General features: G+C 46.8%; 1 protein-coding gene, 1 long non-coding RNA gene and 4 pseudogenes across 12 annotated transcripts; 1 reads left to right on the plus strand and 5 right to left on the minus strand.

Moving 5' to 3' along the window:
• Nucleotides 1-7,065: 7,065 nt before the first annotated feature.
• Nucleotides 7,066-8,634, minus strand: LOC136482148 (uncharacterized). Its single transcript, XR_010764985.1, has 4 exons — nt 8,551-8,634; nt 7,630-7,675; nt 7,521-7,554; nt 7,066-7,289 (listed from the first exon to the last, which is right to left on the minus strand). It is a non-coding gene; the product is annotated as an uncharacterized lncRNA (long non-coding RNA).
• Nucleotides 8,635-16,892: 8,258 nt separating this feature from the next.
• Nucleotides 16,893-25,243, minus strand: LOC136480084 (carotenoid cleavage dioxygenase 8 homolog A, chloroplastic-like; annotated as a pseudogene).
• A 4,759-nt stretch (nt 25,244-30,002) lies between these two features.
• Nucleotides 30,003-33,974, plus strand: LOC136482149 (uncharacterized). Of its 11 annotated transcripts, none has more exons than XR_010764991.1 (5): nt 30,003-30,430; nt 31,147-31,209; nt 31,422-31,520; nt 32,588-32,644; nt 33,807-33,974. XR_010764991.1 is itself a non-coding variant. In XM_066479387.1 (5 exons), the coding sequence occupies exons 1-5, from the start codon at nt 30,285-30,287 to the stop codon at nt 33,940-33,942; spliced, it is 453 nt and encodes a 150-aa protein (XP_066335484.1). In that variant the 5' UTR covers nt 30,003-30,284; the 3' UTR covers nt 33,943-33,974. The 11 variants fall into 11 exon arrangements, 4 of the variants coding, with proteins under 4 accessions (XP_066335484.1, XP_066335482.1, XP_066335483.1 ...); XR_010764986.1 differs by having other exon boundaries at nt 31,154-31,209; nt 31,399-31,520; XR_010764987.1 differs by having other exon boundaries at nt 31,154-31,209; nt 31,399-31,520; nt 32,592-32,644.
• Nucleotides 33,975-35,302: 1,328 nt separating this feature from the next.
• On the minus strand, nt 35,303-46,346 carry LOC136480085 (carotenoid cleavage dioxygenase 8 homolog A, chloroplastic-like; annotated as a pseudogene).
• Nucleotides 46,347-47,614: 1,268 nt separating this feature from the next.
• Nucleotides 47,615-51,641, minus strand: LOC136482150 (uncharacterized; annotated as a pseudogene).
• Nucleotides 51,642-57,632: 5,991 nt separating this feature from the next.
• Nucleotides 57,633-58,512, minus strand: LOC136482151 (carotenoid cleavage dioxygenase 8 homolog A, chloroplastic-like; annotated as a pseudogene).
• Nucleotides 58,513-71,861: the final 13,349 nt, after the last annotated feature.

The raw sequence follows: 71,861 nt of genomic DNA on the forward strand, positions 1-71,861 counted from the left end.
GGGAGCCATAACGCACCCTGTGCTCGGGGCTGCCGAGCCCACGCAGGGCACCACCTTAGTGTGCACTACTGTGCACCGAGCCCACACGGGCACCTCCTAGCCGAGATATTGAGGGAGAATAGAAACATGCGATAGATGGATGGGCTTATCGACCAGTGTTCTCCCATTCATGTGTCGACACACATGGCTGCATAAACCTAGCCATCAGCCACCCGAGACAGCACAAGTGGTGGGAACAAACACGTGGGGCAACATGTGGAGGGTCACGTGACCACATGCGCGGAGGCTAGGTTCATTCGATTTTCATTGTCGTCTCCTCTCTCGAACGGATGGTGAAAATCATTTGTACTGCCGGTATGGAACAATAATTATCGGTGAAAATCAGGATTGTTTTTGCTGTCGTAGTGTATTTTGAATCCAGAACGGTGCTAAATACCTACTCTATTTTCAAAGCTTCTTAAAGTGGTCAGTGTCCTATTGATTCAAGCTGCAAACCAGTAGCTTCCACAGCACAAAATGGCAACTCGGCAAGCAGCATCAGCGGGGCCGAAGCTGACGGTTAATTGATGGGGCCGCAGAAGGCACCATCAAAATAGCGACCATGGTGTAACTGAGAGACTAGGACGTGCTGGACAGGGACATTGTTGAGTACTTGGGCCACACATTCGGTATCTCACACAAACCTCGCTGCCATATCCGTAGGTACCACGTGAAAATAGTTAAATAGTGACAGACGTTATTAGAAAGTAAAAATCACAGGCGTTTGTTGATCATACTAGAACAAATCAAGCCTTCCCTGATGTATTTCTTATGAAAATAGAGCCTTACCTGATGTTGTCAATTTGGCACCAATAACTGAGAATTTTGCACTTCAAAAAAGCCAGAATTTTAATGCCAGCTATGTATGAGCTAGTTTTCCTTTGATATCCACATGAGTGTCGCACGTGCATGTCCACTAGTCATACTCCATCAAATCAAGCCTTCCCTGATGCATTTCTTATGAAAATAGAGAAATATGTCATAGATTAATGATGTTTTCTTTTGATAGTGTCATAAGATTACCCAGCGGTTCTAATAGTGACAAATAAAAAAAGAAACATCACCAAGAGACCATCACTAACACGAGATATGTGAACAAGTAACACAAAGAGACTATTTTTTTTTTACATTCTTCTAGATTTCACTCCATGTTTTTTATGCATTCATGATTCATTCACGTGTCGCAACCCAAAAATCTAATTTTAATTTATATAAATAATACTAGTAGAATAATGGTTTTAATTTCACATTTTTCAAAAAAGTTATCTAGCATCTAGTTGAACAACAAAAAATAATATAGTTACAACAAAATAATATTTCTAAAGTAAAACTAATATTGACATAAGCGTTAAAAAAGGTGTTGTGTACGGCTTTAAGATTTTGTTTTTGTGCAAAAAACATGTTTCAAAACGTTTTTGTGCTCTGCTTCCTCCGCCGCTAGCAGGTGGGATCGCCTAGACTCGTGGCTTGTTGATTTTTTTTTGCGAATAAAAGGACGTCATTAGTTGCGTGTATACAGTGCGTCCATGCGAACCTCATGCAATTGTTAGGTTTCCTCGTTTTACAGGGCGAACCGATCACAGCGTCAACCAATTACATTAATTTATGTTTGTTTAATATTCAACGTATTCTGCTGCCAAAATCCGTTCCCTCTCGATTTGTGTGGTAAAGGATTGCAGTAATCATTTGATTGACTGCCTGCTCAGCCAAATAAAACAAGCAAGCAACTGGTCCATTTCCATTATCGTCGTTTATGCATCAATCCCTTTAATTTGCGTTGCCGTCGCTGTATGTGAACCAAATGGGCACCCTATATATTGGTTGCCTGGACAAGTATTTGAACCTAGTCTCCGCGATGCAAAAAGCGTCCACCAAGATTTCTCTGTAGATATTGAATCAATGTTCATTTCTAATGGGCCTGGCTGGCTTCGTGCACGGCAACGCAGGCAGCGCTTGTCACTGCTAAAAAAACGATTTTCAGCCACGACAATATTTTTGACAGAGGCGGCTCAATCAGGGGGCGCCTCTATAGTGCTCTGTGAACCAAGCCACCTTTGAAGATGTATCTTCAGAGACGGCTCCAAAGCCAACCGCCTCTAGAATTGGTTCTTTTAGAGGTGGCTAACTTTACCGACCGTCTATGAAAATGATTGTATTTTCAAAGTTTCGAAGGCTACTTCTTTGCTCTATTAACTTCAATATAGACCCTGGCAAATCCGAGAGGGGATTTGGTATAAGTCTGCTTCACCATGTAAAGTGGTTTAGTACTAGCAATCCTTCCTATAATATTGGATGACCAGAGGTGAAACCCGAGCTGAAGGAACCGTACCCTCATAGGGACGCTCTACAAGACGGTTGGTAAAGCCGCCTCTAAAGAACCATTTGGAGCCACCTCTAGTAGAAATAAATGTATACTCTGCCCCTTGCTCACTCTCTCCTCTCCCAAACCGCATCGCCTCCTCCTCTCCCAAACACAATCGCCTCTCCTCTCCCAAACCCTATCGCCTCTGAACTTGGCAGCGTGCACATGTGGCAATGTCGGGTGGCAGGTGCATGTGGCTTCAACGCCAAGACCCAACCATGCAATGAGGAAGGCCAGTTTGCCCCTCGGGCGGCAGAGGGGGTTGGATCCCAGTGCATGGCGATGTCCTTTACTTGTTTGACTCCGATGAAGATGTGAGCCCTCCGCCATGTGCCTCGCATTGCAGAGTAGCGGAACCACCACGGGGCGGGCAAAGGTGAGGGGCATGGACCGACGTGGGATGTGGCAAAGGTGAGGCGACATCGACTGCCGCTGGTCTAGGGGAAAGGCGACAACATGAAGGATCCAGTGCCGACCGCCAACAAGAAGGGTCCTTTGACCGCCGTGAAGAAAGTCAAAGGGCATGCGGCGTATACACCTACAATGAAAGGCGGTCAACGGTGCATTGCGATTGCGTGCTCAAGCAAGAAGAAGGTTAGCCTATTTCTCGGCCTCCACGCGCAAGGTGCATTGCCATCTATAGGTCCTGGTGATGAGGACATCCCTTCCATTGATACAACCACACATGCTGCACAACAAAGTCCAATGACAAGAGCTCGAGCACAGCAACTTAATTATCAGGTAAAGTCGTTCCTCGCTGTTCATACAAACTCGTCTCAGAATTGGATGCTACTAAATCAAGGTGATGATTGTCTTATTCTTAAGAATGTTGGTCAAGACCCCATTGCCTCATGTCTAGACCCCATGATGAGGATGGAGCAGCCGAACAAGTGGGAATCATCATTAATGGGGCGCTCAACTCATCTCGAGACAGCAGGAAACACTCTATCAAAAATACCATAACTCCTTGATACGAGATCCAATGAAGCTGGTTTTGACTTGTTGGAAAGAGCTCGTCGTCCTCTTTCAGATGGGTCCAACCCCACAACAAGCAAAAGGATGCACAGACCTACAGCTTGGGCCTGGGCCTTGTACTGACTAGAGCCCATTTAGGGACGCCCAGATTAGGGTTTCCCACTCCCCCTTGTGCTCTCCTCCTTATAAATAGAACCAGCAGCCATCAAAATGAGGGTGGGTTTTGTTTAGATGCAAGATAGCTGCTGCTGCTTCCTTGTAAACGCGTGTGTCGGCTAGACCACCCGATTTGCTTGTTTCAAGACCCCAACTTGTGATTCAGATTCAGCCTTTGGCTTAAATCCGTGAGTTATTTGCTTGTTCATCTTGTTCTTGCTTGTTCTCGGTTGCTTGCAGGTTCATGGTGCTCTTGGCATGGTAAGAACATCACAATCGGAACCGGTGTACCTGTTGCTAAGGCGCAGCAACCTTGTGGTCGTTGTAGTCGGACAGCCAACGTCGAATCCACCCCAAATCGAGTTTATCCACACTCACCAAAAGATCAGGAACAACCCCTTGTCCCATCATGTGGTAATCAGAGCAAGGTTCTTTGGTGAGTGATTTACCGTTCATTACTTTACCTATAGTCCAGAAATATAAAAATAGGATAGAACTGAAATTCTAAACACAAGTTTGAGCCTTGCTGATCTGCTTAGTTCTTTGCTTGTTGAGTTTGTGGTTTACATCGTGGTGTCAAGTGCTGGTTCTTAGGTTCTAATCCTTTAGAGTTTTGAGTTCTTGTCACGTTTCAGTCACCACACAATCCGCTGTTGCCTTCCCCCCCCCCCCCCCCACTTAAGCCGCTGCAATCTCCACCTATACCACCACCACCACCACCAAAAGCACCGCTGTTCTCTCCACCTTTTCGCTGAAACCCTCACCACCATCACCTTCAGCTGCGCCTACACAAACACTACCTTATGCATCTGTCCTTTTGGTGCAAATATGAGTACACTTAGTTTTGAAAACAAGAGAGTTCAAATTACATATTTGTACTACTTGTTGCCATCCTTATCCCTAGTAAAAGAAAGTATATGCTACTTGCTGCATTCTTGTTATAATCATATTGCAAAAGTTCAGTTTGTGCTACTTGTCGAAAAGAAAAGAAAAGAAAAGAAAAGAAAAAGAAAACACAATAGAAAATAGAAAAGAAAAAGAAAGGAAAAGGAGGAAAGAAAGAAACAAAAAAAAAGAAGGGTTAAGTTGATGCTATTTACTCTCATCATTTCCATTGTTTGCTACTGTCCAGTGACAACATTTGTGTCTAGGCTCGCGTCTCTAGCACGGGTTAGCCTAGGACCAGCACGGTACTATCTTTGAACACTTATTCAACTTGCATTGACTAATGTCGTTCCAGCTGTACCTTGATTTTTTTAAAGCCACCTATAGCTCCACATATTATCTACAACGTCCCAGGGTTCTACTTGCTACTACTTGTGGCTGTTGCAGCGGACACTGAGCTTGATGAGGAGGTGAATGGTCATCGACGCATCGAACAACATCGCCGCCGCCATGAGACAGGTCCTCGCCCACCACAGCAAGAGGTACGTGCCGATGACTCATTTGGCAAGATTAAATTCACCATACCTGCTTTTGATGGTAGGTATAATCCTGATATGTACCTTAGTTGGGAATTAGCTGTTGATCAGAAATTTACTTGCCATGATTTCCCTGAGGACAAATGTGTTAGGGCTGCCACTAGTGAGTTTACTGACTTTGCCTCTATTTGGTGGTCTGAATACCATCGTAAGAACCCAAATAACACACCAACTTAGGATGCTTTGAAACGGGTCATGCGGGCCAGATTTGTTCCTTCTTATTATGCCCGTGATCTTTTACATAAGTTGCAACAATTGAGGCAAGGATCCAAATCTGTAGAAGAGTATTATCAAGAGCTACAAATGGGTATGCTTCGTTGTGGGCTAGAGGAAAGTGAGGATGGTGCCATAGCTAGATTTATGGGTGGGCTGAACCGAGAGATTCAGGACATTCTAGCTTACAAGGATTATAATTCTGTCAATCGTTTATTTCACCTTGCTTGTAAAGCTGAACGAGAAGTGCAGCCTTTGGCTTAAATCCATGAGTTATTTGCTTGTTCATCTTGTTCTTGCTTGTTCTCGGTTGCTTGCAGGTTCATGGTGTTCTTGGCATGGCAAGAACATCACAATCGGAGCCGGTGTACCTATTGCCAAGGCGCAGCAACCTTGTGGTCGTTGTAGTCGGACAACCAACGTCGAATCCACCCCAAATCGAGTTTATCCACACTCACCAAAAGATCAGGAACAACCCCTTGTCCCATCACCTGTGGTTCCCGGAGCTTGAAGTCCACCCGAATGTGTTCTGAAACACCCCCGATGAAGAGGTCGTCCTTCTGGACCGGCAGAAGATTCGGCGTGTGGGACACCAGCATGTTGAAGCGATCCTGGTACTCTTGGATCATGGTGTGGAAGGGCAGCCATGCCAGTTTGGCGAGGCGATTGCTGCGGATGGCCAGGCCGAACCACAAATGGCAAAGGTCTTTATATCGCTCCAATGATGGCATGCCGTCATCTTGCTCTAGGGCATAGTACCATGTCCGGGACACACCCACGAGGTGGTACGATGCGAGCGAGACGCGATCCGAGGCAAGCATACGCAACCCATGAAAGAACTGCTCGCAATTGTTGAGCCAATTCAGGGGCCCTTCTTGCCGTCGTAGGTGGAGAAGTTGAGCTTGCTGAAGCGGGGACGCCCAAACTAGCGGGCTCGCCGGTAGCACCGACAATGGAGGGTATCGACGCAGATGAGAAGGGTGGCCACTGTGGAAACGTTGGTAGTGGGGATGGCAAGGAGGGAAAGTTGATCTAGTGGATGGGAAGGGGGGCCGATGGGGCAGCTGTGGCTGTTGCGGTTAGCAGGAGGGTGGTGGGCGGTGTGGTGGGTTGGGTGGTGGTAGGCGGCACAGCGGTGGTGGTGGAGAAGGCTAGGAACACCATTGTCCCATACCCTGGCAGCCCGTAGGGTAAACCCTAGGGCATGGCGCCCGCACAAGAGGCCGCCTGCTGGTTCTCCAAGGACAACATGCGGGTGGAGAGATTGGCTAGCTGCTTGGCGATGTCTGCTAGGGCTTTCGTGGTGGCGTCGGTGGCCGGCGGTGGAACCGGTGGCTGCACATCTTTGTCATCTGCACTCGACATCTCTGATACTAGATTGATAGGATGGGTGATCCTACCGCGGCTACGTAGGTTGTTGGGGTATGTGATCGGTGGTTGGGCCTAAACCCCCGGCGGCGTGTGGTGCCATGGAGGACAAGCAAGAAGCGCATGAGAGAGAGGGGGTAGGCGTGGAAGATGGCCCTTGAGGCCAGGCAAGTTAATTGCCTCGCTTAATTAACTCAATCACAGTTTAGAGGTATATATCCTCTCCTAACAAATCAATCTAGCTCTTGCTTTTATGGAAATAAGGGGAAACAAATAAATGAGATAAAATCCTAGGCATTGCGCCCCCTACTGCCGTCGTGGCCCCGGTGCTAGTAAGTCACGCCGGTCATAACAGTTTGTTTAGATAATGAAAAGATTTTGGCTTCGAACATCTTCAAGAAACAGGCATTATTTCATACTAGTATAGTGCCCGTGCTAACGCCACAGCGTCATTTCAGGGATGCACATTAAAACCTAGATTGTAAATATACACATTAATCAAAAAGTCAGGCTTGGCACTATTGATGAAACTTGAAATTTATATATACATTAATCAGCAGCAGAACAGCCTCCACTTTCAGTAAAAGTACAAAACAATGCGTCTGTGGTGCTGACCATAGCGAGCATTCCTATATTTGGCAAACGCTACGGCAAACCATGTTGACATCTTAAAAGAATGCAGCATGCCATAGTTCCTAAAATATTTCCAAAAACAGCGCACAAATTTCAATAGTGATACGATTAAGATCCAATGCACCAGGTATTTGTCCACATAATGGATGAGTAATCTGCCACTTTCCATATCTTCAATTCTATAGTGTATACGTGTCAGCTCTTATATAGTATATGGAAAGTGAAAAAGTAGTTTCTAGCTGTTCTAGAATTGCTGAACCACACACAGAGAAAAAATTTGTTTGCCTCATTACCAGGCGTGTTGCTCCTGATCCATGTCCTCAACAGCTGAAAATAGTGAGCCGCCATTAAAAAAAAGACGGCGACGACGACAACCAAGCATGTTGCTGCAAGCTATACAACCTCGAATGTGATCCTCTCAGTGCTGCCTCCACCGATTCATATGTCCCTGAAAACGTGTGGATTTTTAACCTTCGGCATGATTGTCCCACCCACTTGGCATCACCTATAGGTGTGACAAAATTGGAATCTCTAGTAACATCCCACAATTGAGGCATGGACTATCTAGCACACATGAGAATCCCAAACCACCGCTTCTCCACTACCAGGAAGGAGCTAATGAAACAAAGTGACTACCAGAACTGCGTGCGCTCTCATATTGTTGATTGTAGAAATTTATTATTTAATTCTAGTATATTGCCCATGCTAAGGCTACAGCGATATCTATTTTGCTGTTGCCCTCAGGTTTAGACCAGGCTTCAACAATCTCAAACATCAGCACACAATTCCTCATTTTTTTTCATGGTCCAACAGATATAAAATGCCCCAAACCGAACTAACCAGAAATTGTGAAAATTCTTAACATATTTGGATAGGAGATACCATGAACAACAAAATATAAAAGACAGTTCTCAAATTCAACTTAGTAATTTGTTATCCAATATATGTCCCAAAAGAGCTCAAGGATATTTGCATTTCTATGCAGAAAAAAGAGTTCTCAAATTAAATTTAGCAATTTGATACAGAACATCCTAGTTTTCAATGCCACCACTAATCACAAACCATATGCATATCTCAAATTAATGTATAGAATACAAACACCATTCAAACAATTCCTCCCAAATATAATTGTTGTTCCCACAAGGGCACAAGGTATTTGAAGAATATTTGCATTTCTGTTCATATAAAAAACTTTTCTAATTTGGTTTAGCAACTGCTTATCCATAAGATATCCTAGACTCGTACGGAAACAATTATTTGTAAGTAAATAATAGACAATATAAAGGAGACAATAATACAACTTCAATGGAACTTCTTAGCTACCTTTGCTTCACTGATTGCAGCCTCTGATGTTCTGTACCTGGTGGCAGAAGACAACATATGTGGAAGTCAATGCAGATACTGCCAGTATCCATTGCCTCTTCTCTGCCCTTTTCAGTTTTGACCAGGAAAAAGTTCTTCAGATGGAAGAATATCACCTCAATATCACCAGCTATCCCAATCCAACCATCAACCATTACATATGTTACGAAAAAATTTTCCTTCATCGGGATGGAGTCACCAATGATCCTTGGTATGCTGCAGAAATAAGCAATTTAGACACTCCGGAAATCATGACTGCCATTCATAATTTCATTAAGAGAATGCAAGGAATAGATTATCAGAAACATATAATGTCGTGCTATGATATCTTTCCGAATTTTCTCGATCTCTGATTTGCAATAGTCAATAGCATCCACCTTGGAACCAAAACATCGAAGAAAGACAGCCTGCAACAAAGCTCAGTTAAAGCACAAGGAATTAATACTAAATATACTAATACAGTATTCCAGTTTACAGATGCGCAAACCAAAAACTACATCAAAGAACAGCATAGCTTAGCTATATAATTATTGTTGCCTATTCTTGCCTCTCTGATGGATTCGCTCATATTTTATCGGTAATAATCAATCGAGTTTTGCATCTTCTTCTTCTTTTCAACCAGATCAGCGAGTTTATTTGCATTGTAAACCACCTAAATAGCAACAAGGAAGATTTATTTTCCTTCCCTATTGTAGAACAATGTTAAATCCGAGAAGAGTCTACTACTACTCTGGGATGAAAAGAAGATGCGTGAATCAAAACCGATGTGTCAGATTGGTGCTATGCAAGAGTAGCGAACAAATCCAGTTGGTACTATCCGGATGGATTGGAAACTGTAGGCTTGGATTTGGTCTCGAGCGATCGATGGGAGATGGGGATAGCTTACCGGTGAGTTGGGATGGATCTCCGCTCGGCGTCAAGGGGTGCCCGGATCTGAGCGCTCAGCGAGGTTCCAGGGGCTGCGACGAGGCCGGCGGCCTGGCGGCAATGGTCTCCCCCACGCAAATCAGAACAGACGGCGAGCGTCACGAGCCGAGGGGATGGAGCACCGGGGTCGCCACCCAGCCTGATATCTGCAACCTTCTCGCTCACCCCTCCACCGTGATGCCTGGGGACGGAGCACCGGGGTCGCCGCTTGGCGGCGATACGCGCGGGAGCGGGGCAACAAGACCGCTCCCAGTGGCGAGTGCAACCGCGTGCTCGAGCAGAGGTGAGGCGGCCAGGCAAGGCGGCGGGGCACCGAGTCTGCTCCCGACGTCCAGCGCGAGTGGGGCGAGGACCTGGATCGAGCAGCCGCCGTCAGCCCACCTCCGCGTGCGCGCCTAGGGAGGCGCGCCCCCAGCCAGGCCAACAGCAGCCACGGCGAGCATGACTCCGGGCAGCCTGGCGAGGGCCGCCGCGCGGCCTAGAGAAGGGCGGCGAGCAGCACCGGCGGGTGGCGGGGAGCCCTAGCCGCGGCACACGAAGAGTCACGAATAGCCGGACTAACAGGGGAGAGGTGAGGTGGACGCCGAGAAGTGCACGCCGTACCTCCTGGACGGCACGGGTGGCCGGCTATTCGCCTCGTCGTCCGGCCTGGGTGGCCGCGGCGGCGGTCTGAGTGATGGCCGCGGGTTCCGCACGCTCTGGCGGAGCCTCAGAGGCTGCAGGCGTCGCTGGGCGGGGGCACGATCTCGAGTCGGGGTGCCGCGGTCTCGCGTCGCTGGGGCGGGGGCGGGGGCGGGGGCGGTCGCTGGGGCAAGGCACGTCCAAAGAAGCAGGACCGTCCGATGTGGTTGAGTAAGGAGAGACAATGAGTGAGAGTTAATCCGGTGCGTATGTTTTTAACGTGGTCTTTATCTGTGTGTGTTTCGTGGGGTGGACGTAGTTTAGGTTGTGGCTGTAGATGTGGGATTTGTTTGGTGGCTGTAGGATAATTTGAAGTGGTGTATTATAGGGGTAGAGGTAGAGGTAGAGATAGAGACAGAGAAGAGATAATAATATTACAATCGTTTGGTGGCTGTAGGATTGGGTCTAGTGAATGGACAACTAATTCATGACGAACACAAATGTCAATCTATGACGGCCCAATTTGTTCCAGCAAACGTATGACACGAGATACATGATGGTTTTTTCGATCATCAAGGTAGGTTAACTATGACGCGTTTTCGAGTGTCTAAGACCAAAGTAATCCGTCACGTAAAGCCACATTCCTTGTAGTGCGAGCACTCGTTCGGGTCAGTAATGGGATGGAGTCAGGCTCTAGCCACCGTCGCTCGGCAACCCGGGGCCCTAGCGAGCCCCGACCAGTGGCCACAAGCATCCTTGGGCTCTACCTAACTCTGTCCAGACGATGCGCGCAAGCATACCTGGTGGGTATAGCCCCCGAGCCCCGAGTGATCTCGTGAAATCGGTCGGGGGGTCCGTCAGTCGACAACCTCTTTCCTGGGAACTTAACATACACCTATGTTTGACTCTCATCAATAGCCTTTTCGTCTAATAATGCAGCAATAGTACACATTATGACCAAGCACCTAGGGTTGCAACCTCACATCCTATTTCTTTTGCCCTAAGTCAGTCTCCCCTCACCCTCTCTATCTCTCTCATGAAGGTGTGGTGGTGGCAGACCGAACGTAGAGTGTGATCGAGTGCGCGTGTCTTAGAGGCGTGGCTGAGGGCATGGTTGGGGGCACGACCCCATCTTCATAAGGCAGGCACCGGTGAGGATCTCTCGCCCTCCTCCATACAATCTCCATAATCTCAATGGTGGATCCTCACTCACTCACTCCCTCTCTCTTCCTCAGATTTTGCAGCGCCAGATCTAGATGGTGCCGAGCCCAAGGTACACTGGCGAGGGGGACTTCCACGACACAAACAGAGCATCAGTGGGCTCCACAGCGAGTAGTGGTGGCCCCCCACTATAGGCAATGGGCAGCGCGGGCTCCGCAACGAGCTTGCACCTTTCTTTGTTTTTTCATTAATTTGCACATGCGGGCGTCTTGACCGCCTCACTAAAGATTGATTAACAGTGACCCTCTATTAGAGGTTGTGGCTCCACTTGTCATTTTAAATTCTTTGTGGCCATCTCTGAAAACGTTTTATGTAGTTGTGGTTGTAGCTATCCGTATTCATATCCATAGATATCTGAATATATTTGATCCGTTTATGCCAATGCTAGCTATCCTCTCAAATGTCGACTCACATCATGTTTTTGTGGCACTCGCTGAGTTTGAAACTATAAGGGTTTCTATTGTACTCACTACTTGAATCACAATATTGCATTGAGTTCTATAACACAAACCTTATCCTCGGTTTCAAACCGGTGTTAAAATCCAATTATTATTTTTTAAATGTGCCAGTCACGTCCATCCCTGCCCAACCATGCCCTCGCTCAACCCCATGACGTCGTGTCATTGCCTGCCCCACTGCCACGCATATCCACCACTTGCCCAACCATAGTCGACGTTGTACGTCCTCCTTTACCAAGCCCCGCCAGCCACTTCAGGTAGTGGGGCCACCATGCGCCGAGGGGTGTGGCAGGCCACGCCCGGAGCCACGACAGGGAGCAGCAATAGGCTCGTGCCTGGGGCTGGCGAGCCTACATAGGGGTCGCCTTGCCAAGTAGGGCCCTTATTCAACGAGGGAGGATCCAGGGAGGCAGGAAGGTGGTAGGGAAGGAGGGAGGCCGGTGAGCCCACACCGGTTCCGTCTCGCCGTGTGCCATGCCGAGGGAGATACCAGGGAGGGATGGAGGAAAACGCTAGGGAGGGAGCAAGGCCGTCGTGTGCCGAATGGCTGCTGCCGGGGAGCCATAACGCACCCTGTGCTCGGGGCTGCCGAGCCCACGCAGGGCACCACCTTAGTGTGCACTACTGTGCACCGAGCCCACACGGGCACCTCCTAGCCGAGATATTGAGGGAGAATAGAAACATGCGATAGATGGATGGGCTTATCGACCAGTGTTCTCCCATTCATGTGTCGACACACATGGCTGCATAAACCTAGCCATCAGCCACCCGAGACAGCACAAGTGGTGGGAACAAACACGTGGGGCAACATGTGGAGGGTCACGTGACCACATGCGCGGAGGCTAGGTTCATTCGATTTTCATTGTCGTCTCCTCTCTCGAACGGATGGTGAAAATCATTTGTACTGCCGGTATGGAACAATAATTATCGGTGAAAATCAGGATTGTTTTTGCTGTCGTAGTGTATTTTGAATCCAGAACGGTGCTAAATACCTACTCTATTTTCAAAGCTTCTTAAAGTGGTCAGTGTCCTATTGATTCAAGCTGCAAACCAGTAGCTTCCACAGCACAAAATGGCAACTCGGCAAGCAGCATCAGCGGGGCCGAAGCTGACGGTTAATTGATGGGGCCGCAGAAGGCACCATCAAAATAGCGACCATGGTGTAACTGAGAGACTAGGACGTGCTGGACAGGGACATTGTTGAGTACTTGGGCCACACATTCGGTATCTCACACAAACCTCGCTGCCATATCCGTAGGTACCACGTGAAAATAGTTAAATAGTGACAGACGTTATTAGAAAGTAAAAATCACAGGCGTTTGTTGATCATACTAGAACAAATCAAGCCTTCCCTGATGTATTTCTTATGAAAATAGAGCCTTACCTGATGTTGTCAATTTGGCACCAATAACTGAGAATTTTGCACTTCAAAAAAGCCAGAATTTTAATGCCAGCTATGTATGAGCTAGTTTTCCTTTGATATCCACATGAGTGTCGCACGTGCATGTCCACTAGTCATACTCCATCAAATCAAGCCTTCCCTGATGCATTTCTTATGAAAATAGAGAAATATGTCATAGATTAATGATGTTTTCTTTTGATAGTGTCATAAGATTACCCAGCGGTTCTAATAGTGACAAATAAAAAAAAAACATCACCAAGAGACCATCACTAACACGAGATATGTGAATAAGTAACACAAAGAGACTATTTTTTTTTACATTCTTCTAGATTTCACTCCATGTTTTTTATGCATTCATGATTCATTCACGTGTCGCAACCCAAAAATCTAATTTTAATTTATATAAATAATACTAGTAGAATAATGGTTTTAATTTCACATTTTTCAAAAAAGTTATCTAGCATCTAGTTGAACAACAAAAAATAATATAGTTACAACAAAATAATATTTCTAAAGTAAAACTAATATTGACATAAGCGTTAAAAAAGGTGTTGTGTACGGCTTTAAGATTTTGTTTTTGTGCAAAAAACATGTTTCAAAACGTTTTTGTGCTCTGCTTCCTCCGCCGCTAGCAGGTGGGATCGCCTAGACTCGTGGCTTGTTGATTTTTTTTTGCGAATAAAAGGACGTCATTAGTTGCGTGTATACAGTGCGTCCATGCGAACCTCATGCAATTGTTAGGTTTCCTCGTTTTACAGGGCGAACCGATCACAGCGTCAACCAATTACATTAATTTATGTTTGTTTAATATTCAACGTATTCTGCTGCCAAAATCCGTTCCCTCTCGATTTGTGTGGTAAAGGATTGCAGTAATCATTTGATTGACTGCCTGCTCAGCCAAATAAAACAAGCAAGCAACTGGTCCATTTCCATTATCGTCGTTTATGCATCAATCCCTTTAATTTGCGTTGCCGTCGCTGTATGTGAACCAAATGGGCACCCTATATATTGGTTGCCTGGACAAGTATTTGAACCTAGTCTCCGCGATGCAAAAAGCGTCCACCAAGATTTCTCTGTAGATATTGAATCAATGTTCATTTCTAATGGGCCTGGCTGGCTTCGTGCACGGCAACGCAGGCAGCGCTTGTCACTGCTAAAAAACGATTTTCAGCCACGACAATATTTTTGACAGAGGCGGCTCAATCAGGGGGCGCCTCTATAGTGCTCTGTGAACCAAGCCACCTTTGAAGATGTATCTTCAGAGACGGCTCCAAAGCCAACCGCCTCTAGAATTGGTTCTTTTAGAGGTGGCTAACTTTACCGGCCGTCTATGAAAATGATTGTATTTTCAAAGTTTCGAAGGCTACTTCTTTGCTCTATTAACTTCAATATAGACCCTGGCAAACCCGAGAGGGGATTTGGTATAAGTCTGCTTCACCATGTAAAGTGGTTTAGTACTAGCAATCCTTCCTATAATATTGGATGACCAGAGGTGAAACCCGAGCTGAAGGAACCGTACCCTCATAGGGACGCTCTACTAGACGGTTGGTAAAGCCGCCTCTAAAGAACCATTTGGAGCCACCTCTAGTAGAAATAAATGTATACTCTGCCCCTTGCTCACTCTCTCCTCTCCCAAATCGCATCGCCTCCTCCTCTCCCAAACACAATCGCCTCTCCTCTCCCAAACCCTATCGCCTCTGAACTTGGCAGCGTGCACATGTGGCAATGTCGGGTGGCAGGTGCATGTGGCTTCAACGCCAAGACCCAACCATGCAATGAGGAAGGCCAGTTTGCCCCTCGGGCGGCAGAGGGGGTTGGATCCCAGTGCATGGCGATGTCCTTTACTTGTTTGACTCCGATGAAGATGTGAGCCCTCCGCCATGTGCCTCGCATTGCAGAGTAGCGGAACCACCACGGGGCGGGCAAAGGTGAGGGGCATGGACCGACGTGGGATGTGGCAAAGGTGAGGCGACATCGACTGCCGCTGGTCTAGGGGAAAGGCGACAACATGAAGGATCCAGTGCCGACCGCCAACAAGAAGGGTCCTTTGACCGCCGTGAAGAAAGTCAAAGGGCATGCGGCGTATACACCTACAATGAAAGGCGGTCAACGGTGCATTGCGATTGCGTGCTCAAGCAAGAAGAAGGTTAGCCTATTTCTCGGCCTCCACGCGCAAGGTGCATTGCCATCTATAGGTCCTGGTGATGAGGACATCCCTTCCATTGATACAACCACACATGCTGCACAACAAAGTCCAATGACAAGAGCTCGAGCACAGCAACTTAATTATCAGGTAAAGTCGTTCCTCGCTGTTCATACAAACTCGTCTCAGAATTGGATGCTACTAAATCAAGGTGATGATTGTCTTATTCTTAAGAATGTTGGTCAAGACCCCATTGCCTCATGTCTAGACCCCATGATGAGGATGGAGCAGCCGAACAAGTGGGAATCATCATTAATGGGGCGCTCAACTCATCTCGAGATAGCAGGAAACACTCTATCAAAAATACCATAACTCCTTGATACGAGATCCAATGAACCTGGTTTTTGACTTGTTGGAAAGAGCTCGTCGTCCTCTTTCAGATGGGTCCAACCCCACTATCAGAATCTACGCGCAAGGTGCATTGCCGTCTATAGGTCCTGGGGTTCCCGGAGCTTGAAGTCGACCTGAATGTGTTCCGGAACACCCCCGATGAAGAGGTCGGCCTTCTGGACAGGCAAAAGATTCGGCGTGTGGCACACCAACATGTTGAAACGCTCCTGGTACTCTTGGGGCAGCTGTGGCTGTTGCGGTTAGCAGGAGGCTGGTGGGCGGCGTGGTGGGTTGGGTGGTGGTAGGCGGCACAGCGGTGGTGGTGGAGAAGGCTAGGAACACCATTGTCCCGTACCCTGGCATCCAGTAGGGTAAACCCTAGGGCATGGCGCCCGCACAAGAGGACGTCTGCTGGTTCTCCAAGGACGACATGCCGGTGGAGAGATTGGCTAGCTGCTTGGCGATGTCTGCTAGGCCTTTCGCGGTGGCGTCGGCGGCCGGCGGTGGAACCAGTGGCTGCACATCTTTGTCATCTTCACTCGGCATCTCTGATACCAGATTGATAGGATGGGTGATCCTACCGCGGCTACGTAGGTTGTTGGGGTAGGTGATCGGTGGGCGGGCCTAAACCCCCGGCAGCGTGTGGTGCCATGGAGGACAAGCAAGAAGCGCATGAGAGAGAGGGGGTAGGCGTGGAAGATGGCCCTTGAGGCCAGGCTTGTTAATTGCCTCGCTTAATTAACTCAATCACAGTTTAGAGGTATATATCCTCTCCTAACAAATCAATCTAGCTCTTGCTTTTATGGAAATAAGGGGAAACAAATAAATGAGATAAAATCCTAGGCATTGCGCCCCCTACTGCCGTCGTGGCCCCGGCGCTGGTAAGTTACGCCGGTCATAACAGTTTGTTTAGATAATGAAAAGATTTTGGCTTCGAACATCTTCAAGAAACAGGCATTAGTTCATATAATATATTACAATCGTGACTTTGCTAGGCAAGAAAAATTGTGTTCAACACGAAAGACCAATATATATGAAACCTAAAACACCGCGCACATATCCATATCGGAAGTGAAAAAGAAACTGCATAGCTCTTATTTCTATGAGCTGGCATGCCGAATCAACCAATCCTTGTGTAGTATTTCAGCATTTGTATGCGAACACATATCGATATACTGAAGTAATCGATATATATCGAACCAATCCTTGTGTGAGGTTTCAGCATTTGTGTGCGGAACATATCTATGTACTAAAGTAATTCATAGGTCATGCTTCAATTTGAACAGAGGGGCAATACGACATTCTCATATCTTCTCTGGATTCCAGCAGCCGTGGAAGCCGAATGGTAGGCCATATGGGAACCTTACTCGAGCAATTTCTTTGAAAGTCGTCGCATCCAGCAGCAGCGCATACCCGTCACCATCCATGGTGCTTACAATAGATATCACAACCCCTACATACATTCCTATGGTTCAACGAAGCACAAATCATCATCTTAAACACACTTTTTCAGCAATTAAACTTACCGTCATCTTCAGCCGTTCCACCTGGCCTCGCCACAAAGAAGGGCTCTGATGGCACAGAGCCCACCTCGTGCCAGTTCTTGGCACCTTTCTCCAGTAGGTCGATCTTGGTGAGCGAGTTGAAGAAATTGCATGGCCGTTGGGCGCCACATGCGTAAACATAACGATGCTCCTTGCCCTGGTAGGCCGGGTTGATGGAAGACAACTCCACTCCCCGACCGTGCACCTCAGGGTCCAGCACAGTTTCCAGCTGGCCTGAGGTGGTTCCATCCAGTGGTATATCCTGAACCGGGCCACCCTGCACACAAGACGCATAGTACAGTACTTGTCAAAATAATTCCTGTAGCTAGCGGTATATCAAGTACCTAGCATCAGGGAATGCATCCTTGTTAATCCCAGACGGATCTCTCTGTTGGTATGCGTTAATGAAGTGTAATGCCATGAAAGGAGGAACCTCCACGCTCGCCACCTACAAGAAGGTACATGTAAATAACATCAAGAAAACATCCACGGAAAGATCAACGTAAATACACAGTAGGTAATTAATAATGATGTTAGTTAAGAGTTCTTACGGTCCTTCCGGAGAACTTGCATATGATGGTAGCCAGTCGAAGATATACCAAGGTGTCAGCTGAGACTTGAGAACGACAATGTACTTCTCAGTGACGGCGAACGAATGCACCCATCCCGGTGTGTGCCCTCCCCGGCAGTGCACTCTCCCAATCACTTTCCTCTCGTTGCTCCTGGCTGCCATCCCGACGACACGATGGCCACGCCGGAAGTTGTCCGGGACACTACCGGAAAACAGTAAGTTTGTCGTGCGCCACAGGCACTCGACAAAGGCTACATTACACTCGGCAAACGATTTGCCGAGAGCACACGGCATCTACAGTACCGGCAAACAGTAGCTTTGCCGAGTGTTTTCTGTCGGGCACTCGGCAAAGACTTTGCCGAGAGCTGAAAACGACACTAGGCGAAAAAAAGTACGTGACAGAGGGGAAACGGTCACGGCACGTTTACCGAGTATCAACGGTGAGACACTCGGCAAAGATTTCCATTTTACCGTGTGTCAAACTTGGGGCCCTCGGCAAAGCTGTCCAGTTTGCTGTGTCTCAAACAACTCGGTCGGTCCCTGTCACAACCGGGTGCGTGGTCTGTAACCAGCTCCATAGCCTGTCCGTGTAATGGAACTTGCCGATGGTGTCGAGAGCCTCCGGGTCTATCAGAACGGAGCTCTTGATGGTCTCCGTGAGGCACATTACCCGGCCGTCACCGAGCGGCAGCACGGAGATGTTGGCGTTGTCGGACAGCAAAGTGCCACTTCCGAGGCCGACGACGTTGCGCACGCGGTCGAGGCGGCTCCCGGGCTCGGAGGGACACAGTTGAGAGAACTCCCGGTGGAGAGGCCGGCCGTGCGCCATGGCAGCTTTGTACGCGTCCGACTCGACTTGACGATGCGTACTAGTGTGGCGTACCCGTCGAATATGTGGTGGGAGGAGTGGCCGCCGACGTCCCACAGACCTGGCCCGTTCCTTAGGTACGTGCCGTTCTGTAGAATCACAGTGTCATAATTCAGCTGATCATGACTGTAAAAATAGTTATCTTATACTATTATATTACTGACTAATTAACAAAGTATATGGCCCGCACGCATTTACACGGCCGCTATGCCGTTTTGCAGTTATGCAATTTATTGTGCATTGCCTCATCCATTTATACTTCCGGTCTCAAATCATGTCATGAACATTATCATAATTGGCCTTGAGAATTGGCAATGAAGATTTTTCTGTTTGGCAAAAGCAAGTATAACATTGCATATAAATTCATATAGTCACAAAAAATAGATGCAACAAGAGTTTATATATTTTTAGATTAGGTTTCAACTTAAATACATACCGTGCAAGAAAAAGATAAATACTATAAATTCTAATTAGATGCCTAATGGAGCTTCCATGTTAATCCTCACAAGACTCCATAGAAAAACTATAGATAGATCCTAGAAACATCTGACCATCAACTTGACATAACCTAATCAGCATTGCTAATAATAGCTATTGGATATACTCTATTTTCTAAATAATTACTCATCTCTGCTATTATGTAAAATAACATAAAGTAACCAATAACTCTGTTCAAATTACCCACCTATGACATTAAAAAATATGATCTAAAGTAGACCTAATTTTACATCTAATTACCCATGTCCTCATATTACGATAAATAGCTTGTGTAACCTCATTTTCATCATATTATTAGAACACAACATCTCAGCTCGTTAGTAGCCTATAGTAGTTGTGAAGTTGGCCAATGTTGCACGTGGGAGTCTATTGGTAGCTATATTTTCCTGGCCATTTAAGATTACTTTAGAGTAAACTATCGGATCATTATAAGGCTTGAGTATTAAAGTTGTATTGAGGTTAGCACCTACCCTCTTCTAAGATCACACTTCAAGCTCTATCACTTATGTTAAGCGACATGGTGCAGGATTCAAATATTTTTGTGTGGTATTGTATAGTATTTAAGAACATACTCTACAAGCTAAAATCCTTATTTTAAAAAGTGTAAAAAAATGAGTTAATTAAATATACAATAAGCACAAAAGCTTTAATGTAGTAGCCAATGAGAATAAAATTTATAAAAAAAATAAAATTTAGATTCATGGCTTCATATGATATATGGTGAAATAAGAGCCATCATAGTTAATGGCATATTTAAAATATACAAAGGTGGCATGCAAAAGAAATATATATAAATATAAAGAAAATGTATAGATCCGCCACATGCAAAAAGGACTATTAATAAGTTTATGATAAGTAAATATAGACTGCGAGTATCTATTATGTTAAAAAATAAATAAAGAGAAAAACCATATAATTTAATATAAGTAATTCTTTATTAGCTATATGTATTAAACAATAACTAATACTCAATTATATCTCTTAAAATTGTAGCCTATGTGAGAGCACGGGTCGATGGACGGACTAAAACCAAAGTGAACTGACATTTGAAATGGAGGTGGCATGTACCAGCCAAATTGGGAGGTGTCCTTCCACGGCCAGGTTGCCTTCCCATCTTTCTTGCAAAGAATATACAGCGTGTTTGGTTGTGGAGTGGCATCTGTCATCGGCTTGGAATCACTCCAGCTAGGCTCGGAAGGCGCTTGGCGGACGACGAATTTCGAGGAGTGAGGTGGTGGTGCTTTTACGCCTTGCGGCAGGTGCGACATGATGACGGGCGACTCCCGTCCGCTTGGCAAACCAAACGCAACATTCAGGCTCGGATACAGGTCCGTATGATTCCGCACCGTATCATGACGCTAACCAAAGACGCTGATAGTGTTTGAACCGCCGCATTGGCGGATCCAGGGGGGGCTGGGGGGGCTGCAGCCCCCCCTGGGAGCCTTAATTCCTTGTTAAATTACTGTAGCATCAAGCATAAATCATCATTAAATCTTCATTATCAATCAACATGTCCATTACTTAGCCCCCTCCTTGATCTCATCCTGGATCCGCCACTGAACCGCCGTAGAGTCAGTCCATCCTATCTCCGTTGCACTTGCATTGCGTCCCTCTCCAATAAGCCTTCATATGTGTAAAACTACCCCCTCGAGCTTCAAGCGCAGATGGCCCAATCGACTTGACGACAAATACCCTGTTCGCTTGGTTGATAAGTCATGGCTGAAAGTACTGTTGGGTGACTTATTGTGAGAGAAAGATACTATTTATTGACTGGAAAAGTACATCTTATAAGCCAAACGAACATGGCGGAAGAGACAGAGTTGTCTATCTCAGGCCGGACTGGTTGAAAAGCATAAACGGGACTGTGTGGTACACCAGTTGTGTCCACATGGCTACTTGCCTCTTGGAGCTTGCTGGTTTCAGTGCTGTTGTTATACTGATTTCGTCACTGTGCTATGGAGACTTTAAGGAGGTCGCAATTCTGCACGTTGCAGTCTTCTTCTTCTTTTGTTTTTTTTTGTTTTTTTTTTGTTTTTGTTGTTGAGGGGTCCTGCATGTTGCAGTTGCGTGCTCCTCTACCAGGCTACCTCATATTCTGCCCTTGTTTGAGGGGCAGCTCCGCCAGCGTTTTGTCCTCCTTGGCATCAGATGTGTGGTCCCCCGTAGTCCACGAGGATCTGTCACTGCGCCGCTGTTACTCAGGGCGTATGTGGTGGCTTGAGCCAGGTAGCCATCTGGACCCCACGTAGACAAAATCGATGGCCTAGATTTGCCGTCTCGACCAGGCAGCATTGCCAGAGTCTCAAGCAAATAGGCCCTCAGTCCCCCTCCCGTCGCTGTTCGCACGTCACTGCTACCCTCAACCGGCCATGCACCGGCCGCATGGCCGCTTCCTTATGTCCTGCCACTGTACTACGGAACATGCCTTTACAACCCGCCTTCTCAACTGGTACACGCATTGGTAGTGACCGTGATGGTACCATCACAACCAATCTCCTCGGTCCACGGAGTATTATTACAACAAATATATATTGTTGACAGTAAAAAAATGTCACTTGGCTCGGCACATTCAGATTGGTTGCCTGAGTGCATAACCTTATTCGGGTTGGTTTGGCCGTGTTTGGATTCATTATCTGATAATAGTTAGCTAGCTAATACATTATTATCTGATTTGGTTTAGCTAGTGGGATAGTTGTTATTTAAGGATCCAGCTAACAATTAGTTAGTCTATTATCTATATCTGTTTGGATCCTAAAAGATAATTATTAGCTGATAACTACTATCTGTAGAGATCCAAACAGGGTCTTGGTCGAGTGCATTTGTTTATTATTCCGTTTGGTTGGCCAAGTTCATTGGCTCACCCTAAGTAGCAGGTGGCCAAGTGTGTAGGTCTAATCTCGGGCTAGGCGGCCAAGTGCACAGGCCAACTCAGTTTCGATGGCGGAATGCATTCGGATTAGTTAGTGCTACATCAGACTAGTGCAATGATCGATGATACATTGGTCCACGATACACTTAGCAGCCGCGTCAGTGATGTGAGGCGGTCGACAACAAGCTGATCAGCGTTTAGATCAAGCATGAAGGGACTATGACGCCTAAGATATGGGTAAATTAGATAACTTAAAACTTTTAGTATAACTATGCTTTCTAGTCAACCTTAGCAAAACCTATACAAGAAAGTGAGCTATCTTGATATGCACTACGGTTTGCTGAGTGTAAAACTATCTCTACTGCAAAAGAGTATACAACTTAGGTACAGAATGTAAATGTGGAAGCTAAATTGAGGCAGAAATGCAAACTCCCGTCAATTACTCCGGTGTTTTTACCGAGGTACCAATAATCTCATGCTTTCCACTAATCCTTGTCGGAGCCCCTCGCAAGGGCCAAGCTCCTGATCAGGTGACTCCTGAGGTAGCCCCCGATCCTTCTCCATGCACATGTGGGTCTCTAAGATGGCCTTTCCTAGATCGTTTCCCTCCGTCTTCACTATCGAGCTTCCGGCCAAATCACCGCGCGGGCCTGGTTCCCTTTGGTACATCGTGGCGGCCGCAACACAATTGCGGTCGGTGTGGCCCGCAAGACTACAAGCCCCTTTAATATACAACAATGGTGCGTGCAAGCACTATGTGAGCAAGAGGTGTGCAAACTTTACTAAACACTATGCCTAAGCCTATGCAAGCGCCAATATGGTATATAAGTAGACTAAATACTTTGCAAAGTACTATTGCTAATCACCTAATGAAATCTTTAAGCACTTTATGGTTAGAACAACTAGAGATGAGCTCACCTAAACCTTCTTTACGCTCCAAATCCTTCCAGATGGCTAGATGGGGGTATATATAGCCCAAACACTTGAAACTAGTCATTGGAATAGTACACAACTTTCTGTGTACTCACCGAATACTCCAATGGGGTCATCGTAGATTTTCCGATGCCTCTGCAAAAACTCGCCATTAGAATTTGTGCATTGCCGACTGTTGGGCAGTCGTTTCTCCAAGCTAACTTCTCTAGTGCCATCGGACTTTTTCAGTGAGCACTTCCTCTGTTCGTGTTCCTGGCATCGAGCTCAACGGAGATGATGCTTTTTTTGTGGCCTGCACCAGAGTTTTCCGGCGCATCATTTCCCTCTCTGGTGGCGACTCTTTCATCCGGTACTGGTGTTCTGTCCACACCGGAGTTTTCCCGTTGGTGAAAATTCTCTTTGGTGGACACTGTTTGCACATAGTCCAGTGCTGGCTTCTAGAATGCACCGGAGTTTTCCAGTGGGGCATAAAACCCTGGTTTCTGCTCTGCTGGCCACATTCTCCGGTGGTCTCTGCCTGAAGACACCAGATAATTCCGGTGCTACATAGCAGCTTCATTTTACTCAGTTTCTTCGCGTCTTTTCATCTGGGTGGATTTCATCTTGTGCCTTGCACTTCTTGTAATCTTTTAGAATCTTTAACACGGCTTCTAATGTCTTTCTCTTGAGGTGTTGATGACTTCGATCTCCATATTGACCAAGTCCATGTCCACCTTACATCCATTTGAATTTTCTTTGTATACTAGAAAAAATACTAGTCCAAATGGTCATGTTGTTCAGCAAAAATTAAAAAAGCCTAAGCAAGCCCAATTGCGCCCACCGTCGCCACTACCACCATGTCCATCGGAGGAGGGCCCAATGAATCTGGGCGCGCCTCCTCCCTACTGGATCTGGGCGTGGCCCCGTGCAACCGCCATGGGAGAGGAAGGGACGGTGCCACCACCATGGGAGAGAGAGGGAGACACAGCTAGCCGACCTCGACCTTGGATCCGACCAAAACCTCCTAAAAGGATCTAAACAATGCCTAGAGGGGGGTGAATAGGCGTATCTAAAAATTTCTACGTAATCTCAAAGTCAAATGCCAGTGACAGTCGGAAGTCCTGACAGTTTGGGCCAGAACTTCTGGCACCCGAAAGTTCCGACACAAACAGCCGGGAGTTCCGACACCTACGAGAATTGCACTACAAGTGCTAAAACGAACTTTGAGTGAAAGATATCTTATAACCCCACTCCCTAGTGGTAAGGTAAAGGGTTGGGGTTGCTTCTTTGACGCCGGAAGGTCATCACTATGTAGATCGAGTCCAAACCCTAAGAGGAGTGTTGGAGAGGAAGACAAACCAACTAGAACAAATATGAGAGCACAAATCACAACAACAACAACAACAAGCATGCAGGACACAAGAATTTATTCCGAGGTTCGGCAACCCCACAAAGGAGCTCCTACATCCTTATTGTTGAGGTGACCACTAAGGTCGGAGTTTCTTCCACCTCTTTGCCTCTCTCAAAGCAACCACAAAGGTCACTCGAGCTTTCCACTAAGAAATCAAGGGTAATACAAACTTTCCAAGCCTCTTCCACAAGATGGAAGCTCCTAGGTGACGCTTGGCCGGTTGGGTTCCAAGAACCCAAGAGTAATAGACACAAACCCAACCCGCTTGATGAAAAAATCAAGTGCTCAAGCTTGCCAAAGTGATTCTCTCACTCAATCCACTGTCTTTTCACTCAAGACCCTAAGGGAATCGAAGATTGGACCAAAGGGAAGAGGAGAGGGGTGCCTTGAATGCTTGGGAGCTATTTTGAACGAAGATTGGTGAGCAATGAATGAGTGATTCTTGGTTGGAAGAGTGGAGAGAGCTACTTATACTCAAAGGCAAATCCAACCATTTAGATCTGAGTCAGAAGTTCCGACACAGATCGCCATAACTTCTAGCTCAACGCAAAACACTGTTCACGTAGACAGTCCACTGGGCTTGCTCGCTATCGTCAGAACTCTCGGCGGTCGTCGGGACTCCTGACAGACATGACGAGCTAGGTGACTAAGTCCCAAGGCGTCGGAACTTCCAGCGGGAGCCGGGACTTCCGGCACCCAGAACTCCTGACTCCTGTTGGGACTTCCGACGGGCGAAGATGCGTAGGCAGCTAAGTCTTGAAGTTTTCGGACTTTCGGAGGGAGCCAGAACTTCTGGCACCCGGAACTCCCGTCTTCCATCGGGACTTCCGACGGGCAAAGATGCGCAGGCGGGCTGCGTCTAAGTCAGCAAGCCCCAGAACTTCCGGCGCCAAACGTCAGGACTTTCGACAGCCGAAACTCCCGGCTCACGCCAGGACTTTCGGCTACCAAAAGTCCATAAACTATGGCCAAGTGTTCGTGAGGTGATTTTGTGTCTCTCTTTTGATTTTATTTTTATGCTTGAACACTCTATCTTTCTCAGACCACCTAAACTTGCATCCCTCTTTATAATACGGCATACCTAAACCCAAAACAAAATAAAAAAGCTTTGGAGAGCGCTTTGGGTTCATCCGCTTTTTGCACTTAAAGAATTGAGGGATACCATTTCATTTTAGATCAACTCTTTTAAAGTTTTCAAGGGACTAAAGCTGCAATATATCTCATTAAGATCTCATTAGTCCCTAATTTGGATGTCATCAATACACCAAAACCCACATAGGTGGCAAATGCATTTTCACCTTTGCCTAGATCCGTCCGACCTTCGCCTCCGCCTCCTCGCCATTGGGCCTCCACCGTGGTGCGTGTGCCTTGACTGCATCCACCCCGCTGCTCCCTGCCGCACACGCTGCCGCCGGCCAGGGGCGTGTGGCCTACCACCACGAGGCACGAGAGTGCATCCTACAGCCCCGGTGCGAGCCGCTTCCTGCGGATGCTGGAGAAGGAGAGGGAGCCGCCGGTGCGAGGTAGAGAGCCTGCGGTTTTGCCTGGAGGAGAGGGAGGAGAGGAGAGAGGGCCTCGACTGTATTAATAGAGGCAGACCTTATAGTTGCCCGCCTTCAAAAATAGTCTTCGAAGGCGGTTAAGACAACCGTCTCGGTAAATCAATTTAAGGAGGTGGGTATTTTCTGACCGCCTCTGTAAATAAACCAACCGCCTCTGTTAATCGATTTCGAGGCGGTTATTTTTTGGTGCCTCAGTAAATAAAACGACCACCTCTGTTAATCTTATGGCATTTTCCGAGGCGTTTGGATTTTGTGACCACCTCGGTTACTCGCAAAATCATTTTTGTAGTAGTGGGAGTATACTACTCTAGTTGCCGTCGTTGGTGGCCGCGTTCCCCGGCCTAACCGGCTATTTGAAGAAATTGGTGTAAAGTGTGGAGACCAGGAAGTTTATGAAAAAGGCCAAGGTTATTGTTTTCTGGACAGTTTTACTTGGCTTATTGTGGGTGCCTTACTCTTTTCATTTGCTGCAGAGCTTCAACATCACGCAGATCGTCGAGAAGAAGGTTATCAACACTCTTGCTCTCCGAGAGACTTCGATCAGCACCCTTCGAGCGCAGGTCAAAGGTCTTGAGGCCGAAACGGAAAGGCTCGTTAAGGAGGATGAAGATCTCCATAAGGCGAACGAGGCACTGATGGCTGAAAGGGCTAATATGGATGTTGAGGTCACATAGCTGAGGGAAGGGAAGGCTGTAGCGGATCAGAAGATTGACAACATGGAAAAAAATTTGAGTGCATCTGTGAATGCTAAAGAGGTTGCCCTTGAGAGCCTGAAAAAGTAGGCCGATGTTGCTCAAAGCCTTCGCGACAAAGTGGAGAGGAGAGCGTGCGTTGAGTGCTGAGCTCAAAGATGGTGTGAAGGTCTTGGAGGAGCAGCTGTCGTGTGTGAAGGCTTTGGGTCATGCTGCTGTTCATGAGTATGCCAGTGTGCTTGGGGCCTTTGGCTGTGTGACGGAGGCCGTGGCAACGGATGCACCGGTTTTCGACGTGCTGAAGTGGTTTTCAAATAATTTTACAATTTTGTCTGTCTTTTTCGGGGAGGCCAGCGACTTTGCCATTTTCTCTAGTGTGATGAATGTGTTGTCGATGTTGGAGAAGGCAGGTTGTCGGCATATGGGGGACTTCCACAAGAGGAGCTTTGTGTTTGATTCTCCTGAAAAACTTGGAGAGCTCTCGAAGACTGTGAGCATGGCGAGCTGGCGCTTCATGAAGGAGTTTTGGGTTTTGTTTGGGCGGGATCATGCTCGCAGACTTGCGGAGGCTCATTGTGCCCAGGCTTGTGTTGGTTTGTTAAGGTTTCTCTTAGAGGCTTGGTTTTGGTGTAGGTTTGACGTTATTTAGTTTTATTTGGCATGAGTCGAAACCGAAGGAGACTGCGCAGGCTACACCGGGAGCGGCTGCCGGGGTTCAAGCTGGTGGTGATGCTGAGAAGGCCCAGATTGGTAAGACCTCGACGACAGTTGTTGGTTGGCTGACGGAGGCTCCTGTCGAAGGCCCTGTTCCTACTGAGGCTAACCCGAAGGTGTACATCATATCTACTTAGGAGTAGAAGGTTTAGTTGTTTTAGCTTTTGTAAAAAGGGCGGAGTATTTTGTCTGAGCTGAATATATTTTGTCCTGTGCAAGTTTCCTCCTGGGGTCCTATGCAAGATGTTACCCCTATAACAATGATGTATGACAACCTATATGCTGATGGGGAGTTATGAGTCGTGGCGACTGAGTCATGAAAGGCCTTCGGTTGCTGAAATGTGGCAGTTCGTGGAAAGCAGGTACGACGAAGGCACTGAGTTCACGAGATCCTTTACGTTTCGAGTTGTTTGATTAATTTACCTGCGGTTTATCTGGAACGTCTTTTCTTTTGCCTTCGGGCTAGTTCCCCCTTCGGGGCTGTTGTAACTGCTGTGAATTGTTTGTTCATATTACGGTTGTAAGGAACGTGTGTCTCAGAACGTTTGATTTGCATGTCGTTGAGGGGTGTTGCTCCCTCTTTTTGTTTTTGCGAATTACACAAGTACATATGCAGATGCTACTTTTTCTTACTATTTCTTTTTCGAAGGTTGTAATTGGCTGACAAATTGGGGCCCTTTAAAACGCGAGGGTCTCCCCCCTAAGGCCTTTGTCAACGTGAGGGCCTTAGGCTCTTTGCTTTTGTGGCTTGCCTAATGTTAGACGATAACTTGTGTGATACCTTTGGGCGTTGCTCCCTTGGTTTTTTTTACTCTTGTCGTAGTGCGAATTGCGAGTTGCGAATGAGATCAAAGGCATTATGTGTTATGTATTGTCAAAGAGAGATAGTTATACAAATATTTTGGATAGAAGTGAGCTCTCTTGTGCCTTGGATCTCTGATCTTGGGCTTTTGGTTTCTGGCCTGCGCTCTCGGAACAGAGAGGCTCTAGCACTTCGGGATACGGAAGCACGAGCGTGGGCAGATTTCTACACGCCTTCCTGTGCTCTGTGGGCTTTCTCCGAAGGCTGTCGATCTCATGCTTGTCATGTGCCTGTGGTCTTCGTCTCCTTCGAGTGAACGTTGCCATGGAGTGAGTCCGAGGCTAGGTGCCGGGGTCACTAGCTTCTGGGCACTCTCACTGCTGGCTCTGGGGTCCCTACCAGGCCTTTGGCTTTCCACCGGCTGATTCGGTGCTAGCTGGTGCTGATGGCTTCTTGGGGGATGAGACTTCTCGTGGTATTCCCTGAAGGCCTCCGCTGCTGGCCGGTCCATGGCGACCGATGTCGCGCACCACGGGCTGGTGCAGGTGTCGCGATACTTAGGGGCCTTCGCCGTTTGTCCTGAGCTTCTTGCTTTACGAGTTTTCTCATGGTACCGTTGGCCAGCAAGGGTCGAAGGCTCTTTGGAATACGTTGGTTTCCATTCTGTGTAACATCCAGAATATGTTATTTATATTAGAAAGCGCAAAGTGGTATATGGTTCAACGGGAGTTTTAAACTTTTAATGAGTGAAAAAAATAAATTTTTTATTCCTTGATTGGATGGATGATCAGATACCATAGATACATAGAGCTCGTCGAATGCATTCCGTTTGACTACTACATGTCGTTTGGATATCGGGTCACAAAGATATAGATTACACAAGTTTTAATGGGGAAAAGGAGCCCATATTGTAACCGAGCCCAGTTCTTTTCCATGTCTTTCTCATCTCTCCCCACAAAACCTAATACCTATATCCCTTGATGAGCGGCCACTGCCGCCTCATATTCACCCGAGGAGAGAAGATCGGAGAATAGAGAAGACAGGAGAGGGAGAGAAATTAGGGTTTTGATTTTCGTTCGTGGATTGTAAGCGTTTCTCCTCCAAAACCAGTTGGTTATCTTCTTTTCTTCCCGTTTCGCCTCAATTCCATGCTTGGGGTCATTATTCTTGATGGTGTTGCTATGGGTGCCGCCGCCTCTCCTTCCTCCCTCTGCTTGATCTCCTCCCTCAACCTCTTGGTCTACAACACTGCCCTCTCTGCCACCTCCTCTCTTTGCTCGATCTGCGCCACCACTGTCTCCGAACCATCAAGGCTCCCTTCGACGTGCTCTCTCTTGCGAGATCTGGCGCGGGGACAGTCGATCCGACGAGAGGACCTCAAATCCAAGAGACTTGGACATGACGCCACCATGGGGGTCGGCAGAGTCCCCCTCGTCGTCTTCCACTACAGGCTCACCGCCGCCTGCACCAAGCTTTTGTCGTCTTTGTCGACCCTTCCCTGGTTCGACGTCATTCATCTATGGGGTTCGGCAGTTCTGGCCCTCGGCGCCACGAAGGCGGCTCGGCCAAGAGTTGGTGCTCCTCCCATCAAGCTACGATGGATCCACCTTGGCGGCAAGGGTAAGCCTCTCATCTCTTCCACTACAAGAAATCCTTTAATCAATGACGGATTATTCATGATGAATTATAAGAATGTCACTAAGTAATTGAACACGTTCCACTACCGATTATTAAGGCCCATTCCAACCCACTACCGGCGTTGGACTATAAGAACGAAGGCAAACCCTAGCCCAATACTCCTCCCGGTCTCCCATAGCCGCACACTTCTCGGTCCTTCCATCCGCAGTCGATACTTCTCCCTCCGTCTCCTACCTCCCGAGGACCCGATCCTCCACGAGTCGCTTAACTTCACTTACCGCCACCCGGCCACCGCGTCCTCTCTCTCCTCAAACTCCCGAAACGGAGCAGCAGTAGTGTGGGGCTACGGCGGCACGGTGGCTACTGGCATCGTGGAGTAGTGGCAATGAGGAATAGCGAGCTAGGTTGCGGCGGCACGGAGCAGCGATGTGGGGTTGCGGTGGCATTGAGCTATGGCGACGCGGCCGCCCGGGGCAGGTGGCGCGGAGCAGAGGTGGCGCGGAGAAGCGGTGACGCTGTGGCGTGGGGCTGCAAATTGGGCGGCGCGCGATGCTACTGGTTCAGCAAGAGGTCCAGCAAGGAGATTGATGACATCAGCGTAAGTGCCCACCCATCCGCTTCCCTCCTCATCCATCTACTGTGTGTGCCTCTTAGGAACTCAATTCTTTACCTGCAATGCTCAGCCTGCTTGAGGAACCTATGTTCTAGATCTGGCGTCTTGGTAGGTTCTGGATCTCGAGTCTTGGTTGATGAAGATCCTTGTTCTTGCAAAATATCAATAGGCTATACATAGAGTAACAGACGGTGAGGCTTCAGTTTAATAGAGATCATAGGGGATAGAGAAGCTAGACATTCTAACTACATTGTAACAACCTTGCTTGTAAGCTCTACCTGAAGGTCAAATGAATGTGACAGGAGGTAGTAGTATGTTCACAATATTTTGTCAGACTCCACCTACAAAATAATTATGTAGTTACTAACAATATTCTCTATTGATTTCTGAAAATGCAGAACTACTTGTTCAGTTGTTCTGTTTCATTACTTGTGTTTAGTAGTGAGGACAGAAAGAAAGAGTAGATCAGTAGATAGTTTACCATAGAAGAGAACGGAGTGCTTTGTTCAAATGTTGTCTTACTTGCTCATTGATATTTGTACTGTTTCTAAGCTGAAAACGAGCCAGATTTGTCTAGTCTTACAGTAGCTAAACAAAATAAATAGCCTGTAGCATATCTTCATGTCACCTAAATAGATTTATGTTTAGTTGGTGTATGAACCTGTTGACAATTGTACTTACATGCTCATATGTGCTTGGAGGAAGCAGGCATGGCTTGGGCAGCAGCATGACATGGAAACCCTGTCAAAGAAAATCAAGAACAGGTTTGTTTCCTTTCTATTTAATTTCTGTGTTATATTCGATCAATTTGGGCCTGTGTTAAGAGCCACATGTTGTTCTGCTATATCTTTAATTCTTTGTTCATATCTTGACTTTGTAGCAATGCAAGGAGTGCTGATTTACTTTGCTATCTGTTTAATTCTTTTTTCTGCTATCTGTTTATTTCTTAGCAGATTTACTTTGTACATTCTTTCAGAACAAACCATTTGTAGAATTGCAAAGAGTGCTGATTGACAGTTTGTAGGGAAACAAGCAAGTCGACATCAACATTCAGTAAAGCTGCAGCTCTCAACTTGTAATTAAATTCTGAGCCAATGCATATACAGGTTCCACATTACTGAATTCTGAGCAAATGCATATACATGTCTCACATTACTGAATTCATATGAATACTCCCTGCTACTATGATCTGTACTAGTTAGATTTCATGAGCTCTGTTTCTTTTGCTCTTGTGTAAACTATAGACCTGTAGACTAACTGCACATGGGATCTTTACATTTTCTTAATACATGAGCAATGGACTGCAGATTAGTATAACTTTATTACCAAATACCAATACTGCCCCTTCCTTTTTTGTGCTTATTCACTACTAATTGCATTTGACTCTTTCTTATGTAGTGCCATTTAATTTGCTTACAAGCAAATATCAAGTACAGATTTATCATTTTCTTCCCTTAGTTTCAGTAGCAGCATATTATCTTAAATTTCTGTACTTGAAATCAGCTGGTGGCTAGAATTTGGAAAGACAGTGGCATGTATGCTTTCAAGATAAAGTTTCGAGCTTACACACCACCGGCTGCACTCTCAATTCTGAACTGTATTCTTTGAAAACAAAGCCACATGAACTGTTAGAAAGAAAAAATTAGAATGCTACCTACACAAGGTTATAACAAAACCATCTAAGTATATTTCAAACCAACCTGGATGGAACATATTGTTTTACTTATGCTTACATGAGAACAGGGAAGAGATCTGATTGACATTGGACACTTTACATGTATAAAAAAAGAGAGAACAAAAGGCCTTAAGATTTGTAATGATAATCATAATGTGATAGCAATGGATAGCAGATTCACTAATAGATTTACTTGTACCTGTGATGTGTGGCGTTCAAATCTGAATGTCTCTAGTGTTTTTTATTAAATTATTACCAATCAACATATGTTCAAGGGTCCTGAATAAACTAGCTAGGACTATAGTTTAAGTTTTTCAGAGATTGTGATGGCTGTAGAGATGTTGGTCTGACTGTGATTAATTTCTGAGGCCACTCTCTTGGAAGTAGAATTAATTTTTTGTACTGTTTGTATAGTACACACATATTAATCTTCAGTTATTTTATTGATGATAATTTCTACTCTCTAGAAAGAAGGAAGCAACATTGCATAGGAAGGTCCAAGATGCAGCCTACAGAGTCGAAAGGTATCTACTGCCTCCATGATATTTTACCTCTGCAGTTCAGAGCAACTAAAGCCATCAGCTAGACCACTGTTGGGCAGCATAAGCAGCAATTTGGCACTGCAGAGCTTAGCTCTGTTTTCTGCAGGTTTGAGCAGCATCATTTTTATCTCATGATGCAGGGCAGTGTGGATTCACATAGGTGAAATGTCATGTTCAAGCTACAAGGTGAAACAGTGAATTAATTCTCATGTAATCATTAGCTAATGATCAGTTCCTTGCTTGTGTGATTATTCAAGCTTTATCTCTAGTCTGTAGCATTTATGTATTGTTTTTCCTTTGACAATTGACAGTAGTAGTTGCTCCTGACCACATTGATTTGTATTTTGTTTTGCAGCTTGTTAGTTCTAGAAGCAGGTCTGCAGCAGGGAGATCAGTTCATTTCTGTATGTATTTTTCAGACTGAAAACCTATAGGGGCACTATCAACTCTACCTTTCTAGATGTAGATGGGTTATTTGAGTTATTTGTTGGTTCAGTGGTTTACTTGTTGGTTCTAGGTTAGTTAGCTATCTCTGCATTTATCTTTCTGCCAGCTCTGAGACTTATGTTTACCTAGGACACCATTGTTGTAGTTGGTAGAGCAAAAGTAATCGCTATAGGGATTGGTTCTTCCATTGAAATAAAATTATGCACACCCATCAAATTGAACATATCAATTTGTTCAGTCCAAACCAGCATTTGTTACTCTTAGATAATTATCTGTTGTTGCATTGTGAGATAGTGTTGAGGTAATTTTTTTTCCTAATGAATGGTCTGAGCGACTGAAAGAGTGCAATTAAGGTAGTCCAACGATGGTTTTTTGTTAGTCCAATGATGGCAATATAATATTTAAGAAACGTGATGGACTGAATAAAACAAAGCTGCAAATCTCATATCATTCATGTCATATTTGTAGAAATGGGAAGTCTGGAAGAATTATTTGTTAGAGGGGATACTTTTTGTCCGACCATTTTTTCTTTAACTAGTTAATTTCATTTATTAATAGTGGAAGCTATAATGGATGATCTTTTTTGTTGCTGCTCAATAGCACAAATTTTCCCTGGTGCCATCATTCTTGTTTGTATGATTTTTGTCCCATCGGTGGTCTTGCTCCGAGCTTCACAAGTATGCCAAATATCCTGCAGGTTGTCAAGATCGTTTTTTGCTGTGGATAAGTCATATGTCCACGGCTGTCTTCGCGTTCAACGCAATGCATCACGTCGAAGGATGAAGTACATGAAAGTTTATTATTTTTTCTATCATGTATATTGTATTTTTTAGCCTATAAGTTTGTATATGCTGAATCCATTGTATACATCAACTCATTATTACCATTGTATACATCTATTCATTATTATATGAATAAATAAATGTCTATTGTATGATTGGTGTATCTTGTGATGAATGTTAATATACTATTGATGTGCTAAATACGTGGCAATTGGTTGTGATATCAACATCCACGTCATTGTATAAATGATGATGTGGCTATTCAATCTATGACGGTTATATTCTATCACAAACATTGGGCTTGGGTTGGGCTAAGTGGGTCTCGGGCTGAGCTATGACAGTCTATAACCGTCATGGATTGCGTTAATCTGTGATGGTTTTCAAATAATCGTCATGCACATCAATCCATGACGCTCAATACATGACGATACCTAAAACCGTCATGGATGCTATTTTGTGATGGTTATTTAGCGATCGGTGACGGAATTGAACCGTCATGTATTAATAGGTTTCTTGTAGTGTTCTCTCATTCCTCTCCTCTCTGCTCACCCTCACTCTCCTAGTTTCCCAGGTTGGGAATGACAATAGATCTCGTTTGGGCCTGGAGGAGCGTATCTTTGAGGATGGAGGGCTTGCAGGCGCGGGTCTCCAAGGACGGTGGCAGGCCTCTACAGTGTCCATGGATGCAGGCTTCGCTAGCGAGCATGGTGGTGGGGCCTGGCGGCAGGTGCGGCGGTGGGGTTCGTGTTGGGCGCGGTGGCAGGCCTTGGCAGCAGGTGGTCCCGATGGCAATGCCGATGGTGGGCACTATTTTTTTGTTTTTAATCCATTTTTAGAGCCAAGTGTTGTAATTACGCCAGTATGTTTTTTTTTTATAAAGGAAGGTTTTATTAAAACCTCGGAAGCAATACATCGAGTTGCCTCTGCCTAACATAAGGCACACAGCCAATTGTGCCGGTATGTGGAGACACGATTTCAGAGACGGACACCATTATGGACAATCTCTGTTGCTTTGGTTACCAGAGATGGGCTTTTTCTGCCGCCTCAGCAAATCACCGATTAATAGTGATGATCCGCCTCTCTAAATTCCTTTTGGACGTCTCAGAAAAGTGAAAACATCGTAGTGCTAGCAAATTATATTCTATTATTAAGGGATTGATTATCTAGAAGAAGTCTTTTGCTGATGAAGCATGTTCTGTTGACATGCTTGCAATAGTAGCAGACATCATTACCATGGTGATGGGATAGTAATTAAAATCATAGCTACGAAGTGGATTTCTGCATTTGTATGCGAATACATATCGATGTACTGGAGTAATTGATAGGTCATGCTTCAATATTGAACTGAGGGGCAATACGGCGTTCTCATACATTCTCTGGAATCCAGCAGCCGTGGAAGCCGTAGGGGAGCCTATGGTTGGCCGTAGGGGAGCCCTACTCGAGCAATTTCTTCAAAAGTCACGGCGTCCAGCAGTAGCGCATACCCATCACCTTCCATGGTGCTTACGATGGATATCACAACCCCTACAAATTAAACATTCTTATGGTCTGAATGAAACACAAATCGTTAATTCAAAAAAAAAAGGTTTTCAGCAATAACAAAACTTACCGTCGTCTTCATCAGTTCCCCCCTGGCCTCGCCACAAAGAAGGGCTCTGATGGCACAGAGCCCAGCTCGTGCCAGTTCTTGGCCTCTTTCTCCACAAGGTCGACCTTGGTGAGGGAGTTCAAGAAATTGCATGGCCTTCGCGCGCCACAGGCATACACATAACTGAAGGATTGAAACGGGCGACCAGAGGGGGGGTGAATGGTCGCGGAAGCCAAAAATTTATAACCCTTCCCCTAAACACAAAACCTGACTAAATCACGTTTTTTAAAACTGGACAGAACTCTATGTACCTAGTAAACCTGATGTGGACGAAAATCCGTAACTCCGATCGACCTAAAAATTTGTCAGATTAAACTAGATGAAATTACGAAACTAACCTAACTGAAATCACGTCAATCTGACTTACGGGTCTTGAGATAAAAATAAAACAAGCAGACTATGTCAGATGCTAACGAGAATTGTAAAGAACAAATCGAGATGCACAAGATCAATCATTATAGATGAAAGATTAAATTGAGTAATTGAACTTACAAAAGTGCATCTAGCCTCCGCCCGAACATCATCCCTCTCTTAATCGGAGAGATCAACAAAAACCTCTCACTAGAATTCAAACCCTAGGCTAGACCGGAGAGAGGAAAACTGAACCGTGGAACCTCGGGGCACGAGTACTGTTCACGGGTACTGTTCACACGTGAATAGTACTCACCGGGAGTCCAGGACGTCCCTCTTCTCAACCCTAGGTGCCACATATTTATATCTCCAAAGGGTGGCACGACCTATTTTCACATAACCCCCTACGCTAAATAAATCCAACGTAGGGGCGTAAATTCTAATTACGTCCTCCATGGCAAATTCCGCGATGTCCGTGATCCCTCCATCTCCGCGATGTGATCCTCACGATGTCGCCGCACGACCATCCGAAATCATATCGCGATCACCAGAATTTCCATCTTCGGTCAACGCACGCCGCACGAGCGTCCCGGTACGATGCATGGCTTTGTGGCTCAACCAGCGAACCCCGGATTTTGTGGCGTAATCTGGAAACCTCCCTCGACGTCCTCCCACCGTGTAGCTAGGTACAGTAGACGTACACCACACGATCGCCTGTCCCTCGAACGCAAGCCTCGATCCGCCCTTCTCCGCCCCCACGGTTCTTCGGCGTGGCATCCTATCCTCGTTCTTCACTCGTCGCCGCATGTACCTTGTCTCCACCTGTCACCTACAACCACAACCTGCCGAGAGATACGTCACACGCACACCATGTTGTCAATCGCTCATCACCAAGGTGCTAGCACACCGGCATCTCAATCTCCCCCTTGATGAGTGCATTGACAACACCACACCGCACAAATTTATTGGAACAAAAAAAAATAAAAAGAAAGAAAAAGAAACAATCTTGATCCCCAAAGACATGGGAGCAGCAAAACTCAACAATTTCAACAACACTCCCCCTCAACCCCTCAAAACAAGCATGCCAAGTCTCAGCAAAAACGAAATCAAATCAAACTCCCCCTGCAAAAATGAATTTGTGCGCTACTCACTCTCTCCCTTGTTGACAAAGCACTCCATCAAGATAAAATGCAAGGAACCAATTTAGAGAAAAGCATGTGAGAAAGCACAAGTCGAAGCTTCTGAGACATATACAAAATACTTATAAAAGCTAACCAGCAACACGAGCTACTCAGAGAAGGAGCAACACAATGCCATGACCAATAGAATTTTAGAACTGAAATCTCTTTGAAAAACCAATTAGCCAGGCAAAAACATGCATATTCCAAAATTAGTGCCAAGCTGAAGACAAAACATATAGCAAGCTAACACGATGGATACACAGCTTCAGTCAAAGTTCACTGCAACGCCCACAAATGCATGCACTTGTCATATTTAATTCTGGCTTTTGTGAGCTTGACAAGCAGGGATATGGGAAGCAAGAGTTGTGCCCAGCCAGTTTGTTTAATTTTGATTATGAGCGAGAACCAGCAGGGACATGGGAAAAATCAGAGTTGTGCCCATATTTAAATTCTCAGGAAAGCAAGCAGATCATTTGCAACCATACTATGCACTCCCAAGTTAAAACTTGCATTGTGAGTTACATTTGCAGTGAAAACCCATTAAAAGAAGCTGACAACCGAACCATGAGCAAGACATATGTCAAGTATTCAACAAGTCACTAGATCCAGAAAAGCAAGCATAGCCCAACATAATTTTTTAAGTATATATCTATGCTATTTTCAAAATAAAAATTGGTCAAGCAAAACATTCAAACCTCTCCAAAAGCATCGATCGCAAACTAGCCAAAACAAGTATAAGGCATATGTAACTGAAGCAACTTACAATGATACTAGAATGGGTAACACACCCCGAACTCACTACGCAAACGTGCAAACGTGGTTTGATCGAGTGGTTTAGTCAGAATATTAGCAAGTTGCTGACTAGTATCAATGTATTTAAGCTTAATATCACCCTTCTCAGCATGATCCCTCAGAAAATGATGACGAACCTCAATGTGTTTCGTCTTAGAGTGATGCATAGGATTCTTTGCAACACTTATAGCGCTAGTGCTGTCACACAAGAGAGGAACGCGAGAAAACGACAAACCAAAATCGCGAAGGGTAGCTATCATCCATAAAAGCTGAGAACAACAACTAGCAGCAGCAACATACTCAGCCTCTGTAGTAGATTGAGCAACATTAGATTGTTTTCAAGAGGACCAAGAAACAAGCGAAGAACCCAAAAATTGGCAAGTACCCGATGTAGACTTTCTATCCAAACGACACCCAGCAAAATCAGCATCTGAATAACCACACAAACTGAGAGTTGAAGCAGCAGAGTACCAAAGGCCAAATGCAGGAGTAAATCGAAGATACCTCATTATGCGCTTCACCCCCTGACGGTGAGAAGTCCTGGGGGACGCCTGAAAACGAGCACACATACACACAGCAAAGTGTATATCTGGCCTCGTAGCAGTCAAGTACAGCAACGACCCAATCATGCTTCGATATTCCTTCTGATCCACGGGCTCTCCGTCCTCATCAGCATCCAAAGCAGCGCTAGTCGGCATGGGCGTAGAAATTGGCTTCGCATCATCCATCGCAAACTTCTTCAGGACATCCTTCGTGTACTTTCCCTGATGCACAAATGTACCTTCCGAAGTTTGTTTTATTTGTAAGCCAAGAAAGAAATTCAGCTCGCCCATCATAGACATCTCAAATTCTTTACTCATCACATCTGCAAACTTTTTCACAAGAGCATGAGAGGAACCACCGAAAATGATATCATCCACATAAATCTGAACTATTAAAGTGTCATTTCCTTGCCTGAGGAGAAAAAGAGTTTTATCAACTGAACCCATTTTGAACCCGTTTTTAAGCAGAAAAGTTTTCAATCTAGCATACCAAGCACGAGGTGCTTGCTTCAAACCATATAAAGCCTTTTGCAACTTAAAAACACGATCAGGAAAATTGGGATGTTCAAAACCAGGCGGTTGTTTAACATAAACTTCTTCATCTATAAAACCATTCAGAAAAGCACTTTTCACATCCATTTGATAAAGCTTATATCCACGTGAAGCAGCAAATGCAAGCAAAATACGAATGGCTTCTAAACGAGCAACAGGAGCAAAAGTTTCACTATAATCAATACCCTCTTTTTGAGAAAAGCCCTGAGCAACCAGCCTAGCTTTATTTCTAACAACATGACCATCTTCCCCTTGTTTGTTCTTAAAGACCCATTTAGTTCCAATTGGTTTACAAGAAGCAGGAGGATCAACCAAAACCCAAACCTGATTCCGTGCAAAATTTTCTAACTCCTCATGCATGGCATTGACCCAGTTAGAATCAGATAAAGCATGTCCAACATCTCGGGGTTCAAAAGAGGCAACAAAGGCAGTATGCGCAAAGACACAATAATTTTTATTTTTCATACCTGTGTTCCTTGTCGTGCGTTCATCCAAATTACCTATTATGTTCTTGGCAGGATGACGACTCTGAATGTGTCGTGGTGCTGTACGTTCTGAAATCACCTCCCCCTCAACTGCAGCCGGTACATGATCAACAGTCGGTGAAGCTGCAGGCTTTGCTGTAGATGTACGTGTCGGCGATGGTCCATCCTCCAAAGTGGTGGAGGGCGCCTGCTCAGGCTAGGCGCCAGGCTCCCCCTGCATCGCAGGCTGGGCATCATCGTCATCGTCGTCGTCACATCCATCTTCCTCTTTCTCATCCTCAAAAATATCCTGCCCGATCTCGTCATCACCTGCACACTCAAAAGCAGAAGAAAAACAAGGCATTGTCTCGTCGAAGGTGACCTCACATGTCTCATCGATGCGGTTAGTATTAAGATTAAGCACACGGTACGCTCGTCCTTGCAAGGCATACCCCAAAAATAACCCATCGGAAGAACGCGATTCAAATTTATCCAAATTTCCCTTTTTCAATATAAAACACTTGCAGCCAAAAACTCGAAAGTGGAAAACTTTGGGAGGTCGACCAAATCTCAACTCATAAGATGTTTTTCCCAGAAAAGCTCTCAGAAAAATGCGATTAGCAACATAGCAAGCGGTGTTGATAGCCTCAGCCCAAAAACGTCTAGGAGTTTTATGTTCATCAAGCATTGTCCTAGCCATCTCAACAAGCGTACGATTTTTACGCTCAACAACACCGTTCTGGGGAGGAACGTAAGGTGAGGAAAACTAATGATCTAAACCTTGTTCTGAACAAAAAGCTTTCATGCGAGAATTCTTGAATTCCGTACCGTTGTCACTGCGAATTGCTCTAACGGCATTATTTGACAACTCATTTTTCAGCTTCAGAACAAGATCATGAACATGTGAGAAAGCCTCATCCTTAGATTCCAAAAAGAACACCCATGAATATCGAGAAAAATCGTCCACAACGACGAGCACATACCACTTCCCACCAGCAGACCGAACACGGGCTGGACCAACAGTGTCCATATGTAACAGTTCACCCAGTTGTCTCGTCATCACCTGAGTCACAGGTGCATGAGAAGCAGCAACCATTTTTCCATGTTTGCAGGGAGCACAAATCAAATCCTTTTCAAACTTGAGTTTCGGTAAACCATCAATTAAATCCAATGAACTCAAACGACAAAGCAAATCAAAGCTCAAGTGGCCCAACCGACAATGCCACTTCCAAATCAGGGGGGAACCATGAGCAACTAAACAGCGAGTTTCACCAAAAGATTTAGAAAAATCAGCTTTAAAAATCCGTCTAAAAGGAGAAATCTTGCAAACAAGGTTACCAGCAGAATCAAGAACACACGAATTTCCTTTCTTAAAACGAACCTCAAAATCATCCTCAAGAAGTTGCGAAACAGACAGCAAATTATAATGCAAATTCTTTACCAATGCGACGTCCTTTAACGTGTATTTATCTGTTACCTTGATGCAGCCATGCGCCATTACCTTACCTTGACTTTTATCCCCAAAAGTGATGTTTTCCTTTACGCTCGTGGGGGTGAGGCTGGAGAACCATTTATCATCTCTGGTCATGTGGCGCAAACAACCGGAGTCCATTATCCATATGTCCTCCTCGCCTCCAACCTGCAATCAACAACGAGAGCGAGGGTGAGCTAATGACTCAACACTGGGGTTAGGATAATGTAATGAAAACCAGTGCTGAGCCACTTGCTCAAAAGAAGCGTTAGCAAAATCAAAGCTCTCAAAAAAACGATGAGAACCACGAGGGGGAAAACGTGGTCTGTCACCCCGATGTTGTGCAAGAGCACGAGTACGTGAGCGAAAACCAGAAGAGCGAACAAATGGCTCACGTCTCAAAATAGGACGATCATGAGTACCACGTACAGGGTACTGCTCACATCTAAAAACACGACGATCATGAGTACCACGTGTGGGGTACTGCTCACGTCGTTCAGCACGCATCCTCCGATAACAGAACTCATAAAGATGACCATCATGACTGCAAAAATCACAATGATAAAGCTTGCGTGCAGGAGCGAAAGAAGCCTCAGCATTAGAACTAGAAGCAACAAAAACAGGCTTAGCAAAATGATCACAAGAAGAACCATTTGGCTTAGTATTTTGTACACCCTTGAAGTGTTTTGGCTTAGGCACCCAAACCTGCTTTTTAGGAGCAGATCTAGATGTCTCAACCAGCAACCCATCAGAGGTGACACCTGAACCCTTCCTAGGAGGTGGTCCAGTATATTTAGCCAAAGGTGGATTCTTCTCATCAACAGGCGGTCCACTTTTTTCACCAAAGACATGTTTCAAGTCATAACCGGGACCAAAACGCTCACCCCGTTTAATTTGAGCAATAGCCATACCAATTTGAGGCTCACGAATAGAACACCAACCAAGAATAGTTCTCAAATGCTTATTTTCTTCTTCCAAATCAGCAAGTTTGGCCCTTAAATCATTATTTTTAACAACAAAATTAGGACAAGTTAGGCATGAAGGAAGAACCGGACAAGTGTGTTTTTCCAACTCAACAATATGTGATTTAGCAACATTTAATTCAGATCGTAAAGTTGGACAAATCAAACAATCCGGCAAATCAGGACAAGTGTGTTCTTCAAAATTTTTTACCCGACATAAAGCATTATCCAAGTCAACTTTCAGAAGCGGGCAAGAAACACAAGTACCAAGCAAATTCGACCGAGAACGAAGTTCATTTAGTTCAGCATAAAGTTTATCTCGATCATCAACAATGGAAGAATACTTGGTTTGCAATTTAGAAAGCGAAATCATATGAATTGAGCATTCTTCACATTCATCAGGTTCAGCAGGATTAGATGCAGCATTTTTGAGAGTACCTAGTTTAGCACAAGTTTTATCATAATCAGTTTTAAGTTTAGCCAACACTTTATTTTGCTTATGAACAATTTTAGTTAAATTAGCTATTCTTTGTTCTGCAGAAGTATCTACCTCATCATCAGAAGTTTCATCGTTGCTGTCGGTTGATGCATCATCCTCCAAGGCCATAGTACATATCCCACCATTGATGCCGGCGTCAGTGATGAAGCAAAGTCCGTCTGTCTTCTTCTTGGGTGTCTCATCCTCAGAATCTGAATCGCTGGAGTCTGACGAGCCACCTGAAACATACTGTCCAAGAGAAGATAACAAAACATTTGCAGCCTTAGCGACTTGCTTGTCAGAGTATTTTTGTCCGCCTTTCTTCCATTGCTTATCCTTCTTCTTCTTCCTCTCCCTGAACTTCTCCTGGCGCCTGAAGGAGTTATTGCCCTGCTCAAAAGATCTCTGCTTGTTTGGGCAATTAGCAGCAAAGTGTCCTCGCTCACCACAGTTGAAGCAGCCATCTGAACGTCTTCTATTACGCCTGTTGTCATACACACGCTTAAACTTGTTGGAGAGCAGTACAAGCTGATCATCATCTAGCACCTCCAACTCCTCATCTGCAACATGACACAAAGAAGACAAAGCAAAACTGGAAACATTTGGATTAGCATTAGTGTTAGTCTTATTTCCAGAAACCAAAGCCATTGGAACGTCAGAAGAAGAAGCAGTTGTGGGATTTTTCAATTTACGCTTAGAAACAATTTCGATCTCTTTTGATTTGAGCTTACTATAAAGCTCATCAGTGGTGAGAGTCTCATAACCTACAGATTCAACGATCGCCTCAACTTTCATATCCCATTCATCATTAAGTGAATGTAATAATATGAGAGCCCTAGCATGATCATCATCAGGCATATTGCTATTCATGGCCTTCATCTTATTAACAATCACTTGAAAACGTGCAAACATGTCATCAATAGACTCACTAGGCAATTGGCAAAAAGCATCAAACTCTTTTCGGTGAATCTCAAATTTTCGGTTTTTCACAGTGTTTGAGCCTTCATGATATTTTCTAAGTTTCTCCCAGATCTGATAAGCGAGATCTTCACTAGAAACCCGATCATATTCAGTTTTACAAATAGAAGCCTGTAAAATAGCAACAGCGCGATGATTTGTTTCAAGAAGCCCGATCTCAACGGCGTCAGTCGGTTCCTCAGCTGGAATCACATATGTGGCATTTTGTGTGATTTTCCATAGCTTCAGCGACTTGCCTTTGAGATAGTTGGTCATACGTGCCTTCCAGTAATCATAATCAGTCCCATCAAAAAACGGAGCGCGAACATCAAACTTTTCATTGGTCGCCATAGCTTTCAGCACCAATTAAGGTATAGAAAACCTAAACCGGCTCTGGTACCAATTAAAGGATCGAAATGGGTGACCAGAGGGGGGGTGAATGGTCGCGGAAGCCAAAAATTTATAACCCTTCCCCTAAACACAAAACCTGACTAAATCACGTTTTTTAAAACTGGACAGAACTCTATGTACCTAGTAAACCTGATGTGGATGAAAATCCGTAACTCCGATCGACCTAAAAATTTGTCAGATTAAACTAGATGAAATTACGAAACTAACCTAACTGGAATCACGTCAATCTGACTTACGGGTCTTGAGATAAAAATAAAACAAGCAGACTATGTCAGATGCTAACGAGAATTGTAAAGAACAAATCGAGATGCACAAGATCAATCATTATAGATGAAAGATTAAATTGAGTAATTGAACTTACAAAAGTGCATCTAGCCTCCGCCCGAACATCATCCCTCTCTTAATCGGAGAGATCAACAAAAACCTCTCACTAGAATTCAAACCCTAGGCTAGACCGGAGAGAGGAAAACTGAACCGTGGAACCCCGGGGCACGAGTACTGTTCACGGGTACTGTTCACACGTGAATAGTACTCACCGGGAGTCCAGGACGTCCCTCTTCTCAACCCTAGGTGCCACATATTTATATCTCCAAAGGGTGGCACGACCTATTTTCACATAACCCCCTACGCTAAATAAATCCAACGTAGGGGCGTAAATTCTAATTACGTCCTCCATGGCAAATTCCGCGATGTCCGCGATCCCTCCATCTCCGCGATGTGATCCTCGCGATGTCGCCGCACGACCATCCAAAATCGTATCGCGATCGCCAGAATTTCCATCTTCGGCCAACGCACGCCGCACGAGCGTCCCGGTACGATGCATGGCTTTGTAGCTCAACCAGCGAACCCCGGATTTTGTGGCGTAATCTAGAAACCTCCCTCGATGTCCTCCCACCGTGTAGCCAGGTACAGTAGACGTACACCACACGATCGCCTGTCCCTCGAACGCAAGCCTCGATCCGCCCTTCTCCGCCCCCACGGTTCTTCGGCACGGCATCCTATCCTCGTTCTTCACTCGTCGCCGCATGTACCTTGTCTCCACCTGTCACCTACAACCACAACCTGCCGAGAGATACGTCACACGCACACCGTGTTGTCAATCGCTCATCACCAAGGTGCTAGCACACCGGCATCTCAATAACGGTATTCCTTACCCTGGTAAGCCGGATTGATGGAAGGCATCTGCCCTCCCCAGCCACGCACCTCAGGGTCCAGCACAGTCTCCAGCTCGCCCATGGGGGTTCCATTTCCATCCTGTGGTATCCTGAATCGGGCAACCCTGCACATGCATGCCGGATATAAAAATTACTTGTCAAATAATAAATTATTGTAGCTCAGGCTGCACATGCATACCTAGCATCAGGGAATGCATCCTTGTTCATTCCGGGAGATCTTAGTCTATGCAGTGCAAGTGCCTTAATGACAGAAGGATCAGCATAGTACTCGCAGCAGTCAGCAATGATCGCATCTCCTTGTTCTTATGCGTTAATGAAGTGTAATGCCATGAACGGACGAACCTCCACGCTCGCCACCTACGAGGTACTTGTAAACATCAAGAACATCATCCACGAAAGATCAACATCAGTAAATACGTAATGGTGATGTTAATAGTGCTTACAGTCGTTCCGGTGAACCTGCATATGACGTGCATGTAGCTCCCAGACTCCGGTAGCCAGTCGAAGAGATACCAAGGTGTCAGCTGAGACTTGAGAACGCCGGCGAGGGAGTATCGGAGGGGCATCTCCGGTACGACGATGTAGTTCTCCGTGACGGCGAACGAATGCACCCATCCCGGTGCGTGCCCTCCACGGCAGTGCACTCTCCCAATCACTTTCCTCTCGTTGCTCCCGGCTGCCATCCTGACGACACGATGGCCACGCCGGAAGATGTCCGGGAGCAGCGTCAAGAACTCGGTCCTGTCACAACCGGGTGCGCGGACTGTAGTAGCAAGCCCCATAGCCTATCCGCGTACCGAAACTTGCCGATTGTGTCGAGAGTCTCCGGGTCTATCAGCACGGATGGTGGCCTCGGTGAGGCACAGCACCCGGCCATCCCCTAGAGGTAGCACGGAAATGTTGACGTTGTCGGTGAGCAAAGTGCCACTTCCGAGGCCGACGACGTTACGCACGCGATCGAGCAGAGGGACACAGTTGGGAGAACTCCCGGTGGAGAGGCCGGCCGTGCACCATGGCAGCTTTGTACGCGTCCGACTCGACCTGACGATGAGTGCGGGTGGCGCATCCTCGCCGGAAGGAGATGCGCACAAGTGTGGCGTACCCGTCGAATATGTGGTGGGACGAGTGCTCGCCGACGTCCCAAAGACCTGGCCCGTTCCTTAGGTACGTGCCATTCTGTAGAAGCTCAGTTACAAGACATGTGATGTTATAAGATGTTCTGCTGAAAAGTAGGTCGTACCAGCCAAGTAGGGAGGTGTCCTTCCACAGCCATATCACCCTCCCACCGTTCTTTCCGGACATTGCTCCATGCAGGATGCTTCGTCCAGCATTCTCCAGCGACCTTCACACAGCTGACATGCCTACGACTTTCCTTTCCCAAGCTGATATTGAGGAAGGTCTGATTGGAGAGAGAGTTGGACAAGAAGAATGATTTAGGAGCAGCACGTAGCGTGGAGGGATAGGTAGCCATTCTTGTGTTGTGTGTGAGGGATAGACGACGAAGCTCGAGGCTACCCGGCAAATCTATTACATTTATTTTATAGTACTGGATATATGGTCATGGTGCTACTTAGGCAACAATATTATTATATTGCAATTAATTGATAGTTGATGCTGTTCATAGCTATCGCGGGTTCGTAATCGCGGCAAGCATCGTGGTTGTTAGTCAGAAGTCAGAAGTGTGGGTCTCCGGTGGCTCACGTACTCAAAAACATAAGAGACACATCGGTTTATCCTAGTTCGGGCTATCGAGGCCCTATGTCCAGCAGTGAAGTATTATTCGTGCTCATCAGGAGCACCCAAATCAGGGGTTACAATGGAGGAGAATGAGAGTTTGACAAGGGATCGCTCGGTGCTATCCTATGGTCCTGCGGTGGTGAGGTTCTTCCGAGCAAGAAAGGGACCGGTCCTCTCTCTTGCCAAGTTGCTGGGGGAGGAACTCACTTGTGTTTCTCTCAGTTGCTCTGTCTAGCCGATGCTTCTGCTGTCTAATCGACCTCCAATGTCTCGGCTCTCCTCTATAGGAGCCGACCTCCCCCTTATATTCTAAGGAAGGTCAGGTACAAGTCGGTTTGTAGCTTCAGTCTATGGCCTACGTGCGCCGAGTGCAAGAGAGTACTGCCGCAGCGTGGATGGACCTCGGCTTCGTCGTGTAGGGGAGTTGTAGGAGCTGCTGGTGCCGCCCAACGTCGCTGCTGCCTGACACTTGACCATCAGGGGCTGTCTGCTGTGGTCTGGCCTCCTCGGGGTAAGCCTTCTCGAGGCTTCCTCGGCTGAGCGGCTGACGAGTGGGCCCTAGAGCCCGCTGTCCTTAGAGTTGGTGAAGTTGTTTGTCCTGTTGCGAAACGCTGATTGTGTGACCCTGTCGAGGGAGTGGTGGACAGCGCCTCGCACCCGTTTAAAGGGTTGCTTGTTGCCCGAGACGTCGGTTCTAGATGCTTAGTTTTTATGTTGAATGCAGAAAAAAATAGTTTGCCACAGCATTGTCAACACCATAGAGTAATCAAAGATGTCTTGTTCAGGTTGGTCACTTGTTGGTTTTTCTACCACACGCTGGTAGCTACAACAAGAGTTAAATGCACCAGCGGCCCTCGAACTTGTAGACGTGTGTCACATAGGTCCATAAACTTGGAAAATGCATTTCTGGGTCACTAAACTTGTTAAGTGGTGCACCGCAGGCCCATACCAGCCACGTGCACATTTTTTTTCTGACGTGGCAGCTGGCGTGCATGTGGCTTCCTCCGGCGGCTGCTTGCTGTTTGCTGTTTGCTGTTGCTCCTGCTTGCTGCTTGCTGCTCGCCGCATGCTCCTGCTGCTTGCTCCGGCGCATGCTCCTGCTTGCTGCACCTGCACGCACGTGCACGCAACTCGCCGCACAGCGCCGGCGATGACTCCCTAGACGTGCTGCCATTGTTGCTGCTGATGCCCAGGCCGTGCATCTTCTCCATGGACAGCTCGTAACCTTTGACGAACACGTCGTCGACCTGCTCGCCGTTCTCCTCCGGCTCTGGTGCCAGCAGCTTGTTGCTCCTCCTGCCGGTCTCGGCGTCGTCGTCCCAGTTGTGCCGGTTCCTTGCAGCCTCTGCCGCTGACTCTGCCATCCGCTACACTGTTGGTGTTGGGTAAGGCAAAGACACGAGGCACCATGCTGCCGTCCCTGATGGGCAGGTGCTCTCTGGAGGTGGCGTCGAGTCCAAAAATGCTGGTTGTGGTGGAAAAGGGCAAGAACTTGTTGGCCTCCTCCATTCCCTCGAGGAACGCCTGGTTGAGCATGTCCATGGTAACCCGCACCCCGTCTCCGAAGCTCGAGCTCTGGATGGTGGCCGTGTCGCCGGCATTGAAGAACACGCGGGCGTCTCCCAACTGCTACGCGATGGCCAAGCCAGCTAGCGGTCGAGAGCGAGGCCGGCCGGCGTCCGAGGCGAACGAGTCAGCTGCGTGCACCCCACTTTGGAACCTTATATCTCCAACTAGGCCGAATTAGACTTTGGCACTTTAAGCTCTACAACATTTGTTACTACCGCTTGTGCTAAAACGAAATGGATTCAGAGTTAAGATGGGACAAAGATTGATGTTTCCGTGTATTTTTGCGGTAGTATTGGTTACTTCCTCTCCCTCGCGCACCCTCGTCCGAGCAGGCGCTCGCGCTGTTCCGGCGCGGCGTCCCTCGCCCGAACGCCTTCACGGCGAGCTCCGTGGTCAGGCCGAGGCCGGCTGTGGCCAAGCGCAGGCCATGCATGGGCGCGAGGTTGCCGTGGTCGTCGAGCCGGAGAGCAGCCACGGCAGCCGGAGAGCAGCCACGGGAGTCTCGAACGGCGGCGTGGTCCTCGATGGAGATGCCGTTGATAGGTCACCGACGAACAGCACGGCGTTGCCCGGGTGGGACTCGTAGTGCCGGCGCAGCGACAGCCCAGTCCGGCAGCCCACGTCGGCGTCTTCCTGGCTCCTGGCTCACGAGGCCGATCTGGAGCCACTCCACGTTGAGCGTGCCAATGTCACTGCGGTGGTGGAGAGAGGGCGGCACGCGGAGTACGGCGCGATGCCCGCGGTGGAGTACCTGTCCCTCAACGGCAACAACCTGCAGGGCCGCATCCCGCCGGAGCTCGGCAACCTCACCACGCTCCGGGAGCTCTACCTGGACTCGTGTGCTTTCGTGATTGTACGAGGTTGCGACAATGACCTATGACTGCTGAACAGCGCCGGCACGAAGTAGTCGTCCGTCCTCATCACCAGCCACGGAGCGCGGCGGAGGAACTGCCGCTCGTCGTCGCAGAAGAAGAGCTTGTCGTGGTACGTGCAGGAATGGTCGAGGTCCTGTACGCCTCGGTGCCCCTGTGCCGCCTCCCTGCACGCACGTGCACGCAACTCGCCGCACAGCGCCGGCGATGACTCCCTAGAGGGTATGCTCGGCGAGTACTGCGGCGGCAAGGGACACGCCGTCCCGGACCCTTAGCTCCTCGGCCACGCGGGCTCCAGCAGCGGTGCCAGCGCCCGGACCTCGCCGAGGGAGTGCGCGTAGAAGAGCGCGTCCACCTTCTGCGGGTGCATGGCCGCCCACCGCGTGACGTAGCCGGAGGTGAGCGCGCGCCACCACTGCTCGTCCCGCACCTGCACGATGTCCTTGAAGATGACGGTGGTCTCGGAGACGTAGGCGAGGCGGTGCTCGCTGTCGCCCCACGTCTCCTTGTCGTTGGGGTCGACGGGGAGCACGAAGGAGCCCGCGCCCATGTACTTCTGCAGCTGGTAGCTCAGGTGGAGGTCCTCGCCGGTCATGAAGGTGAAGGGCGTCTCGATGAAGAGCGTCTTGACGTGGTCGGTGGGCAGGAACCAGGAGCTGGACAGGAAGTCCACCTGCACGATGCGGTCGACGGTGATGTCGTAGGCCGGGTCCGGCAGGTACAGCCCGGCCTCCTTGGAGCGGAACTTGCGGTAGCTTGGGAAGGTGAAGTCCTTCTGCCGTAGACGAAGTCGGACTCGGACTGCAGCGCCATCTGGAAGCGGCCGTAGTACTTGAAGTCGTAGCCGGAGGCGACGAAGCTGACGCGCGAGTCGTTGTAGCTCTCGACGATGCGGCGGAGCGACGCCTCGTTGGGGCTGTCGAAGGACAGCACCCAGGCGCGGTGGAACGGCAGCGTCTGCCGCCGCAGCTGCTCCAGCTGCGCGCACAGCGTGCGGCGCTTGAAGTGGTTGAGGATGACGGTGACGCGCGGCACGTTGGGGCCCGACACGCTCCACCGGGACCTCATCCGGAGCAGCTCCGGCAGCTTCTCGGTGCCGAAGCTCCGCCGCTGGAACGCCAGCACCTCGTCGTAGAGCTTGCGCTTGAGGCGGATCATGACCACGTCCGTCGACTTCTTCTGCTCGAAGTCGATGCTCTCGTGCTGGCACACCTCCTCCGGGGATAGCGCGCCGCCGCCGGGCTGCGTGGTGATGATCTGCTTCCAGTGCTGCGCGATGCGGGTGGCCCACGCCAGGTCCGGCTTCACGTTCACGCGGAGGTCCACGGCGGGGCTCATGTAGTAGAGCAGGAAGGTGGCATAGATGGCGAAGGCGAACTGGAGGCACGTCAGCGACGCCACGAGGCGGGACGTGTTCCTGGCCCCGCCGCGCGCGGGCTTGCCACCACCGCCCTTGCCGCCGCAGTACTCGCCGAGCATACCCTCTAGGGAGTCATCGCCGGCGCTGTGCGGCGAGTTGCGTGCACGTGCGTGCAGGTGCAGCAAGCATGCGGCGAGCAGCAAGCAGGAGCATGCGCCGGAGCAAGCAGCAGGAGCATGCGGCGAGCAGCGAGCAGCAAGCAGCAAGCAGGAGCAACAGCAAACAGCAAACAGCAAGCAGCCGCCGGAGGAAGCCACATGCACGCCGGCTGCCACGTCAGTAAAAAATGTGCACGTGGCTGGTATGAGCCTGCGGTGCACCACTTAACAAGTTTAGTAACCCAGAAATGCATTTTTCAAGTTCATGAACCTATGTGACACACGCCTACAAGTTCGAGGGCCGCTGGTGCATTTAACTCCTACAACAATCAATTTTATTAGTCAGTACAGAGTTTGACTAGTGCAATCCTAGAACAATCTACTGTGATTGTTTCTGTCTTCTACTTTAATGTGTTCTTGCTTTCATGATCCACGTGCTTCTCTCATAGGAAACTGTTTGTATGATTGCACCTGGGCCAATAAAACTTTCTTATAAAGCTTCCTAATAAATAAATGGCATTTGTTTTTAGAATCTTTGCTCAAAACTACTTATTTTATGTTCAATTGATTTTCAGGTAGCTTCTGGAGGTGCTTGGTAGCACATCATATAGACAACAAGCCAATTGAAGTACTTCTAGAATTATGGATAATGTTTGCTTATTTTAGACTCCCTAGAGATGAAATTTTAGTTCATACGCACTTGTTAGCTTGGCTATAAATTGTTTGTCCTCAAACTATATGTGACAATAGTGAACATGTCAATAAATGAAAGAAGCAATGTTTGTTTGTAAGATTGGTGTATTATGAGATGTGTTGCATGCTAATGCAGTGATGATTTCGCACTAATCTGTGATGTTCTTTTTCGTCACTATAGTTTGGATCTGGGCTTGGATATGGATTGGGTCTAGTGAATGGACAACTAATCCATGACGAACACAAATGTCAATCTATGACGGCCCAATTTGTTCCAGCAAATGTATGACACGAGATACATGACGGTTTTTTCGATCGTCAAGGTAGGTTAACCATGACGCGTTTTCGAGTGTCTATGACCAAAGTAATCTGTCATGTAAAGCCACATTCCTTGTAGTGCGAGCACTCGCTCGGGTCAGTGATGGGATGGAGTCAGGCTCTAGACACCGTCGCTTGGCAGCTCGGGGCCCTAGTGAGCCCCGACTAGTGGCCACAGACATCCTTGGGCCCTACCTAACTCTGTCTAGACGGTGCGCGCAAGCGTACCTGATGGGTATAGCCCCCGAGCCTCGAGCGATCTCGTGAAATCGGTCGGGGGGGGGGGGGGGGGGGGGGGGTTCCGTCAGTCGGCAACCTCTTTCCTGGGGACTTAACATACACCTATGTTTGACTCTCATCAATAGCCTTTTCGTCTAATAATGCAGCAATAGTACGCATTATGACCAAGCACTTAGGATTGCAACCTCACAATCCTATTTCTTTTGCCCTAAGTCAGTCTCCCCTCACCCTCTCTATCTCTCTTATGAAGGTGTGGTGGTGGCAGACCGAACGTAGAGTGTGGCCGAGTGTGCATGTCTTAGAGGCGTGGCTGAGAGCATGGTTGGGGGCACGACCCCATCTTCATAAGGCAGGCACAGGTGAGGATCTCTCGCCCTCCTCCATACAATCTCCATAATCTCAATGGTGGATCCTCACTCACTCTCTCCCTCTCTCTTCCTCAGATTTTGCAGCGCCAGATCTAGATGGTGCCGAGCCCAAGGTAGCACTAGCGAGGGGGACTTCCACGACACAAACAGAGCATCAGTGGGCTCCACGGCGAGTAGTGGTGGCCCCCCACTATAGGCAATGGGCAACGCAGGCTCCGCAACGAGCTTGCACCTTTCTTTGTTTTTTCATTAATTTGCACATGCGGGCGTCTTGACCGCCTCACTAAAGATTGATTAGCAGTGACCCTCTATTAGAGGCTGTGGCTCCACTCGTTATTGAAAATTCTTTGTGGCCATCTCTGAAAACGTTTTATGTAGTTGTGGTTGTAGCTATCCGTATTCATATCCATAGATATCCGAATATATTCGATCCGTTTATGCCAATGCTAGCTATCCTCTCAAATGACGACTCACATCATGTTTTTGTGGCACTCAGTGAGTTTGAAACTATAAGGGTTTTTATGGTACTCACTACTTGAATCACAATATTGCATTGAGTTCTGTAACACAAACCTTATCCTTGGTTTCAAACCGGTGTTAAAATCCAATTATTTTTTTAAAATGTGCCAGTCACATCCATCCCTGCCCAACCGTGCCCTCGCTCAACCCCATGACGTCGTGTCATTGCCTGCCCCACTGCCTAGATCGACACCGTACGGCCTCCTTTACCAAGCCCCGCCTGCCACTTCAAGTAGTGGGGCCACCATGCGCCGAGGGGTGTGGCAGGCCACGCCCGGAGCCACCGACGGGGAGCAACAATAGGCTTGTGCCTGGGGCTGGCGACCCTACATAGGGCCCGTCTTGCCAAGCAGGGCCCTTATTCAACGAGGGAGGATCCAGGGAGGCGGGAAGGAGGGAGGCTGGTGAGCCCACACCGGTTCTGTCTCGCCGTGTGCCATGCCGAGGGAGATGCCAGGGAGGGATGGAGGAAAATGCTAGGGACGGAGCAATGCCGTCGTGTGCCGAATGGCTGCTGTCGGGGAGCCATAACGCACCCTGTGCTCGGGGCTGCCGAGCCCACGCAAGGCACCACCTTAGTGTGCACTTCTGTGCACCGAGCCCACACGAGCACCTCCTAGCCGAGATGTTGAGGGAGAATAGAAACAGGCGATTGATGGATGGGCCTATCGACCAGTGTGCTCCCATTCATGTGTCGACACATGGCTGCATAAACCTAACCATCAGCCACCTGAGACAGCACAAGTGGTGGGAACAAACACGTGGGGCCACATGTGGAGGGTCACGTGACCACATGCACGGAGGCTAGGTTCATTCGATTTTCATTGTCGTCTCCTCTCTCGAACGGATGGTGAAAATCATTTGTACTGCCGGTATGGAACAATAATTATCGGTGAAAATCAGGATTGTTTTTGCTATCGTAGTGTATTTTGATTCCAGAATGGTGCTAAATACCTACTCTATTTTCAAAGCTTCTTAAAGTGGTCAGTGTCCTATTGATTCAAGCTGCAAACCAGCTAGCTTCCACAGCACAAAATGGCAACTCGGCAAGCAGCATCAGCGGGGCCGAAGCTGACGGTTAATTGATGGGGCCGCAGAAGGCACCATCAAAATAGCGACCATGGTGTAACTGAGAGACTACGACGTGCTGGACAGGGACATTGTTGAGTACTTGGGCCACACATTCGGTATCTCACACAAACCACGCTGCCATATCCGTAGGTACCACGTGAAAATAGTTAAATAGTGACAGACGTTATTAGAAAGTAAAAATCACAGGCGTTTGTTGATCATACTAGAACAAATCAAGCCTTCCCTGATGTATTTCTTATGAAAATAGAGCCTTCCCTGATGTTGTCAATTTGGCACCAATAACTGAGAATTTTCCACTTCAAAAAAGCCAGAATTTTAATGCCAGCTATGTATGAGCTAGTTTTCCTTTGATATCCACATGAGTGTCGTGCATGTCCACTAGTCATACTCCATCAAATCAAGCCTTCCCTGATGCATTTCTTATGAAAACAGAGAAATATGTCATAGATTAATGATGTTTTCTTTAGACAGTGTCATAAGATTACCCCGCGGTTCTAATAGTGACAAATAAAAAAAAAGAAACATCACCAAGAGACCATCACTAACACGAGATGTGTGAATAAGTAACACAAAGAGACTAATATTTTTTTACATTCTTCTAGATTTCACTCCATGTTTTTTATGCATTCATGATTCATTCACGTGTCACAACCCAAAAATCTAATTTTAATTTATATAAATAATACTAGTAGAATAATGGTTTTAATTTCACATTTTTCAAAAAACTTATCTAGCATCTAGTTGAACAACAAAAAATAATATAGTTACAACAAAATAATATTTCTAAAGTAAAACTAATATTGACATAAGCGTTAAAAAAGGTGTTGTGTACGGCTTTAAGATTTTGTTTGTGTGCAAAAAACATGTTTCAAAACGTTTTTGTGCTCTGCTTCCTCCGCCGCTAGCAAGTGGGATCGCTGGTAGGTGCGAGCCTGGCGCGCCTAGACTCGTGGCTTGTTGAAGGCTCTCGGCCATCCAATGGTCCGCATGAGGGGCCACCGTCGCGACGTTGACCCACATTAAGGACGTGATTATTTTTTTTAGAATAAAAGGACGTCATTAGTTGCGTGTATACAGTGCGTCCATGCGAACCTCATGCAATTGCTAGGTTTCCTCGTTTTACAGGGCGAACCGATCACAGCGTCAACCAATTACATTAATTTCTGTTTGTTTAATATTCAACGTATTCTGCTGCCAAAATCCGTTCCCTCTCGATTTGTGTGGTAAAGGATTGCAGTAACTGGTCCATTTCCATAATTCCATTATCGTCGTTTATGCATTCCCTTTAATTTGCATTGCCGTCGCTGTATGTGAACCAAATGGACACCCTATATATTGGTTGCCTGGAAAAGCATTTGAACCTAGTCTCCGCGATGCAAAAAGCGTCCACCAAGATTTCTCTGCAGATATTGAATCAATGTTCATTTCTAATGGGCCTGGCTGGCTCCGTGCACGGCAACGTAGGCAGCGCTTGTCACTGTTAAAAAACGATTTTCAGCCACAACAATATTTTTGGACAGAGGCGGCTCAATTAGGGGCCACCTCTGTAGTGCTCTGTGAACCAAGCCACCTCTGGAGATGCATCTTCAGAGACTGCTCCAAAGCCAACTGCCTCTAGAATTGGTTCTTTAGAGGCGGCTAGCTTTACCGGCCGTCTATGAAAATGATTGTATTTTCAGAGTTTCGAAGGGCGCTTCTTTGCTCTATTAACTTCAATATAGACCCTGGCAAACCCGAGAGGGGATTTGGTATAAGTCTGCTTCACCATGTAAAGTGGCTTACCTATAGTACTAGCAATCATTCCTATAATATTGGAAGACCAGAGGTGGAGCCCAAGCTGAGGGAACCGTACCCTCATAGGGACGCTCTACAAGACGGTTGGTAAAGCCGCCTCTAAAGAACCATTTGGAGCCACCTCTAGTAGAAATAAATGTATACTCTGCCCCTCGCTCACTCTCTCCTCTCCCAAACCGCATCGCCTCCTCCTCTCCCAAACACAATCGCCTCTCCTCTCCCAAACCCTATCGCCTCTGAACTTGGCTGCGTGCACATGTGGCAATGTCGAGTGGCAGGTGCATGTGGCTTCAACGCCAAGACCCAACCATGCAATGAGGAAGGTCAGTTCGCCCCTCGGGCGGCAGAGGGGGTTGGATCCCAGTGCATGGCGATGTCCTTTACCTGTTTGACTCCGATGAAGAAGTGAGCCCTCCACCATGTGCGAAGGATATTTTTTATATTATTCAAATTATTATTTATTGATTGATTATATAATTTTTTTGAGATCCATATTCATTTTCATTTGCAAATACAAACTCTCTTGCATTTTCTTTTTACTTTAGCGCTAAGGATAAGGGAACGGAGAAAAAAAGAGCTGGCTTGGCTGGCATTGCAGAGTAGCGGAACCACCATGGGGCGGGCAAAGGTGAGGGGCATGGACCGACGTGGGATGTGGCAAAGGTAAGGCAACATCGACTGCCGTTGGTCGGGGGAAAGGCGACAACATGAAGGATCCGGTGCCGACCGCCAATAAGAAGGGTCCTTTGACTTCCGTGAAGAAAGTCAAAGGGCATGCGGCGTATACACCTGCAACGAAAGCCGGTCAGTGGTGCACTGTGACTGCGTGCTCAAGCAAGAAGAAGGTTAGCCTATTTCCCGTCCTCCACGCGCAAGGTGCACTGCCGTCTATAGGTCCTGGGGTTCCCGGAACTTGAAGTCGACCCGAATGTGTTCTGGAACACCCCCGATGAAGAGGCCGGCCTTCTGGACCAGCAGAAGATTCGGCGTGTGGCACACTAGCACGTTGAAGCGCTCCTGGTACTCTTGGACCATGGCGTGGAAGGGTAGCCATGCCAGTTTGGCGAGGCGATTGTTGCGGATGGCCAGGCCGAACCACAAATGGCAAAGGTCTTTGAATCGCTCCAATGATGGCATGCCCTCATCTTGCTCCAGGGCATAGTACCATGTCCGGGCCACACCCACGAGGTGGTACGATGCGAGCGAGACCCGATCCGAGGCGAGTGTACGCTACCCATGGAAGAACTGCTCGCAATGGTTGAGCCAATTCAGGGGGTCCTTCTTGCCGTCGTAGGTGGAGAAGTTGAGCTTGCTGAAGCGAGGGACGCCCAAACTAGGAGGCTCGCCGGTAGCACCGACAATGGAGGGTATCGGCGCATATGAGAAGGGTGGCCACTGTGGAAACATTGGCAGTGGGGATGGCAAGGAGGGAAAGTTGATCTAGTGGATGGGAAGGGGGCGGGTGGGGCAGCTGTGGCTGTTGCGGTTAGCAGGAGGGTGGTGGGCGGTGTGGTGGGTTGGGTGGTGGTAGGCGGCACAGCAGTGGTGGTGGAGAAGGCTAGGAACACCATTGTCCCGTACCCTGGCATCCCGTAGGGTAACCCTAGGGCATGGCGCCCACACAAGAGGACGCCTGCTGGTTCTCCAAGGACGACATGCGGGTGGAGAGATTGGCTAGCTGCTTGGCGATGTCGTCGGTGGCTGGCGGTGGAACCGGTGGCTGCACATCTTTGTCATCTTCACTCGGCATCTCTGATACCAGATTGATAGGATGGGTGATCCTACCGCGGCTACGTAGGTTGTTGGGGTAGGTGATCGGTGGCCGGGCCTAAACCCCCGGCGGCGTGTGGTGCCATGGAGGACAAGCAAGAAGCGCATGAGAGAGAGGGGGTAGGCGTGGAAGATGGCCCTTGAGGCCAGGCAAGTTAATTGCCTCGCTTAATTAACTCCTCACAGTTTAGAGGTATATATCCTCTCCTAACAAATCAATCTAGCTCTTGCTTTTATGGAAATAAGGGGAAACAAATAAATGAGATAAAATCCTAGGCATTGCGCCCCCTAAACTTACCGTCATCTTCAGCCGTTCCACCTGGCCTCGCCACAAAGAAGGGCTCTGATGGCACAGAGCCCACCTCGTGCCAGTTCTTGGCACCTTTCTCCAGTAGGTCGATCTTGGTGAGCGAGTTGAAGAAATTGCATGGCCGTTGGGCGCCACATGCGTAAACATAACGATGCTCCTTGCCCTGGTAGGCCGGGTTGATGGAAGACAACTCCACTCCCCGACCGTGCACCTCAGGGTCCAGCACAGTTTCCAGCTGGCCTGAGGTGGTTCCATCCAGTGGTATATCCTGAACCGGGCCACCCTGCACACAAGACGCATAGTACAGTACTTGTCAAAATAATTCCTGTAGCTAGCGGTATATCAAGTACCTAGCATCAGGGAATGCATCCTTGTTAATCCCAGACGGATCTCTCTGTTGGTATGCGTTAATGAAGTGTAATGCCATGAAAGGAGGAACCTCCACGCTCGCCACCTACAAGAAGGTACATGTAAATAACATCAAGAAAACATCCACGGAAAGATCAACGTAAATACACAGTAGGTAATTAATAATGATGTTAGTTAAGAGTTCTTACGGTCCTTCCGGAGAACTTGCATATGATGGTAGCCAGTCGAAGATATACCAAGGTGTCAGCTGAGACTTGAGAACGACAATGTACTTCTCAGTGACGGCGAACGAATGCACCCATCCCGGTGTGTGCCCTCCCCGGCAGTGCACTCTCCCAATCACTTTCCTCTCGTTGCTCCCGGCTGCCATCCTGACGACACGATGGCCACGCCGGAAGTTGTCCGGGACACTACCGGAAACAGTAAGTTTGCCGTGTGCCACAGGCACTCGATAAAGGCTACATTACACTCGGCAAACCATTTGCCGAGAGCACACGGCATCTAAACAGTAGCTTTGCCGAGTGTTTTCTGTCGGGCACTCGGCAAAGACTTTGCCGAGAGCTGAAAACGACACTAGGCGAAAAAAAGTACGTGACGGAGGGGAAACGGTCACGACACGTTTACCGAGTATCAACGGTGAGACACTCGGCAAAGATTTCCATTTTACCGTGTGTCAAACTTGGAGCCCTCGGCAAAGCTGTCCAGTTTGCTGTGTCTCAAACAACTCGGTCGGTCCCCGTCACAACCGGGTGCGTGGTCTGTAACCAGCTCCATAGCCTGTCCGTGTAATGGAACTTGCCGATGGTGTCGAGAGTCTCCGGGTCTATCAGAACGGAGCTCTTGGTGGTCTCCGTGAGGCACATCACCCAGCCGTCACCGAGCGGCAGCACGGAGATGTTGGCGTTGTCGGACAGCAAAGTGCCACTTCCGAGGCCGACGACGTTGCGCACGCGGTCGAGGAGGCTCCCGGGCTCGGAGGGACACAGTTGAGAGAACTCCCGGTGGAGAGGCCGGCCGTGCGCCGTGGCAGCTTTGTACACGTCCGACGACGATGTGCGCCGGTGGCGCGTCCTCGCCGGAAAGAGATGCGTACCAGTGTGGCGTGCCCGTCGAATATGTGGTGGGAGGAGTGGCCGCCGACGTCCCACAGACCTGGCCGTTCCTTAGGTACGTGCCGTTCTGTAGAATCACAGTGTCATAATTCAGCTGATCATGACTGTAAAAATAGTTGTCTTATACTATTATATTACTGACTAATTAACAAAGTATATGGCCCGCACGCATTTACACGGCCGCTATGCCGTTTTGCAGTTATGCAATTTATTGTGCATTGCCTCATCCATTTATACTTCCGGTCTCAAATCATGTCATGAACATTATCATAATTGGCCTTGAGAATTGGCAATGAAGATTTTTCTGTTTGGCAAAAGCAAGTATAACATTGCATATAAATTCATATAGTCGCAAAAAATAGATGCAACAAGAGTTTATATATTTTTAGATTAGGTTTCAACTTAAATACATACCGTGCAAGAAAAAGATAAATACTATAAATTCTAACTAGATGCCTAATGGAGCTTCCACGTTAATCCTCACAAGACTCGATAGAAAAACTATAGATAGATCCTAGAAAATCTTTTTTTTTAAATCAGAAACATCTGACCATCAATTTGACATAACCTAATCACCATTGCTAATAATAGCTATTGGATATACTCTATTTTCTAAATAATTACTCATCTCTGCTATTATGTAAAGTAACCAATAACTCTATGTTCAAATTACCCACCTATGACATTAAAAAATATGATCTAAAGTAGACCTAATTTTACATCTAATTACCCATGTCCTCATATTACGATAAATAGCTTGTGTAACCTCATTTTCATCATATTATTAGAACGCAACATCTCAGCTCGTTAGTAGCCTGTAGTAGTTGTGAAGTTGGCCAATGTTGCACGTGGGAGTCTATTGGTAGCTATATTTTCCCGGCCATTTAAGATTACTTTAGAGTAAACTATCGGATCATTATAAGGCTTGAGTATTAAAGTTGTATTGAGGTTAGCACCTACCCTCTTCTAAGATCACACTTCAAGCTCTATCACTTATGTTAAGCGACATGGTGCAGGATTCAAATATTTTCGTGTGGTATTGTATAGTATTTAAGAACATACTCTACAAGCTAAAATCCTTATTTTAAAAAGTGTAAAAAAATGAGTTAATTAAATATACAATAAGCACAAAAGCTTTAATGTAGTAGCCAATAAGAATAAAATTTATAAAAAAAATTAAAATTTAGATTCATGGCTTCATATGATATATGGTGGAATAAGAGCCATCATGCAAAAAATACTATTAATAAGTTTATGATAAGTAAATATAGACTGCGAGTATCTATTATGTCTATTATGTTAAAAAATAAATAAAGAGAAAAACCATATAACTTAATATAAGTAATTCTTTATTAGCTATATGTATTAAACAATAACTAATACTCAATTATATCTCTTAAAGTTGTAGCCTATGTGAGAGCACGGGTCGATGGACGGGCTAAAACCAAAGTGAACTGACATTTGAAATGGAGGTGGCATGTACCAGCCAAATTGGGAGGTGTCCTTCCACGGCCAGGTTGCCTTCCCATCTTTCTTGCAAAGAATATACAGCGTGTTTGGTTGTGGAGTGGCATCTGTCATCCGGCATGGAATCACTCCAGCTAGGCTCGGAAGGCGCTTGGCGGACGACGAATTTCGAGGAGTGAGGTGGTGGTGCTTTTACGCCTTGCGGCAGGTGCGACATGATGACGGACGACTCCCGTCCGCTTGGGCTTGGCAAACCAAACGCAACATTCAGATTCAGGCTCGGATACAGGTCCGTATGATTCCGCACCGTATCATGACGCTAACCAAGGACGCTGATAGTGTTTGAACCGCCGTAGAGTCAGTCCATCGTTGCACTTGCATTGCGTCCCTCTCCAATAAGCCTTCATATGTGTAAAACTACCCCCTCGAGCTTCAAGCGCAGATGGCCTAATCGACTTGGACGACAAAGAGACAGAGTTGTCTATCTCAGGCCGGACTCGTTGAAAAGCATAAACGGGACTGTGTGGTACACCAGTTGTGTCCACTTGCCTTTGGAGCTTGCTGGTTTCGGTGCTGTTGTTATACTGATTTCGTCACTGTGCTGTGGAGACTTTAAGGAGGTCGCAATTCTGCACGTTGCAGTTTTTTTTTTTTTTTTTTTGTTGCTGAGGGGTCCTGAACGTTGCAGTTGCGTGCTCCTCTATCAGGCTACCACATATTCTGGCCTTGTTTGAGGGGCAGCTCCGCCAGCGTTTTGTCCTCCTTGGCGTCAGATGTGTGGTCCCCCGTAGTCCACGAGGATCTGTCACTGCGCCGCTGTTACTCAGGGCGTATGTGGTGGCTTGAGCCAGGTAGCCATCTGGACCCCACGCAGACAAAATTGATGGCCTAGATTTGCCGCCTCGACCAGGCAGCGTTGCCAGAGTCTCAAGCAAACAGGCCCTCAGTCCCCCTTGAAAGCATCTAGGCCCTTAGTTGGGTTTCGGTGATTAATGACAATACGTGATTACTGTGACTAACGTGTGTTTTGCAGAGACAATTAAGTTAGGTCACGTTAATGGAGATCGATGGGGCAATCATGATGGTCATGCCCCTACGATGGAAATCGTTTTGGTTTTCAAAGGATGGACGACAAGGTTAAGGATGGACTAGTTCTAAGTGTCGATTGGAGTTGCAGAGACACTTAGAGTAGTTTAGGACTTTGTTTTTCCTTTGGCCGTACTATTAAGGGGGTATAGACGGGTAGCTTGACCTAGGTGAGACTAGTGAGTTAGGTGTGGTGCACACTTGTTAAAACTAGCACTAGGTAGCTCCTAAACAGCCCTTAGATCCAATGGAGCAAACTTCATTCATATATGATCGAGAGTTGGAAGTGAATAGAGGGTCAAATACTGACCGGACGCTGGTTCTGGGTTGACCGGACGCTGGCGCAGAGTCCGGTCAGTTCATTTGACCAAAGTGAAATTGTCTGGTGCGACCGGACGCTGAGAGATGAAGTGACCGGACGCTGAGAGCCTGCGTCCGGTCGACTCCAGTAAGGTTCCAGAGAGGGAAAATCGTGACCGGACGCGTCCGGTCGAGTTCGGGGTATACTGACCGGAGTGTCCGGTCAACACGACCGGAGCGTCCGGTCAATCCGCAGAGGCACATAACGGTTCGTTTTTCAGCCGGTGTTATAAATACAACCTCCACTCGTGTGTGGGGGTACTTTTGCTCATTTCAACAGCTGAGAAACACCTTAGAGAGTGCCAAGAAGAGCAAGGTCCTAGTGAGGTGATTGAGATTTGAGAATCCCAAAGAGAGCCCTCATTAGTGAGATCAAGAGTAGCAAAGTGTGCATCCACCCTTCTCATTAGGCTTGTCGTGGTCCAGTGAGAGTTCGTGCTTGTTACTCTTGGTGATCGCCATCACCTAGATGGCTTGGTGGTGATTGGGAGCTTGGTGATCATCCGGAGAGCTTGTGGATGACCCAACTCAAGTTGTGAGCGGTTGTGGGTGATTCACCGCGATGGAGTGTCGAAGAATCAACCCATAGAGAGCACTTGATCCTTGCGCGGATCAAGGGGGAGCTACACCCTTGCGCGGGTGCTCCAACGAGGACTAGTGGGGAGTGGCGACTCTCCGATACCTCGGCAAAACATCGCCGCGTTCCTCCTTCTCTATTTACTTTGAGCATTTACTTTGAGTATTTATTTTGAGCAATTCAATTCTTGTCTTTACATTCATAGAATTACCATGCTAGAGTAGGATTGAAACTTATGTTGCAAGTCTTTTATGCGGTAGAACAATTAGAAACACTTTCTATACACAAGGGGTTAATTGGGCTAACCATAGGATTTAATTATTGCAAAGAAATTTAGAATTGGCCCAATTCACCCTCCCTCTTGGGCATCTTGATCCTTTCAATTGGTATCAGAGCCTCGTGCTCACGTATTTAGGCTTAACCGCCTAGAGCAAGATGTCTCACGGAAATGGACCTTCTCCTATCTTTGAGGTAGATGATTTTCCTTATTTCAAAATTCGCATGGAGGCATATTTAGAAGCTCTAGATGTTGGTATTCTTAGAGTCGCCTCACAAGGCTTCCCAAAACCTCGGGATGCTACTCACCAACAAGGCGATGAGGTGAATTACGAGAACTGGAATGCAAAGGCTCAAAACACCATTTTTAGAGGCCTTTGCAAAGATGTGTTTAATCGGGTGAGGAACCATAAAGACGCCCATGCACTATGGTCGAACGTTTGTGCTCTCCATGAGGGAACTAAGAGTGAGCGTGAGGAACACTATCATCTTGTCATGAAAAAGCTCAACTCTTTTGAAATACTTCCTAAGGAATGTGCTAATGAAATGTATTCATGTTTGAATGTTATTGTAGAGGAATTCAATGGGCTTGGACTCACTCAAATGCAACCATCTGATGTTGTAAGAAAGATTTTGAGTGTCCTCTCTATTGATAAATATGGACATATTGTGACCGTGCTTCATCAAGGTGATCTTTCCACCGCTGCACCGACACAAATCTTGAGAAAGATCAATGCTCATGAGATGTACATGCACATCACGCCACAAGATGACTCATCCTCTACCAAGAAGAAAGATAAGGACTTAGCATTCAAAGCTAGCCAAGAGAAGGGCAAAGCAAGACTTGAGTATGAGAGCACAAGTGATGATGAAGTTGATGATGAAAGTCTTGCTCTCATGGTGAAGAAGACCGCCAAGATGCTAAAGAAGCTCAACAAGAGTGGCATCAAGTTTGATGTCAAGAAGAAGAAGTTCTTCACTAGCTCTAGAAGGAAGCCAATCTCCGAGATGGATTGCTTCAATTGTGGAGAACTTAGTCATCTAGCACACCAATGCACTAAGCCCAAGAAAGACAAGTTCAAGAACAAATACAAGGGCAAGAAAGATGACTCAAGTAATGAAGAAGAAGAAGAGAAGAAGAAGAACAAGCCATACAAGAAGAGAGATGGCAAGAAGAGGGACTTCCACAAGAAGAAGAAAAGTGGAAAGGCATACATTGTCGATGATTGGCTCACTGACATTAATTCATCTTGTGCCTCATCCGATGATGATAGTGACAACGAGAAGGTGGCCGCAATTATTATCAACTCTTCATCATCTTCATCGCCACCACCGCCATCATCCTCTACACACCTATGCCTTATGGCCATGGGTGACCGCAAGGTATCTAACAATGATGATAGTAGTGATGATGAGCATGCTAGTGATGATGATAGCGATAGTGATGATGATGAATATGAATCACCTTCTTATGATGATCTTGCTAGGTTGCTAAAACAATACACTAAGATCATTATAAAAACTAGAGCTAAGAATGAAAAGCTAGAGGCTAAAAATGATGCACTTTTAGCAAAATGTGATATAGCCGAAAAGGCTAGTGTTGAGCTTAGAGAAGCAAATGATGCTATATCATCCAAACTCAAGGAGCTCAAATCTTCTAAGAAAGAGCTTAAAGATAAACATGATAAACTTGAGTGGATGCACAAAGAGCTCATCACTAGCCATAACAAGCTAAAAGATGAATATACTACTCTCAAGATTAATCATGATAATCTTATTATTGCTCAAGAATTTTTATCCAATGAGCCACATGATGCTACTAACGATGTTGTTAAGATTGATATAGCTACATTATGTGATGATTTAATTGATGAGAGCATTGAGCAAGGATCTAGTGACAAAGGCAAGCAAGTGGTTGAGTGCAATGACTATGATGAGTATGTCAAGCTCAAGCATGACAATGAAAAGCTCAAGAAAGAGTTTGAAGAGTTCAAAATCCACAACACCATTGTGCTAGAAACTCTTGATCATGATGGTGACTTGATTCTTGAGAATGAGAAGCTAAAAGAAGAAAACAAAAAACTCAAGGAAGAGAGAAACAATGTTGCACTCCAGGAAGATAAAAGTAGTGATGCACTCAAGGAAGAGAACAAGAAGCTCAAGTTGGAAAAAGAGCATCTTAAGATTGGATTGAGCAAGTTCACTAGAGGCAAGTATCTTCAAAGTGAGCTCCTAATGAACACCATCATGAAGATGAATAGAAGTGGCATTGGGTACATGGCAAATCAAGAGAAGAAGAAGGCTCAAGCTCAACAACAACAATCAAAGCCAAAGCCAAAGCCAAAGAGATGCTTTGAGTGTGGACAAGAAGGCCACTTTGCTCATGAGTGCCAAACTCCACCACCACAACCCTTGCCCAAGTATGCTAGACCCTTTGCCTTCAATGCTCACTACATGCTTAGAAAGAATTCTAGTGGAAAGATGAAAGTGATGTTCTTAGGACCTCCCAATAAGAACAGGCCTAAGAAAATTTGGGTTGCAAAGTCACTTGTTGAGAAGGTGAAGGGCCCTCAACAAGTTTGGGTTCCTAAAACTTGATCTCTTGTGTGTAGGTAAACTACAAGACCAGTGGAAGTCATTGGGTTATTGATAGTGGTTGCACACAACATATGACCGGTGATACTCGTATATTCACCTCACTAGATGAAGAAGTAGATGGACAAGAAAGAATCACATTTGAAGATAACTCAAAGGGCAAGGTTAAAGGATTGGGCAACGTGGCAATATCAAATGATCATTCTATTTCAAATGTGCTATATGTTGCTTCATTGAGTTTCAACTTGCTATCCGTTGGATAATTGTGTGATCTTGGCTTCCAATGCTTGTTTACCGAGAAGGAAGTTGTTATATCTAAGAAGGATGATGATCAAGTGATATTCAAAGGATTTAGATACAACAACCTATATCTAGTGGATTTCACCTCCGAAGATGCAAACTTGAAGACTTGCCTATTCACCAAAACAACACTTGGGTGGCTATGGCATAGAAGACTTGCTCATGTTGGGATGAGCTCACTCAAGAAGCTAATGAAGAATGATTTGGTGAGAGGGTTGAAGGATGTGAAGTTTGAGAAGGACAAGCTTTGTAGTGCATGTCAAGCCAGCAAGCAAGTTGCAAATACTCATCCAACCAAAGCTTTCATGTCAACCACAAGAGTGCTAGAACTCCTTCACATGGATTTATTTGGACCAACAACATACAAGAGTTTGGGAGGAAATCTTTATTGTCTTGTGATTGTTGATGATTATTCAAGGTATACATGGGTATTCTTCCTTCATGACAAATCTGAAGTTGCATCTTGCTTCAAGAAGTTTGCCAAGAGAGCACAAAATGAATTTAAAGTGAATCTAAAGAAGATAAGAAGTGACAATGGGAAGGAATTTGACAACACAAACATAGAAGCTTATTGTGATGAAGTTGGAATCAAACATGAGGTCTCCGCAATATATACTCCTCAACAAAATGGTGTAGTTGAGAGGAAGAACCGGACATTGATCACTCTTGCAAGAACAATGCTTGATGAGTACAACACCCCCGAAGCTCTATGGGCGGAAGCAATCAACATCGCATGCTATGCATCCAACCGCCTATTTCTTCAAAAGTTCATTGGCAAGACACCTTATGAGTTGCTCAATGGGAAGAAGCCGGATGTCTTCTTCTTTAGGGTGTTTGGTTGCAAATGCTACATCTACAAGAAGCGGCAACACCTAGGGAAGTTTCAAAGACGTTATGATATTGATTTTCTTGTTGGTTACTCATCAAAGTCCAAAGCATATAGAGTATTTAATCATGCCACCGGCTTGGTTGAAGAAACATATGATATGGAATTTAATGAATCTAATGGCTCCCAAGGAGCACATGAAAATCTTGATGATGTAGGTGATGAACCATTGAGGGAGGCTGTGAAGAACATTCCGGTTGGAGACATCAAGCCTAAAGATGATGAAGATGATGTACAAGTGATTGATCCACCATCTTCATCAAGTGTGCCACAAGATGGTGAAAAAGATAGGAGAGTAGAAAATGAAGACACTCTTGTCTCCCATGAGCAAATGGTGGTATAAGCACAAGATGTTGATGATCCACAACCTCCTCCTCAAGTGGTCAATAGAAGAAATACACCTCTACTTCAAGATCAGCCACAAGATCTCATTATAGGGAGTCCATCAAAGGGTGTAATGACTCGCTCACAAAAACTTGCTTTATTTAATGCTCATCACTCTTTTTGTCTCTTGCTTTGAGCCTACTAAGGTTGAAGAAGCTCTTCAAGATCCGGATTGGATAAATGCCATGCATGAAGAGTTGAACAACTTGACCCGCAATGAAGTATGGACCCTTGAAGAGCGGCCAAAAGGTGCAAGAGTCATTGGAATCAAGTGGGTGTCCGAAACAAGCAAGATGATCAAGGTGTTGTTGTGAGGAACAAGGCAAGACTAGTTGCAAAGGGGTTCTCTCAAGTTGAAGGTTTGGATTTTGGAGAGACCTTTGCACCGGTTGAAAGATTAGAAGACATTTGTATCCTCCTTGCATATGCATCACATCATGAAATGAAATTATATCAAATGGATATGAAAAGTGCATTTTTAAATGGCTTTATTAATGAACTAGTCTATATTGATCAACCTCACGGGTTTGAAGACCCTAGATATCCTAATCATGTTTATAGATTGTCCAAGGCATTATATGGGCTTAAGCAAGCCCCAAGAGCTTGGTATGAGCACCTTCAGGACTTCCTCATTGAGAAGGGCTTCACTATTGGGAAGGTTGACACCATGCTATTCACCAAGAAGCTTGATGGACATATCTTTATTTGTCAAGTGTATGTTGATGATATCATCTTTGGATCATCAAATGAAGATTCTTGCAAAGAATTTGGTGAATTGATGTCGAAAGAGTTCGAGATGTCAATGATTGGTGAGCTTACATTCTTTCTTGGTTTTCAAGTCAAGCAAATGAGAGAAGGGATTTTCATCTCTCAAGAGAAATATACAAAAGATCTTCTCAAGAGATTCAAGATGGATGAATGTAAGCTAATCAAGACACTAATGCCAACTAATGGACATCTCGATCTAGATGAGGGAGGTAACACGGTTGATCAAACTCTCTACAGCTCTATGATTGGTAGCTTATTTTATTTAACCGCATCTAGGCCTAACATCATGTTTAGTGTGTGTATGTGTGCTAGATTTTAAGCTAAGCCTAAGGAATCACATTTAATTGCTGTAAAAAGAATCATTAGGTACCTTAAGCACACACCAAGCATTGGCCTTTGGTATCCCAAAGGAGCTAGATTTGAATTAATTGGCTATTCCGATTCGGATTATGACGGATGCAAAGTTGATAGAAAAAGCACATCGGAGGGTGCAATTTGCTTGGTAGATCACTTGTGTCTTGGTCCTCCAAGAAACAAAATAGTGTGGCCTTATCCACCGCCGAAGTGGAATACATTGCCATGGGTGCTTGTTGTGCACAAATACTTTATATGAAACAAACTTTGCTAGACTATGGTGTAGTTCTAGAAAAAATACATCTTTTGTGCGACAATGAAAGTGCGGTAAAACTTGCAAATAATCCGGTTCAACACTCTCGCACCAAGCACATAGATATCCACCATCACTTTCTTAGAGATCATGTTGCAAAGAATGATATATCATTAGAAGGTGTAAGGACCGAGGATCAATTGGCGGATATCTTCACTAAACCGCTAGATGAGGCAACATTTTGTAGATTACGGAATGAGCTCAATGTTCTTGATTTTAGCAACTTTACTAAAAGATGAGCTTGTGTTGTCCCTTGTATTGCATTGTAAAATACAACATGTTTAATCTTTGGTAATGCATATAGGGATTGTCTAACATGGTTAAGATAACCACCGAAAAGCGTGTGAAGAAGCTTAACCTTGGATCAAACTTGACAAGCAACTAGATTTACTTTCAAGTATTGCATTGCACATGCATGATTGTTGTTTGTCGTTTATCTTAATTTGCCCTCTCATTGCCTATTTTCTTAAAAAGATTTATAGCCTAAGGCAAAATATTTTTTGAAAAAATATGAGGGTTTGAGAGAGGTCACTCACATCAGTCCCAATTGGTGTTTATTTGGATCTTATTAAAGTTGGGACTTGATTGGGAACAGGCAGCACGAAGAACTTTGAAGAATTGCTGGAAAAGGAGTGACTGGACGCTGCACCGGACTCTGATGTCCAGCGTCCGATCAGTTCACAGGAGGTGAACAGCTGCCGAGCAGGAGTGACCGGACGCTGAAATAGTGTTTTCCCAGCGTCCGGTTAGAAGGAGGTTCAGCGTCTGGTCGTTCATGAAGACGTCAAGACTAGGTGACCGGACTCTGGCTGCATCCCGTCGGTGTCCACCGGACGCGTGCGGTCGCGATTCCAGGGGTTTTGGATCTTACTGGAATCGATCGGACGCTGGGTGGCAGCGTCCGATCACTGCCACTGGAGCGTCCGGTCAATAGGAAACGTGCGTTATTCAAATTCTTTCTGGTTTCCTTTTCTCTCACGGTTGGGGACCCATATAACCGTACGCAGCGCGCTTTGACCTAATATGCATCTCCTCCGTGCCGACATCACCGCCCGCTGCCTCCCGTGCCCCTATGCCCATGCTACGCCACAGAGCCCGTGCCCTAGCCGTCGCCTCCATCGCCATAGTCCTGCGCCGTGCTCCATGCTCCCGAGCACCACCACGCCCGCATCTCTCTGCTCCCGCACCAGCGCCGCCCAAGCGCTCCCCTACTGCACCGCGCACCACCGCACTGTGCCCTGCCCGAGCCCCCATGCCTCCACTCTAGCAGTGTCGTCCACGTCCAGCGCCGGGCCGTCGATTCACTGCTCACCGCAAACCCTAGCCGATTCGGTGGTTCCCCGCGTGTCACTTCTCTTTTCTTCGGATCGCCGGTTTGTTAGCGAGTCGGTTCCGTTGAGGTGTCAGTGGCAGTTGTCAGTCAACTCGGGGCCAAGCTCGTGAGTACGGAACGAGGCCAAGCCTCAAAAGTGACAACTGATCTGTGTCAGTGGTAGTTGATTCTTCTTTGATCCATCAGATGGCTCGTATGAAGAATGTCGGAGGTGGTCCTGGTGACGAGGATCCAAGGCCCCCGCCTCGCCAGCCTACAGATCCAAAAGGCAAGGTGATAAAGAAGTTGGCTATAAGGAAGCGCAAGTATCCAGATGCAGAGACAGCGAGAGCCGCCGCAGTTGCAGAGGCTGCAGAGCGTGCCGAGAGAGGAGGTGCTCGCAGCAGAGTCTGGATCGTTGATCATATTTCACCAGACGCAAGGGCTACACTTGAGGAAGTTGAGCGCCTTCATGGTGGTCTAGCTAGGACTCTCATGATTGGTGGATGGCACATGCTATTGATGAGGGTCAGCCTCAAGGGGAGTCACAGCAGCAGGCATCGCCAGCAGAGCAGACTCAGGAGGCACAGCCAGCACAGCAGACCCAGGAGGGTGAGCAAGCCAAAGAGACAGAGCCGGCACCTCAGCCACAGTTATGCCGCTCTGGTCGTACCCATACTCCAGTCACGCCGAGGGCAGATACACAGCGGAGGGGTTCTCATCCACCGCCCAGACCACAGGGTCCTCCTCCAGTGACCCATCTTGACCTGAGGGCCACCACGGCCAAGCAGGTGCAACAGCTGAGGTTCATGGACTTTGAGCAGTGGTTCCCACCGAGGAGAGATGACAGAGCATCTAAGGGTTTCTACACGCCTCTGTAGGAAGATTTCTACAATGCCTATCTCAATAGTGGGGTAGTTTTTAGATCTCAGAGGGCAGCCGGAGAGCACATTCGTCCCTACCTTACATATCTACCGGGGCTGACAGATTTGATTGGACGGACCGGATTATATGTTCCATCTTGGGTTCGTCAGTTCTATGCTTCTCTCTTTATTGACCCGCACCATAACTTTATTCACTTTGCATTCAGAGGCAGAGATTACTGGCTGATGAGCACTAGGGTCAGGGAGATACTCAGGCTTTAGGAGCAGCCTATCAGATTGCATGAGGTTTGCTATGGACAGACAACGCCTCCTAGATGCCCACATGGTGGTATGGTGTCCCCTACTGACTTGGTTTGCCACTGCTTCACCGAGCCCTTTAGCAAAGGGTCGCGCAGGAACCCCAGCGATCTTACTCCTACTGCTCGTGTGCCTAAGGCTATCATGAGAAGGACATTGCTACCGAGGATGGGGTATCACGAGGGCTTGACTCGCATACAGTTGTGACTTATCAACTCTCTGATGCAGCAGACAGTCTTTGATATTTTGGATCTTCTTCTGTTAGAGATAGATGGCACTATAGCTAAGGGTTTCAGAGGTCACAGACAGCTACCCTATGCTCACTGGATCACATTCCTTATCCACAGAGTAGTCACAGTGAGGCCGCCAGAGATGCTTGCTAAGTATAGTGGGTGCTACATAGAGTTCCCTACCTATAAATGACACAGATGATTTGGCATGTACAACTATAGACACCTAGTCAACCGCACCATCGTCCTGAGGTGGCCAAAAGTCTGGCAGCCCGAAGCAGGATGATATTATCAGGGGCATGCAGCTACAGAGGAGGAGCAGCTTGCTCAGCAGGAGGGATGGTCGTGAGGACCCCTAGTGACAGTTCTGATGATGACTACCAGCCCATCCCTGAGATGCCTCCTCAGCACATGATCATTGAGGCCGCAGCTCTAGTTCAGCGCCACCTGCCCCGCAGACAGACCCCGCTTCTCCTTGCTATACTTGATGCGGATGAGGCAGGATCAGATTCGCTAGGCTCAGGAGATAGCTGCTACATTTGCACAGTTCTAGACTCGGCAGGATGAGTTTCAACGCTCCAGCACTAGGGCAGTTGGCTATTCAGAGTAGACGCAA

The sequence above is a fragment of the Miscanthus floridulus genome, chromosome 9 (genome assembly GCF_019320115.1).
Source record: "Miscanthus floridulus cultivar M001 chromosome 9, ASM1932011v1, whole genome shotgun sequence".
Lineage (NCBI taxonomy): Eukaryota > Viridiplantae > Streptophyta > Magnoliopsida > Poales > Poaceae > Miscanthus > Miscanthus floridulus.

Coding starts and splice junctions, on each gene's coding strand:
- LOC136482149 (XM_066479385.1), top strand. CDS start 30,218: ATGAGGAATAGCGAGCTAGGTTGCGGCGGCACGGAGCAGCGATGTGGG. Junction 31,521..32,587: donor AAAGCTGCAGCTCTCAACTT/GTAATTAAATTC, acceptor TCTACTCTCTAG/AAAGAAGGAAGCAACATTGC. Junction 32,645..33,806: donor GCAGCCTACAGAGTCGAAAG/GTATCTACTGCC, acceptor AATATCCTGCAG/GTTGTCAAGATCGTTTTTTG.